Here is a 72,089-nt window from a genome sequence, read left to right as displayed (position 1 = left end):
GGCCTTTCATCCGGAGGTCCGGGGATTGAATCTCGGTCAGCATGACATGGCATGCCATTTTCACACACGCTATAAATCATTCATCTCATTCTCTGAAGCAATACCTAACGGTGTTCTCGGAAGTTAAAAAAAAAAAAATTATATATATTATATATTTTTATTATATATATAAATTATATTATATAGTCATTAAATTGTTAGAAGAGTGGGAAGGTAGCTGCTGTTGAGTAGGTGTTGAGTAGTGGTTCAGTGCCCTCAGGGATAGTCAAGACACTGTTGAGGTGTCAACCACACGCTGAGCTAGTCTGAAGTTCCGTGGCGACTGCACCATCCCCTGAGTAATGCTAAAGATCGGATATGTTCCTGTGTTAAGCGGGAGAGGTTTTAGTAATTGAGAATCCAACTAAAACCACCACCCGCCCGTATGTATGGGCGGGTGGTGGCTTCCCCTCCACCAACGTAAAATATTATATATATTATATTACATATTATTATATATATTTAAACATATATTAGCTGCAGAGGCGTGCTGTAGTCACGTTCTTCGCAGTAGGCCCTCCGGGCGGGTTGCGTCTCGGAATGGGATTAGTAGGTGTCCAAAATTGATTACTTCTTGTGTATAAATTTTTTTTTGGAATGATGAAAATCGATATAACGGAAGTTAAATTAGAAATTTAATTCTATAAATTGATACTAACGAATCGGTAATTTCCGCTAGTGATCGGTAAATTCCGATTCCTACTTTCTGTTTATAGTTCATTATTTTATGAAGAAAAACAATCACATAAATAAAAAAAATATATTATTAATATATATATCGATATATAATAATATAACAAGTATACATCTGACTACCACGAGACATTTACTAACGAATCGGGATTCTCCGCTAGTGATCGGTACATTCCGATGCTAAGCTAAGGGGGACGAACACAGACACAGATCCACATACAAATGCCCTTTAGTAGGATAGGATATTCTCTTAGAATAAATTCTCTACAAATGTTTTTATTAGCTAGATTTTTTTATTTATTTATTAGTAATTTAACGAAGTTACTCTACGTCGATCCTGATCACGGTGTTTAACATCATGGATTTTTTTAAATGTTTTATTATAATTTTCTCAAAATTTACTACAGGTAAGTTTCGAGACTGATTTTACTCAATTTTTAAGGGCAAAAACCATAAGAAACAATCAAATAATAATCTAAGTTCAGAAAATTCCAGTATCGCTTCATTTTACCTTTACAGCAGAAAACAAGGAGAATTTTTTCGCAAGCAATAACTCTAAAAAAAACAATGTTCCCGTACACATGTTTCATGAACTTTTCTCTTTTGAGAAAACTCTCTTTTTCATGAACTTTTTTCTTTTAGAACTTGTAATTTTTCTCCTTTGTTCGTGAGACAGTCTGAATATAATATAATCTAAATAAAATTAAATATTTAAAAATCACCAGAAATTGAAGAATTGAACAAGCGAATTTGATACACTTAAACTTGTATAGAAATACTGTTTCATAAATGTTTACTATGTATGTAAGTTATTTTGAAATTGCTTTAAAATTTACAAAAAAAAGAAAGAATTTTAAATTATTTTTTTGGGAGGAGAGAAATTTGTAATAAAATAATTTCTATTAGTTTATAAAATCAAAATCCATTATTTAATTGAAATAGAAATATTTATTTAAATAATTTTTTATGAATCTAATTTTACACATTTTTTTTTAATATTTTTAGTCTATTATTATTACATTAAAATTTTATTTTTATTCAAAGCCTTAAATTAGTATGTTTTCAATTTTATTTTGGAATGAAAATATATTAATTTAATAGAAAATTGTTTTATAACATTTTTTTTTAAAACTTGATTCAATTTTGGACTATGCTTATTATTTTGGTTTTCTCCAAAGTATATGACCTAAATTTTCTTTCCATAATTTTTAATATAAGAATTTGAATAGAGCATTATTATATATTTGGAATAATTAGGCTGGTAAAATTTGTTTTGAGTTTAAAAACTCAAAAAATGTTTCTAGACATATGTTAACGTACATTTTTTCTTTAAAAGATCTGTAAACAGAATTAAACCGTAATGTGAGAGGAGTAAAATTCCTTAAATCACTCTGTATTTGCGAAATAGAAAAAAGGCTTTTTTAATATAAAAATAATTAAAATTTTCATTAAAGAAATGGTTCTATTCATCAAGAATAACACAATTTTAAACTAGTTATTTATTGATTAAAATTATTATTACTATTGTAATAATTCTTTCAAATTGATTACCTGATATTTATGTATGAATTAGAGGGCGTTGTTACATTAACACTAATAAACGGTAATATAATAACAATTTTTTATATTTACCATATGAAAAATTCAGAATGTGACCTGGATTTTAATCGTTAACATTTTGGATGAAACTTAGAAATGGGCAACGGTGAAAGTTATACTAGAATTTGAATGTAGACCTAGGAACTATTCCTGATCCTATTTTCTGTTATTTTAATTAAACTTTTATTTGCGTTTACTTGATTAATATTTCATTTATCTTCATGTCTGTCCATTTTATTTTTCTTGCAATTTCCTCCATAGAACTAAATCGCTGGATGACTTTTAAAATTTAATTTCAAGTTAGTAAATAATAACAGTTTCATTAAATATTTAATTTTCTTTTTTTAATTTTTATTTCTCTTTTATCATATTTTGTTACATATTATCATAATATTATCTGTACTACTATAACCGGAGGAACTAGGGAATTTCAACATATTTTATTTTACGTTTATTCTTTAGCAAATAATATAAGTTTAATAAATAATCATCTAAAGATTTATTATTATAAATCGTATATTAAAATATAAATTTTAAATTAATTGCTTATTATTAATTAAATATTCATAATTGAAATTCTGTATTAATAAATAACTATCCTTGTGGCTGTAAGATGGGATTAAATTCAAAATTAAACTGATATCTCTTCATTTCAGGAGGTAAATAATATGAAATATGATATCTTGCATAAACCAAGACAGGAAGTTATAGCATAAAATAAGTTTACTTGAGTGCTTAATAGTTATGCATTATTAAACAACTTTAAACACGTTTTTATGAGTAATCTTAACTTACAAAATTATGTATTTAGTAGATTCTTAAAAAATTACTAAGTAAACTAAATTATTACATTTAAAAAAAAGTTTTATCATATATAATAATTTATTATTATTAAATAAGGTAAATGAAATGAAATAAAATACTAGTAAAATTATATTATATCTTTATATACTGATACCAAAGTCAGATTTATATGTAAATCTACGAAAAGTATAAAATATTATTTTATAATTATTTTTAATTGTGTGGTATACATAAAAAAATTTTTGTTTAAATGAATGCTGTTCTAATTATAAACTTTTAGTCATTGGGTGACATACATTGAGAAATTTTTAAGGTTGTTTTTAATTATTGTAAAACGTTACGGAGTAATTAGGAAAAAAGAAAAACTGATTATCATTGTATAAAATAAATAATTAAACATATATGACGCAAACGTTTTTTTGGGGAGTTTAATGCATCAATGATGAATAAAAGGAGTAATAACTTATTGATTATCTAAAAAAAATGATAGGAATAACAGGTATATTATGAAATTTGAAACAATAAATTAATAAATAAAAGAAAACTGAACTACGCCGTGATCCAATAGGCCGAATATAATATTGTTAATTTTATTTATAATTCGTTTCGTAATGTTCTTAGGAGTTACAAAAATTCAGTACAAAAAAAGTATTTCACTTACCTAAATGAAAGTTGTACGAGGTGATGCAGGGACTCAAACAGTTTTTTTTTAAATCTATAAATGTTCAATATGTGCTTTTCTGGTGACACGGCACACACCAACACGAAAGTATACCCCTTGCCAAACTCGTTCTAACATTTTGATAGAGTGATATCTGTCATTTTCGATAGAGTTGATTGCATTGATTATGCAATTCTTTAGCTCAGCGATATCGTGCGGCAATAGTGGGATAAAAACCTTATCTTTCACGTAACCCCAGAGAAAGAAATCACATGACGTGACGTCTGGTGATCTTGGTGGCCACAGCATAATGTGTTGGTCTTCTTCAGACGCACGTCCTATCCAGCGCCGAGGTAATGTTGTGTTAAGGTACTGTCGAACCTCGTTATGAAAACGGGCAGGACAACCATCTTGCTGGAAAATGAAGTCGTTGAGTAGCTGAGGCATAAGCCATAATTGTAACATATCCAGGTATATCATGCCGGTTACTGTCGTTTCCATAAAAAAGAACGGCCCATACACTGCCTCACGAGAGATCGTACAAAAAACGATTACTTTCGAAGAATCCCGAATGTGTTTCCCATAAGCGTGTGGGTTTTCAGTTCCCCAAACTCGCACGTTATGACGGTTTACCGTCATAAAGTGCGAGTTTGGGGAACTTACTTTGCCGCTAATATGGAAAGTAGGTTCATCGCTAAAAATTATGTTGTTTAGAAAACCTTCATCTAACAACATCTTTTCCTGTAACTGTAAACAAAAATCAAGCCTACGTGTTATATTTCCATCAGAAAGACGCTGGATTAATTGAAGATGGTACGGTTTGCATAATAAACGAGAACTCTCTACACTGTTGTTTTCGGAATTCCTAATTCTCTGCCTGCAGCCGCAGTCGATTTTGACGGCCTGCGAATGAAACTTGTACTTACACGTTCGACATTGACTTCTGAGGTCGATGGACGACCGGTTGATTTTCGCTTTGCACAAGCGACCGGTTTCACTGAATTGTTTATACCGTGCACGAATTGAATTGTCACTTGGTGGCTCCTTATGAAATTTCAACCGAAACGCACGTTGTACAAAAATTACTGACTTTTACAAGTGAAATACACACAAAACGACTTCTCGCTTCTCGTGACAGCCATTTTCTCTACTGTCGACGCCTAGCGAGCAGATGGTTTACTAACTGCCTACCATATGTGGAAAAAAAACTATTTGAAGTACTATTTCGTACAGTACTTGATTTATTCTTACGAGTGAAATAGTTTTTTGCTAATAAATTTTCGAAACTCCAAAGAATATTATGAAACGCCCTGTATATGCGCAGATTTTCAATATTTTTGAAGATTTGCGCATGACTATTTTAAAATTATAATATTATATATGCACGTACAAATGCTGTTAAATATAAATTAAATCTAAACACAATAAATTTATGAAGTTTAAATTACTTTTAAAATATAAAAATATTATATCAATAACAATAAAAAACTTATTTATGGTTTACTAATGAAATTAGAAAAAAAAATACTATTACCTATTTTACGGAGCTGAACATATTTCAACATAAGAAGATGTCAAACGCTCAAAAAGATAAGTGGAAATCTGCTCTAAAAAAAAAAAAAAAAATAAGACTGTTTACCATAATATTTGAATGTACGATAAGTATCGTTACTTTTAGTGACCATAAAATTTAACTAATATCACTCAAACCATATATTTTTTACGTGTATCTAAATTAAACTCGAAAAAATATCGAATTTATTAAATATATGAAAATAAAAAATACGAAGAGTTGAACTAGTAAAATAGTACAGATATGATGGTACTATGTTAACAAAAAATGGTAAAAGCGAAATTGAAATTTAAAAAAAGAAGGAAATAGTTAAAGAAGGGTTTATTATATTTATTAATTTATTATATACCAACTTCGAATTAAATGTCATCTATTGAAGTGTTCTACGGAAGAGATTGAAAAAAAATTGGACAGACAGGAAGATAAATAAAATAATAGTCAATGAAAATAAAATTTAATTAAACTAACAGAGAATATAAACACAAACTCGCTGGAGGATATTATGAGAAGAGAAAGGTACATTAAAATATTACTAACAGATAATTTGCAAAATATTTAGATATATCCCTTTGTATACGAATAACTAAAGGAGTATAGAACATATCTATTATTCTGATTACGTATTAATTTATCTAAACCTTAAGTAAAATGGCTTTTTTTTAATCTTTATTATATTCATAATTAATTTTCTTTATCGTACAGAGATTGTTTAGTGCTTTAATTGCTCCTTTTCTTTTTTGCTTAATTAAAAGAAAATAAGTAAAAGAGAAAATTTAAGAAAAATAATAATAAAAGGATTCATTCTTCAGCTTTTCACTTTTCAAAGAATTACAAAACAAGTTATGAATAAGATTAATTAATATCTACTATAAAATTAATGTAAACTTTTAATTGGTTGTCAGCTGAAATTTATTAAAATAATTATAGATAATTAGTATTTTATAAATAAAATTTTATAAGATAATTTTTGTTTTTGAGTTTTCTTTTTATTAATAAAACTTTTATTCTAAATAATTTCGTACAGGTATCTTTGCTATTAGTCATTAAGACATAAATAATGACATTATTTTTATTATTTATTTTTTTTAAATTTATTTTAAAATATTTGGAATATTTAATTGTGGTGAGCGAAATTAATTTAATGATAAACAGATGAGGCATACTTTTAGAAATTTATTATTTAGGTATGAAATTAACTAGTCATGCATCAAAAATCTTAACTAGAATTCTAGAATTGAGAGGAGAGTGGAGGAAGTGTTAGGAGAAGACCAATATGGTTTCAGGAAAAGTATATGGACAAGGGAAGCAATTTTAGGCCTCATATTAATAGTAGAAGGAAGATTAAAGAAATTCAAACCAACATACTTGGCGTTTATAGACCTAGAAAAGGCATTCGATAACGTAGACTGGAATAAAATGTTCACCATTTTAAAAAAATTAGGGTTCAAATACAGAAATATAAGAACAATTGCTAACATGTACAGGAAACAAACAGCAACAGTAACAATTGAAGAACATAAGAAAGAAGGCGTAATAAGAAAGGGAGTCCGACAAGGATGTTCCCTATCACCGTTACTTTTTAATCTTTACATGGAACTAGCAGTTAATGATGTTAAAGAACAATTTAGATTCGGAGTAACAGTACAAGGTGAAAAGATAAAGATGCTACGATTTGCTGATGATATAGTAATTCTAGCCGAGAGGAAAAAGGATTTAGAAGAAACAATGAACGGCATAGATGAAGTCCTACGCAAGAACTATCGCGTGAAAATAAACAAGAACAAAACAAAAGTAATGAAACGTAGTAGAAATAACAAAGATGGACCACTGAATGTGAAAATAGGAGGAGGTAAGATTATGGAGGTAGAAGAATTTTGTTATTTGGGAAGTAGAATTACTAAAGATGCACGAAGCAGGAGCGATATAAATTCTGAATAGCACAAGCTAAACGAGCATTCAGTAAGAAATATAATTTGTTTACATCAAAAATTAATTTAAATGTCAGGAAAAGATTTTTGAAAGTGTATGTTTGGAGTGTCGCTTTATATGGAAGTGAAACTTGGACGATCGGAGTATCTGAGAAGAAAAGATTAGAAGCTTTTGAAATGCGGTGCTGTAGGAGAATGTTAAAAATCAGATGGGTGGATAAAGTGACAAATGAAGAGGTGTTGCGGCAAATAGATGAAGAAAGAAGCATTTGGAAAAATATAGTTAAAAGAAGAGACAGACTTATAGGCCACATACTAAGGCATGCTGGAATAGTCGCTTTAATATTGGAAGGACAGGTAGAAGGGAAAAATTGTGTAGGCAGGCCACGTTTGGAATATGTAAAACAAATTGTTAGGGATGTAGGATGTAGAGGGTAAAACCAGTCTGAAGACAAAAAAAAAAAAGATATGAAATATTTTTATCTGCATACACCTCTTAGTAAGTAAGATAACATCTTAACTTAAAAAGAACTTAAAATGAAAAAAAGTAATTCCAAAACGAAAAAAAAAGGAAATAAAATAAACTATTTTGCCTTTGCAGATGACATGGCTTTTTTAGTTAAAGCATAGTAGGAAGCTAAGATTTAAATCTAATAACTACAAAAACAAGCGACTAAAATGAAATTTAAAATGTCCTTTGAAAAAATAACATCATAATCAGTATTAAAAACTTAAGAAAACACCAAAAAATATATATTAATGATCAGAATATTGAGAAAATTTTAAATTTTAAATATCTAGAAGAATTAATCTGTTAAATTACACTGAAAAAGTGTCCAATCGAATCAAGTACACAGAAGATGGAACTCGCATTTCCAATCGATTCAACTCAAAAAACATTCAAAAATCACTCTCTTGGAACGCTAAAATTATAAACATTTCAACACAGTAGTAAAACGAAAAGCCTTGAACACAGCGGAAAAGTTAATAATAATGGTTATTCCATTATAATCTAGAAAAGAAGAAAAGAGAAAAGAAAAATCATTAGGAAATTATTAAGTTCGAAATTGCAAAAAGATAAATTTAAACTAATTTCCAATGTAGATCTTTATAATATTTTTTTTTCTTTTTTAATACTTTTATTTATAATCGTATCAACAATTAAAGTCATTAGTGACTTATCAGTGAAATGTAACTGTACCGGTAAATTTGTAGTCTTCAACAAACTCAGGTCGACTACTCGACTACTCTTGAGACGTGTGGTTAATTTAAATACAACCACAAAGAACACCGGTATCTATGATCTAGTAATCAAATCCGAATAAAAGTAAACTACCTTTATTAGGATCTCAACCTGAGAACTTTTTTATAAAACTTTATAATCTTCGAAATCAGCTGATTTACGACGACGAGTTTACTACTAGACTAACCCAGTACAATAAAAAATTATTGAGACACAATGAGAATAAAATAATTATTAAAAACCAAAAATCCTGACTACGAATTGTACAAATCTAACTCGAATAAAAACGAACAAAAAATAGTTAAACAAGTTTTACTTTATTTTCTTACAGGTATTTTTTCAGGATACATTAAGTTATTCTACAATGTAAAATTTTGCATTACTGCAACACTTTTTGATCTACTCTGGTTAGTCTTACCACATTAGAGAAAATTAAAGTCAACACCTCGTACAGACAACACAAGCATCCGACTACTATAAAAAAATATAGAACCAAAATTAAATTTTACATCGCAGACTAATTTACTGTATTTTGAAAAAAATGCCTCTCATCATTTACCAAAGGCTACGCCTTGTCGATTTAGCCACGTCACTCTCAAGGCCCATCTCTTCTTTAAAATTATTGATGATGGTTGCTCTGGTTACCTCTAGGTTTTTTACCCAAAACCTAGCCTTAAAATATATTCGTCAAAAACTGGTCATGTCGTATTACATGTCCTATCAATTTATCTCTTCTTCTTCGTATAACGTTTAGGAAGGACCTCCTCCCACTCACTTCTGCTAACACTTGATCATTTCTTTTCCTATCCACCCAGCTGTTTTTGTTATTCTTCTGAAAATCCACATCTCCATCGCTTCCAGGTTTCTTCTTTCTGCTTTCCCAAGCATCCATATTTCATACCCATAAGTTAGAACACTCCAGACATTAGTTTTAGCGAACTGTTTCCTTATTTGCATACCCGTATGATTATCAGTCAGTATATTCTTTTTTATCCTGGAAAGCCTGTTTTGCCAGAGCTATTCTTCTTTTTACTTCTGTGGCACATTTATTATCGCTAGTGACGGTGTTTCCCAAATAAAAAAAAACTGTCAATCTTCTGTACAACAGTACCGTCTAATTTAATATCAACCTTTGTACCTTCCTTTGTTTTTCCTACAATCATAATCTTTGTCTTCTTATTAATTTTCAATTTAAGTTTTGTTGGTACTTTTGATAGTGTTTCTAACATAAACTCCATTCCTCTTGCTGATTCCACCAGTAACACAATATCATCTGCAAAGCGGATACAATGTATGGATTTTCCATTAATTCTGATTCCTTTTGTTTTTTTTTGCGTTTCTACAATAGCTTTTTCAATAAATAAATTAAACAGAAACGGGGACAGTGGGCAACCTTGCCTGACTCCCCTTCTTATTTTGGCGTCTTTCTTAAGAAAAAGAAGAAAAAAATGTTATAAGATGTATAAAAATGTCTGTAAGAAAATAAAAGAGAAACTTAGTTGAGAAAATAGAACATTTTAAATATCTAGACGAATAGATCTGTTGAACTTCACCGAAAAAGTGTCCAATCTACAGTTGGACAGTTTTTGTCAACAAAAAACCACAACGATTTTTTCTTCATTTTCATAATTATTCTACATTGATGTGTACAGTTAGGAATCGGGTTTTTTCTTTTTAATAATTATTTTATTCTGCACTTTTTTTGTTGGTTCCATACTTTACCATTCAGTACAGTAGTCTGAATAGTAAAAAATCCAGTATGTTATATATTTATATAACATACTGGATTTTTTCGTTTTTGTGAAACATAGAAATTTTAATATTAAATAATTGATAATGTGTGTAGGTGTTACATATAGAGTATAGAACAATTTAATCTGAACAAAGGTAATTTTTGTACTGTTGTATGGAATTTTCATTCTGTGGCATACTTCTTGCAGTTTGGTATTTCAGTTTATGTTGTTAGTTCTTATACTCATAAACACAGAATTAGTGATTTTTGTGCTTTTATAATTCATTGTTTATTAGGTTTTGGTGACCTTGTGAGTTTCTTTTATAAGTTTGCTATCGTTTCTAGTTAATAAAATGGATATAACACCACGAAAACGGTCAAAAATATTTGCTCTCTCCCAACACACACAAATGGTTCAAAGACAGAATTCCAGTGAATGTAGTGGGGGGGTTAGGTACTGTAAATGAAATCGTGGAAAGGTTTAAGGAAACAGGTTCCGTCTCTCCAAAAAGAAAAGAAAATATAAACAGAAAAAGGAAATCACGGCTACACAGGATCGATTAATAATTAGAAGAAACAAAATTAATCCACGATTATCAGCTGTTGAGTTTAATAGGGACTTGAAAGCCAGCGGGGCTAATGTTTCTGATATGAAAGTTTGTAGAAGACTGATATCAGTGGGTAGCATTGCTCGGAAACCTAAAAAGAAGCAGTTACTGATACAGGTTATGAAGATAAAAAGACTTCAATGGACAAAGGAACATAAAGAATGGACTATTGAGATGTGGATAAATGTTTTTTTTTTTTTCAGATTAGACTCATTTCTTTGTCCAAGGGAATAGAGTAGCCTACATCATTCGAAAGTCAGCAGATGAGAAGACTACTACGCCAACACACCTGAAAAAGCTCTCAAATACCCAGTAAAAAGGATTTCTTGGGGATGTTTTACACATATATGGCTAGGAACACTTATGCCTGTGGATAAGGTAATGAAATCGGAACAATAAATTACTATATATGCCAAAGATAAATAGTCCCATTTATGCAGAAGAACCCAGAACTCGTTTTTCAGCAGGATCTTGCACCACGTCAAACGTCAAAAAAAAAAAAGAGTTCTTCAAAAACCAAAAGATTGGAGTGCTCTTGTGGCTACGTCACTACACCGACCTGAATCCTATTGGAAATTTATGGGCCATAATAAAATGAATACTTGTGAAAATGAATTGTAGCACAAAAACTGACCTTATTAGTTCAGTGATACAGGTTTGGTTTTGAGATGAAGAAAACAAAAATTATTGTTCTACCATAGTTGAATCAATGTCAAAGAGGATAAATGAGACAACCAAAAAGTAAAAAGGACACAAACTATTAAATTTGAGTAAGATTGACTAAACATTTATTCTTTTTAAATAAAATTTTCTGTTATAAATACTGTGTTCGAATTAATTAGTTCGCCACTGTATGTGTATCAATTCATTAAATTATTATTGTTTAAATACAATAACATTTTTTACATTACAGATTGCTTCAATCACTCTTTTATAGTAATTTGTCAAGAGATTGATTATATCAGCAACATTACGTACTGCATCGCAGACGCTAGACGCGATGCATTTCTGCTTCCTTTTGCTGAGTACTCTTATATCTCAAGAGCGATGAATTTTTCGAAAAAAAAATAACAAAAAGAAAAGCGTTTCTTTTTTATCGTTTTATGGAATACCATCATTAAAATTTGAAAGCAGCGTAATTTTTAATTTTGTCCCCCCTCAGTGTAGTGCTCCCTCAAGATAAGACAATTAAAGGTAGATTACCCCGGACTGAAGACATGTTACAAACCAAATTTTTGGTTGGAATATGTTGGATCTGTGAAGCTATAGAAGGAAACATACATACATAACAATTAACACAAATTTACCATTCATCCTACGTAAGAGCTCGGATAAAATGAAAAAATAAAATTTTCACAATCATTTCTTCAGACTGAATGGTTGCAGATTCACATAAAAAATTTTTTAGTTCCTCAAATCTAAAAAAAAAAAGAAAAAATAGTCCAAATTTCTCCTAAAATATCTAGTAGACCTAAGGATAACAAAGAAATATTAAAGACAGTAGAAACTAAGAAAAATATTATAAAATGAAAACCAAAAATTCCAGGAAAACCAACACAGAACGTGGCCAACACACAAATACATAGGAGAGAAAGGAATCCATGTCAGAAATAAAGAATGCTTACTGGTAAAAGAGAATTCATAAGACGTAACTGATAAAGGTGCCTTAATTACTTATGATAGACGATTCGGAAGAATATAATGTATTAGTAATTAATTTAAAAGAAAACAATATAATACGATAATAATATTTTTAAACACGATACAGAAAAACTATCATACAAAAAGAAAAAAAAAATTAAACCAGTTTTTGATTAAAAAAAATAAATTACAATATTATTTTAATTTAATTAATAAGAGTTTGTATTAGTTATTATACCTGTTATTTTTTCGAATATTATATATCACTATATTAAATAATTATTAACAAATAATTCAAATAATATTTAAATTTACTCACTTTGTATTTTGTATTTTTGTCTGTAGCGCTTTCAGAATTTTACCTACATCATCAGCAGACCAATTTTTATAAAATTATAAAACACATTAATATTTAGTTTAAAATGTAGTTATTTTAAAAAAAAAAAAATTAATTAGAATTTTAAATTCGTTTAAACTTAATATAAACTTTATATAATTTAACTAACTATACTATATATACATATAAATATATAGTCGCCGAATGGCTTTGACGGCACGTAATTCATAACCTTGTGGTGGCTCTGAAAAGAGCCGTTTTTTGGGTTAGCTCTGAGAAGAACTGGTAGCTGGTCTCCGGCGAAGTCGGGGAGTTGCGGCTCGTCCATTGAAATCAGACTGGACTTCCCCTCAGCGGCAGTTGGGTCACCACACACCATAAAAGTATTAAAAAAAAAGGTGATAATCTTAGAAAAAAACACCAAAAAACCGAACGGTTCGATACCCTTAGCCGCTAACCGCTTGCACAATACCAAAGGAGAAGGTTTTATAAAATAATTTATAAAAAATAAAAATTAGAACCGACTTGAAAAAGTAATAGTATAAAAATAATTATATTTTTATTTATTAACTAAAGTAAAAATATTTACAACAGATAACTATTTTTGAAGTCTGTGCTAGCTAACACAAATTAAATATAAAGTTATCTAAAGTTAGTACTTTAAGCGACCGCTAGACGACTAAACGGGATTCCCACACGTAAGAGCATATAAGAGAGATTATCTCACGATCATACGTCATCTTGAGTTTGCTAAGGTAATAATATACCTAAGCATGTATAAAGTATTCTTATCATATTTTTTTATGTCGCATTTCATTCTTATATTATTTTTTTGACGATCTCTTTTTATTACAATAAAACTTCTATTAACAATTTTGTATTGTCTGAAGTAGAATTTGCGTTATATAGATAATGCTTTTTTCACTGTTTAGTTTGTGTTGGCTGGCGCTGACTTCAAAAATAGTTATTTGTTGTAAATACTTTTACTTTATTTAATAAATAAAAATATAATTATTTATAACATTTTAGTACTATTACTTTTTTATTTCGGTATTTTTTTAATAATTATTTTATGTTCATTTTTATCTGTTTTCAAATAAAATGATAAATTTTATATATATATATATATATATAGGATTATTAAGGATTTACGATAATATTATTTCATTACATACACACAAACGCGCGCGTGCACACACACACACACACACACACACACACACACACACACACACACACACACACACACACACACACACACACACACACACACACACACATACATACATACATACACCCACAAAACAAATAAGATTATGAAACACATATAGAAAACGTTATATCTATTTAAATATTTTTTTTTGTTTTTTTAATAAATAATATTATACATGCTATTTTTTTTTAAATATCATTACAAATTTATGTATTTTTTTATACATTATAATTATTATAATTATTATTAATTATAATTACAATTAAGATTATAATAAGCCTTTTCTTATAAAATTATACAATAAAATAATAAATATCATGTATACATAATTATACTGTATTTTATATTTATATAATTTACATTGTTATTATTTATTTGAAAATATCTTCTTTTTTTTGATCATAATCTAAAAAATGTTTATGGTAAAGCATATTTTTTTGTTGAATATATATTTAAAAAAACATTAAATATTTTAAATATTAAATATAAAAATATTAAATATATATTCAACAAAAAAAAACAAAATCTCTCCACCAACTTAATCAGAATATTAATATTTTTCTTTTAACGTAATATGGAATTTATTCAATTATAAAATATTATAAATATAATATATATATATATATATATATATATAAATATATTTCGATTTTGTGTTTGTTCGTTATTATTTCTGTTCGTAAAATAATAATATATAATTAAGTTACCATATAAATTATTAAATACATAGGCCTATTTTATAGTAGTCTTATTAAATATCTGCAGGGAAAATTGTTTTTCATAAGTATTTAATAAATAATTTATAATTTTCATTTTCGCATATTTCTTAACAATAAAATCTGGATATTTTATTAAATTAAAATAATTTTAATATAAAAAGAAAGAATTATGGCACTGATATCAAAATAATATCGTAAATAGAAATTGTTCAAAAATCGTTTATAAAGATGTTATATATTTAATCTCTTCATTAACTAATAATGAAGATAATTTTTTAACAATAGAAATAAGCGCGTCTAGTTTAAATTTATTTTATCAAACGACATAAAAAAATGAGATTATGTATTCGACCCTTTCTTTTTCTGTTTAGCCTCGGGAATCACCGTAACATATTACCACAAAGGATGATATGTATGAATTTAAATGAAATATAGTCCTCTACAGTCTCAGGTCGACCATTCCTGAGATGTGTAATTAATTGAGATGTGTGACAGCTTTATATGGAAGTGAAACTTGGACGATCGGAATACCTGAGAAGAAAATATTAGACGCTTTTGAAGTTAGTGCTATAGGAGAATGATAAAAATCAGATGGGTGGATAAAGTGACAAATGAAGAGATGTTGTGACAAATTGATGAAAAAAGAAGAATTTGGAAAAATATAGTTAAAAGAAGTAACTGATCACATAATAAGGCATCCTGGAATAGTTGCTTTAATATTAAAGGGAAAAATTTAAAAGGAAATACGTAAAACAAATTGTTACATACGTAGGATGTAGAGGAAATACCGTAATGGAGCAATTGACACTATATAAGGGATCTTGGAGAACTGCATCAAACCAGTGAAATGACTGAACAAAAAAAAAATTGTTAAAAAATAAGTAACAGAACATTTATGCTAAAGTAATGCACACGAAAACAAAAAAAAAAACATATTCATTCATTTCTCTTCTTTTTTTTTTTTGAAATAATAAACAATAAAATATGATGCAGCTCTTTATAAAAATAATACAATAGCAAGTGAAATGCAAAACCATTATGGTTGTTTAGTGAAAAAAATTAAAAGAAAAAAAAATACTTGAACGCAACAAAGCGACATGTGCCACAAAATCATCGACGCATGATGCATGCTTTGATGTGTGGTACGTATTCTGTTTGAAACAATGATAAAAAAAAAAAAACAAAGCTCTTTATATCATATTCTCATAAATGTAACTATATAGTAATTCAGCGAACAACGATTCATTTTATATTTTTCGTAAATTCTACGTGTGTTTAATAAGAGAAAAAAAATATCAATTTTGTTAGGCTGAATACATTTAATGTTGTTTGATGGAAAAGTATGAATAGGCATAAAGAAAATGTTATCCTTAAATTAATTCCGGATCTTATCAAGGATAAAGAAAACCTAATCTTCTTATCAAATATGTCATTTTTATATTTAGATAACATGGACAATAATTACGTTTAGAAAAAAGTCTACTCGTTCTGTAAATTATCATTCTTTAACCTTCAGTTTTATTTTCCCTTTTGTAAAGTTTTAATATAAATTAAAATATTCTGTAAAAAGATAATTTATCCTTTTTTTTAAATTAGAATTTTAATTATTTTATTTTTATTTATAATATTATATTACGCTAAATTCTACGATAGAATTCTCAACGACTATGTTTTTTAATCCGTTTTAGATGCTTGAATTTTGCAAATATAAATTTCAATACGTTATTCTCTCCAACAGCTCGGGATTAATAAAGGGAACTAGATAAAATACTTTTGTAATACAAATCGTGCAAATAATTCCGCCGATCCACTAACTTAGCTGGTGGAAATTGACGGGATAATCTCAGAAATAAAAGCATTTTTGATAAATATTGTGACACTTCTTCGATTAGATTTTTTTTAATCTGAGTGTAATTAAGAAAGTTTACTTTTTAAAAGTGGAAAATTTATCGAAATTTTAATTCAATTAATTGAACTGAATTTTCTTCTAACATTTTCAACACAATCATATATGTGAAGTTCCTTCTGTGGGATATAGTGAGGTATGGTCATCCATCCTCATTGTTAATGAATTGGTGATGTCGTTACTAATATAAATCTTAAACGATAGTTTATTTAATTTCTTGACATTATTTTTTAATATATTCAATTAAAACGCACAAAGCTAGAGACTATAGTAGACAAAACAAAAAATTTAACTGACAGCCATTTAATTGAACCGGCAGCCATCTACTGGAAAACATTGAACTGAAATTTCTTTAAATAATAAAATAAATTCATACCGGGCCTTTACGGTAGAGCTTTTGTATACTAATAAATAGCAAAAATATTTTTTGTCGCGGTGTATACTTAAATTGGCCAGTAATGAGAACTCAATTAAGTAGATTTCATAAACCCACCGGGTTGGTCTAGTGGTGAACGCGTCTTCCCAAATCAGCTGATTTGGAAGTCGAGAGTTATAGCATTCAAGTCCTTGGAAAGCCAGCTATTTTTACACGGATTTGAATACTAGATCGTGGATACCGGTGTTCTTTGGTGGTTGGGTTTCAATTAACCACACATCTCAGGTATAGTCGAACTGAGATTGTACAAGACTACATTTCATTCACACTCATACATATCATCCTCATTCATCCTCTGAAGTATTATCTAAGCGGTAGTTACCGGAGGCTAAACAGGAAAAAGAAAGAAAAGAAAAGGTAGATTTCATAAGAAAGCTACCTATTATACTCCGGAAGATTTCGACATATTTTCGCGTTTCACATCCCCCAGACCCCAAAACCACCATCAGATTAAAAGTTTATATATATAAATATATATATATATATATATATATATATATATATATATATATTCACTTTCTTGTGGATACCACAACTGCCGTAATTTAGGGCCAATCACTTTCAAATTGTTCCTTAAAAATAACTCGTCCTAAAATCTCGCTCGAGTTCGTTAACGGCTAAAATCTGACCATGGGGTAGAAATGTGGGGAGCTTTTTTGAAATTAAATAAAAATATTGCTATAAATTTCTTATTGAGTAAAATATCGAATTCGTTTAAAGTTCCTACTATACTTTGGATAAGGGCCTAAAACTTACCTAAGTAAAGTTTTTTGATATAACCAACCATTGGTCCAGGAAGTTGAAAAATTGGGGTTTCGAAGACAAAAAATCATACCTCTCTTACTAGGCACAATATCGAAACGGTTTAAGTGGTTAGCACTGTACACATTACCTAAAAATTTTGTCTGAAACAGTTTTTGATAAGACCAACCCTTACGGCAAGGGATGACCTAAATGCCGGAATTGTAAGATGGGGCTTGTTGTATGGTAAAAACGTGAAACTTTTTTCACTAGCAACCATTACCGTATTGAGTAAATTTGAAATATTTCTTAACTTTAAGATGGGAAATCTTTTTTATCCCCTACTTAGCACCGGTGAAATCTACCTCCACTTTCCGGCGTGCCGAAAGGGATTTTTTTTATTTAAAATGTCTCGATCGACCGCGGATTTGCGTTCAATATATTATCTTTGTTAAGATTAGACCTTTAATAAACTTATAAAGGAACTGATTGTCAGTTGTTACTCGAAGTGTCTAACTAGAAAGGCGCAATCGACATATATGATTTTCGAGAAGTACTGGATTTACTGTTTTGGTTCTGTTGAATTGAAAATATCGATTGGATATTCCGTTGACAACCTAACCGGATCTAATTATGTTTTTCTTATGATGTGACAATGAATCTCATGTATGTATTTGCAACAAACTAAGGGTTCCTCGTGGTTATACTATGGATTATGATTGTATTAAGGAAGAGCGCTGCTTAAAATTATGAACAAAAGAAATATGCACTAAAGAAACATGATTACTGTTGTGACCACTGAGCTTAACGTAACAAAATTATTTAAGTTATAGTCACCCTTGAGAAATCTTGCGAGTGAAAAGGCTCGCCTTGCGTTGGTGCCGTTCTCTAGATTGATCATTTCGTACTCACTACACATAGGTTATTTACTTTATTCATAAATCGTTCCAGAGATTTGGGCTTCAACCATACGGTGTTAAGGGTTAATCATGTAGGATTCTGTAACATTATTGTCTCCTTGTTATTTTTGTATTTTAATAAGATAGGTTCTATTATTATTTGTTTAAAACTCAAGATTCCAATTTTGTGGTTGAAATTATGGAAATGAAATTTTTATTGAATAACGCTGACCTTTCTTAATACATGCATAAAAATATAACAAGATGTAAAAATTAATATTTGTAATATACATATTCAAAAAAACAACGAACAAATGCAGGTATAATATTGGGTTTTTTTAATTTTATTTATAAAAAAAAAAGAAGTAAATATTGTTTTTACGGTAATTATGGAAAAAAATATTTTGGGAGTCACCATTTCTCTTTGCAAACATTTACGAAACGAATTGAATTAAAAAAAAAAAAAAAAAAAAGAAGAGGAATAATAGACAAAATTAAAAACAAAATATCCAAAAGATTTTATTTTTTTTATTATATAATAAATATTTAGGCCTATCCCTGCAGATATAACAAATAAATTTTTTCAACTTTTATTAATTTCATCCATTTATATTTCATTACAATAATATAAAATATAATCCAATAAAAAGGATTGAAAAATAAAAAAATTGGTGCAAGTAAATAAGCTAATTAAATTAACACATATTAAGAAATTATATTTCACAAAAATATTAAACATTTTTATTAAAAACAATATACTCTCAGTAATTCGACATTTTTTAATCCAGATTTTCAAGTAATTTGAATAAAAAAAAATTTCTTTTAAACAAAATACGGTTTAAAAAATTCTTTTGACCGATTATCAGTTAAAAATGTTTTACAAATAAGAAAGCGGTTTATAGAATTAATGAAATTTTATCGTACGAGTAGATTGTTTTAATTGATTAGTACACTGGAACTCTTTAGAATCATTTTATCAAAGTTTTTGATGCAGGAATACTACTTTAATAATCATCATTTTCCTTCTACTCCTTTAATAACAGTTTACATAAATTTCTCATAATTGATATCAAAAATTTATATTATTGGGTAAATAGGAAAAGGCAATTGAAAAAAAAATAAATACTGACTTCCAATTGGGTGTTTAAAATAAATCTGTTACTGCAGCATCATATCGTGCTACTATTGGTGCCGGTAACAACCAATGACAAGATCACGACACGCCTATTCTATTCGGTTCGGATAGCGAAACGGTTGATAAATGTAACAACGATCTCTAACCCAAACCACCACTGTAAGTCGGAAGATGTGATAAATTTTTTATTATAAACGTAAAAATGACAAGATCGATTAGAATAATTTTATCAAGGCGTTAGATGTATTGATGTATGCATATTGGTTAAAAGATCACCGGATTCCTCATGCTCTTTTAATAACAGTCTACATAAATTTCTCATATTTCACCTCCAGAAATTTATATTTGTAAATATGAGATGGCTATTGAACAAAAAACTGCCTTCCAATATGGTTTTAAAACAAAACTGTTACTACAGAATCTATTGGTGGCGGGTAACAACCAATGACAATATCACGACACGCCTGTTTTATTCAGTTCACGTGACGAAACAGCTGATAAAATATAACACCGATCACTAATCCATCTACTAAACACTGAAAGAAAGATGTGATAATTTTTTTTTATTATAAACTTTTATAATTAAAGGGGAAAAATCGATGCTGAAAATTTAATGAAACACATTTATAATTTACTTATGATAAAATTCGAGAAGATTCTATAGAAAATCGATATGTTATGCCTGTAATATCTTGAAATCACTAACAAATATTCAAAGAAGTCTTTAAACAAAATAGAATTAACATAATATCAGAAGTTTATTTTAAAAAGACTGTATGATTCTATCAAAAATAATTAATACTTAGGTCTACGAATTGTGCGGTTCATTTGTTTGATACTCCTCTACACACAAAAAGGCTTTATTTCAGCAGTTTTAATAGAAGAATTTCTATCATTTTTACAACAGTTTGGACTTCTAACCATTTTACAAAAATACAGTTTTAAAAGCTTTAAAAACCGATAAAAGGTTTGTAAATAGGATTAATAACTTTCAGAGTATCCTAGCAGATGAATTTTATGCCAAAGGTCTGTATAAGGTACGTAATATCGTAGTTTAACAAACGCCTAAATGTGGTGGGAGAGAAAACTATGTAAACTTGCAATGTAGATATATAAAATAATATTATTTTTTCTTAACCGCTTTGTTTCCTTACCAGCAATCGGAAATTAATTTTACAATAGCCATAATTTTGTTTAGTTAATCCTAGTATGTGAATTAATTACGTACCTGGTAACTGCATTTGAAGAAATAACTTATGAAAATCGGAGTATGAGGTAATTATTACATAGTATGTTTCATTTGTAAAAATATTCTTAAAAATTCAACTTCTTTCTTTATCTAAATTATTTCGTATATACTAAAAGTATATTATATAAAATTAGATTCCGAATAGATTATGGTGAAATAATATTCCCATCATATTGCATCGTAAATTAAGTTACTGGTAAAATTAAGATTTGTAAATCTAAATAAATAAACGTACAGAAATTAAAAAAAATATTAATTTATCACTTTTTCTAAAAATGTCTATAACAATTTAGTCATAAGAGAATGTTATACGTAAGATTACGTAGGTTGTAGGTTGTAGGTATAAACTGAAGTATATGATACACTTGTTTAAGAGTTTCATAGTTTTAAAAATATTATCTTTTAATTTATTTATTAGAATTTCATATTTATCTTTTAATAAACAAACACAGTACATTATTAAGCTTTGGGATACAGAAGTTTATAAATAAATTACATTTTACCAAAAAATTTAAAAAAAAATTAAATCTACAATTATTTAATGTTTCATATGAAACAATGTTGCCAAATTTATCTTTCGATTTAAGAGAGAAGGTAACTTAAAATAAACTTTCCTTTTGACAAATTTTTATTTTAAGTATGCCATAGAATGTTTAAATACTAATTAATTAATTATAGAATTTTTAGAATAAAATTGAAAAGATAAAAATGTACATTTAAAACGTTTGTACCCGATTTGATCCCCTTGATCAAATCCAAAACTAATCTGTGTTCATTTAAAAATATATATTTTACATAAAAATTTAGAAATCTTAATATTGAAATTTATTTAGGATGAATGGTGATATTTTGATTTAGTATGAGAGGGAGTGTGTGTATACCTTTTTATGATGCTATTAATAATAGTCTAAAAAAAAAAAATGAAAAGCAAACTTTCCACTAAATTAACCTAAGTTGAGTTTTATAATCGTAACCCGCAAATGGAAGGCGTGATACCCCCAACTGTATGTACTGCACGGAATGTAACACCGTCAGCTGGGGACTCCATGAACGAAGTGTGACGCTTTCTGTTGTGATGACAATCATCTGGACCCGACATCATTTAGTGGGGGTTAAGACCAGAGTCCCGCTGGGAGATCTTTTTGAGGACTCCCCAGTTGAGGCATAAGGCACTCAAAAGACCGAGACCCGGCCCTTGGAGTGAGGATGAAGGTTACGGCATTACTGGATCTGAAGTATCCTCGCTAAGGGTTAGAGGTAGGCATAAAGTAAAAGATCCAACCGGGAAGCCGACCTTCCTTGCCGTATGTTCAGCTGGTGGGCGGGAAGGCACGTTAGAGTTAAATGATACTCCCTTGGAGTGCGTTATACTTAACTGTGGGTCCGGCTCAGGGGAGAGAATATAAAAAGATTTAAAAAAATGCGCTATTAACGGTTAATTTTTTTAATGTCGGGAAAAGAAAATATTAAATTTTTTCTTTTTTTACTTTATAGCTAGTTTTGTTTTTTGAAATCCCCTATAAGTTTTCACAGAAATAAAAATGGATCTATATCAAGAAAAATTAATCTCACTTAAATTCTCAAGGGATAATCATCTACCTCATCAAATTTTTATGAAACTTTATTAAAATCATTAAAAAAAGTTACCGTAACAAATTTCATCTATATATTAATACAATCCAGAAAAAAAGAGAATTAATCATTCATTTATATAATTTTTTACTTTTAATACCAAAAGAAAATTCTAAAACGTTTTGAAATAAAGAAAAACAAATTGAACTAAAATTTCAATCCTGTTATTATTTTTTGTATTTATAGTAGTATAATACACAGAAAATTGAATTAGGTATTTAACCAATTCTACACCTCTTAAAGGAATGTTTGATATGCCATTCATAAAATAAGATATTGACATGCATATACTATGTATGAGTTATCAACATACTTCATCGGTCTTCTGAAATCATAGGAAAAGTTAGCTTCCCTATTATATATATCCACTATAGATAATTTGGCAACATTGCTAAATTAGCTCAAATTTCTACTTACATGATTTACACTATAATTTTTTTTTTTAATATTCACCTCTATTTTTTTCTTTACGTAATCAATTGTAAATATAAAAAAAAACAATATTTTGTAATAAAATAGCAATAAATAATAATTATAATAAAGCATAAATCATAAAATGGTTATATTTTACAGTTAATAAGTAAATAATAAAATATATAATACAAATTATCTTAACTAATTGACAGGATTTTTTTTTATATATTTTTTTTTTTTACATAATTCTTTTTTTAATAATATATATTGATTTTTCCATTAATTAACCATATTTTATTATTTTTATCTCTAAATATATACTATAATTTTACATCAGAAACAGATATGGTTCAATTTTAAAATTAATTTCATCATAAAAATCCTGTGTTCTTTTTTACATCATATTGTTAATTAATAGATAATTAAAATAAAAACGTAATTAATTAATAAACATTATTATTATTATAATTATTATCTTATTATAATGTATTTTCATATTAATTATATGTATATATATAAAAAGTCATTCATTAATTAATTAATAATAATATAAATTAAGTAAAATTGTTAGTACAGTATTAATTACATAATTTCCAATGGTTTTATTTTTCTATTGACAATATAACATTAACTTACAAAGTTTCTTTTTAATATATATAATATTCTATTTTTCTTTTATTGGCTGATCATCAGAAGCAATTTTTATTTTATATGTATATATATTTTAAATAATAATAAAAATATCAACTGAGGTATTTACAAAAATACATTACTTACCAGTTGAAAACAAAATTACAAAAATTGATCGACATAAATTGATAACTTGAGAAACATTACAAAATCAACTTAATTAATTTTTTTACTGAAAATGAAGAGGGTATTTTATTAACAAATTAACGTATTTTTAAGAGATTCATATCAAAAGTTCGAGTAAAAGCTTTTTACAATTTATGAAATCGATAAACCTTCTTCAATGAATCGTTTAAAAACGTGTCACATTTTAACGTTGCAATATAAATAATATAAATTAATCATCCTACATAAATGCTTTACATAATTTTAATAAAATATCAAGAAAATAACAAATTTTTGAACCGTAGGGCGTGGATTCATGATTAATAATTCAAAATGTTTTCAATTTTTTTTTTTTTCATATAGAAATTTTTTCTAATCAATGGGCAGGCCGTGAAAATCATTTAGAGATTAGGCTTTGGTAATGAAATCTGGATCGCCTTTGTTCAAATCGTTATTGGGATGCTTATGAAACTATATTTAAAACAAAATAATATGAATTATTTTACGAATTTCAAATTAAAAACACTAATAAAACAGGTATCATTTCTGTTACAATATGATATAGTTGTTACAAATAGAATTTCTGCTTTCAACACCTGAGGAATGTACATTGTACCGAAACTCCTATTATGATTTTCTAAATAATTTTCTTTTGATGGATTATCATTAATTAATAGCTTTATACATTAATTAAAGCACAGTGTGTATTTTGTAGCATATCAAACTAAAGTCAATAAATTTAATTTAAGGAATATTACGATATAGACATGAAAACGAACCACCGCAATAAAACAATATATGACATCTTTTCAATGATAATGGACCTGTTCTTAAACAGAAATCGCCGTAATGTTACCAGTATCAGACGAAAATATTAACTGAATTATACAATCTCCAGTTAAAAGACCTAATAAATCCATTGTTCGTCGAAGCCTCGATTTATAAATTCCAAAAACAACAATTCATAAAGTTCAGTGTAAAATGTTGCACTTTTAAGCAAAAAAAATTCAGTTACAGGAAGAATAAAAGCATCTAATTCAGAAGAACGTTTTTAGTACTGTTGAAATTTCATAAAAAAACTAGCACGCCCGGTAATGTTTCGCTATTGTTAGATTTGGGTGTATATATATATATATATATATATATATTTTTTTTTTGTCTTCAGTCATTTGACTGGTTTGATGCAGCTCTTCAAGATTCCCTATCTAGTGCTAGTCGTTTAATTTCAGTATACCCTCTACATCCTACATCCCTAACAATTTTTTTTACAATAATATATATATAGATTAAATGAACACAATTGAAAGTTTGGTAAAACATTAAAACTGAACACCACGGAACTTCGCAAAATTTAACCTTTCACTTTATCCCTTTTCCCCCTTTCACCATAACCACTTTTTCGACTTCCCATTTTTCCTTTTTTCGTTTTGTCTTTGTCCCTATTTCCCTTTTTCGATTTTTCCCTATTTCCCTTTTCCGGTTTTCCCTTTATCCCATTTTTCCGCGCGTTAATCGGTCAAGTAGATTTTAATCTATAGCGGACATACACACAAACATTGCCATTTATTTATATATAGAAGAAGAAAGTCAGTTTATATATTTGTTTTGTTTCGTAAATATCTCGACACCGGCAAAGCGCGTGTGCCGGTAAAAATTTGTTTGACGTACCTAATGTAAAAGTATATTCTGAAAATGAGCCAAATTGGTCCATAAATACAATTTTTCTAAATATCTCAACCGCAGACCCACCTAGAGGGTGCATTTTAAAAATATTTCGTAAATATCTTGACACCGGCGCCACCTAGCAGGTATAGTTTTTGCAGACTTTTTCTTTTCATGTAACTAATATATATTTTGAATATGAGTCAAATCGGTCCATAAATAAATATATTTTCAAAATTTTCAATCGTGAAATTTTTTTCTAAATATCTCAATCACAGCGTAACCTAGAGGGTTCATTTTTCGCAAAAAATATTTCTTTTCACGTACCTAATATATATTCTGTATATGAGCCAAATCGGACCATAAATGCAATTTTTCCAAATATCTCGACCAAACTAATTCAAAGATCTTCGCGGGCGTAAGTAAAAATTTTAAAAATACGGAGATCTGATAACTGAAATTTAATTTTTTTGCAGAAAGTACTGCAAAAGTTAATTGGTGTATATTAAATAAAAAAATCGTGTAATCTTTTATTTTTTTGTAAAAAAAATTAAACCATTAATGGTAATAACCAGTTAGTAGATACCATGGAAATAAACAACATAATGAAACTCCAATAATCTTGGTATCTAAACCGAAAGAATTCGAAAATTTACATAGAATTTATTTCAAATAAGATTCCCAAATACCTGCAGAAGCTTGAGAATCATATCAACCACTTTGCAATTAATCTACTCGATAACAGCAGAGACGTCCGACGCTTGAAACGAACCCATGTACTCGACTGAGGGTCTGCGTAACGGTTTGGAATCTAACACCGTCAAGTTTAGTGGTGTCGTATCTAATTTCTTGTTACTTCTCTTTCTTTTTCTTTTTTATTTGTTATTAATGTTTGTTTTGTGGACTGTTTGTTTTGGTGGTGAAATTATAGATTTGTGATTTATGACAGCTTGAAATTTCATATTTGACTTTATGTTTGCTTGCAACTATTTATTGTGTATTTATTTTGGGGGTTCCTTAAGGACTTTCTTATCACGTGATTTTGTCAGGAAACTTACTTATGGCTCCTCAGGAGAGCCGATTGTAATTATAACTGTTATTGAGTAAAAAAAAAAATAAGATTCCTGTACTTTTATGGATTTGTTAGACAGGGGTGTTGAATGAAAAATTAATAGATAGATACTTTGTTAAAGAAGACCACCCCATTTCTGGTTTTCTAAGAAGTTCAGACCCCCTATGATTTTTTCTTATGATTTAACATTGTTTATTCACTAAAATTGCATACATGAATCATTTAAAGGAAACAATTAAAGAAGTAATTACAACAATAATAAAAGTTATGTTATATCAAACATGAGCAGAAACTGAATATCGATTGATTATTTGCCAACATGATGCTGATATTGAAATTTATTGATTATGTAATAAAAATAAAACATTTGATTAATAAAACGATACAATTAAAAATATTTTTATTTTTATTTAATTCATGTCTTAAACCTCCTATAATTCTACTATAATGTCCTTTCGTAGAAAATAATTCTGAGCTTAAGGGCTGCAGTCCGTGTAGTCAACGTTAAATAAAATTTAATAAAAATCTAACCTGTTTTAAATTTTTTTTGTGTAAATAAATTAACCGGTTTGGTATTATATTTACTAATATCTCGAAAACAACAAAATCTTTTTCTGAAACTTGATTAAAAACTACTTTATTTAAAATTTTAAATGAATATTCTTCCAAGAAGTCGGTGACAATAGATTTTTAACGTTAAAATGATTGGATAGAATATATAGAAATCTACATGTATTGTCACATGGCCATAAATGAGTTCTGATCATTTAAAAGACTAGTGGTATATCGCCGATATACTTTACCGTAGAACATGTTTATACTTAATTAATTATTTGACGGTAAGTGATTGGACGATGCGATTTCATAGAACTGTAATCAAGATTCACCTGAAAATCTTATCGATCTTTTATTTTGAAATATGGTGAAAGATAAAGCACAGTCATACCGAGTAGATATGAAGAACTAAAGCAATTATTGATCAAATAAATATAGATTGTAGATTATGAAAAACCATTTATCTAATTGTTAGTGGTTTCTAGTGAGCCTACAGCAATCTATTAATGAAAGGGACAAGTTTGAGCACGCATAAGAGAGAGAATGAGTGAGGCAGTAAAAAGCTTTTCCTCTCTTTTACTATTCTCTCTCTCTGTCTCACTCTGTAATAAGTCAGATGAGAAAGATTATAATTTTTCCTAGGGCAGATGATAGACTTATACTAAAATTGGTGAGTTTAATGAAACTTCGAAACAACAGTAAAAATACAATAACTCTGTTGATATAATTCTGCATTACGTTTACTCTTTCTCATTAGAACGAATAGAAATTTTATTTAAAAAAGACAAAAATTCTATCGCTCTGTGTAAGAGTGAATAAATAGCTTTGCCTAAGGCGTCGGTCATTCTATACTCGTCTAGAATCACCGACGCCAACTCTCTATAAACGAAAACCAAACCAAATTTTATTTCTATTATTATCTGAGCTTTTTTTTCAATGTTGGTAAAAATTAAAAATATATTTTCAAAACATTATTAAATATTAAGAATTAAGAACCTAATAATAGAATTTCTTTTATTTGAAATGCGTCCTCATTATATATTTTACTTTCCCAGGTAAAGCGGTATAGAAGATATAGCAATAACGAGAATGTTTATAGATCTGTAAAAAAATCTAACAAAAAATTATTAATATTTCCTTATAATAAAATAAAAATTGTGACTACCACACTGACAAGACGTATTACGTTGACTTGATTTTAATAATTGACGATCAATTGTTATATTTATACAAATATGTTTTTATTTAACTTATTCAATATGCGAAATATTATTATTATTATATGTATGATTAGTTACGATACGTCCCTGAAAATGTAAATAACTTTCCGAAAGTGCTGGGATGTAAATTTGTACAAATAATTGTTGGTAAATATTTATATTTATAATTTTTTATAAAACTGTAAATAATCTGCGAGGAAATGTTTTTATTCTAATGCTCCCAAATTAAAAAAAAAATCTATTTTTGTCAGACGGATGTTTGCGCGTATGTAAGTGTGTATTTTGGCCTGTATTTGGTCTTATAATTCTGGAACTAGTTTTACCCATTTTCTTCAAATTTGGTAGACAGGTAGACCTTTTAAGAATATATAAAACATTTGCAAAAATTGTAGAAAAGGGATGGAATGTTTTGACGGAAATAAAATTTTAGAACTTTATTGAAGAACTTAAGCAAAAGAATTTTTGTTACAAAAGTTGGAAGTATTTTTATCAAGTAACAAATTACCAAAGATTTGTATTTATTATTTACCTCTTCATAAAAAAATTGACTATAAATTTTTATTATTTTAGGTATATTTTTCTTCAAAAAAGAGTTAAAAGGAGTTGTTTGCATCTCTTTATTTCTAATCAATAAGCCTTTTTTCCCTTCTCCCCAGGCCGGATCCTTCAGTTAAGTATTACACAGCCCAGAGGAGTTCCTTTACTGTAACGGGCCGCCACGTCTCGGCCCACAGGTCGGATCTCACTTTGCGCCCGCCTCAAACCCCCAGAGTAGGAACCACCGGGCCCGGCTATACCGTCCCTGGGTCCCCATTCCAGGAGCTGGGACTCGGTCTTTATGCCAATGCCTCTAACGGGGACATCCCGAGTGAGGCATCCCCGCCGATACTCGATATTTTTCGCTAGGGAGTGCGAGAGTCCCCGTGCCTCATCGCTACCGTCCACTCGTGCTAGCACGTGCGAACGGCATCTCAGCAGAGGGCTGTCCCTCATCCCGGAACCCCCCGATCCTTCTCCTAAAGAATCCTGCAATGGTATCAAAACTCTTGGGGTTCCGCAACATGGTGGCGATGATGTTATCCACGCTGAGCGGTCCGGTAATTGCCGAGCAAACTAGGCGGTAATCATCCAATGGGGGCACCGGAACACAACGTGTTCTGGGATACCCGGGTCGCCGTAGTAAGGACAATCGATAAACCTTTAAGCCACTATAAAATTTCTTCTATTTAATCTATTCAAATGGTCGTGGTAACAAAAAATATATTTTTTTTAATTTAAAAAAAGATTTAATTTATTTTAAATTTAAATCTATCTCGCAAGAGATACATTGCATTTAAAATGTAAAAATCTGAATCTTTTGAAATTCCTTAGTATTTAATTTTTTTAGTAAAATTATAATTTGTTTATTTAAAATTATGATTATATCTTAGTTTTTTTATACAATTTTAAAAATTTATTTTCACCGGTTAAGTTTTCTTAAAAATTAATTTTGCCCGAATGCTGAGTATGGAAGCCCCCTTAATTATAAAAATAATTTCACATTTTCAAATTTTTAACGCTGCTAAAGTATTTTTTTAAACAATAAAGTCATTAAAATAATTTAATACCCTCCCCTGATGAAGAAGGTCCCAAATTTAAAAAAAAAATCGAAAAAGCTTTTATTAAATTTTGATTTTTACTTATTTTAAAAGTAATATATTTTTCTTTTACTTTTTAATTTTTGGTTATTGTTTTATTTTGTTGAGAATTTGTTTTCGAAAATAATTTTATCATAATGATCCAAATATAGCTTAAAATGATTAAGTTGAAATAAATGCCGGCTTTTTTAGTTATTGATCAATTAATTATTTAATTCATTTTTTTGTTTTAAAATCTATCTTGATTACATATTTCAATCATTTTATTTTTATTTCAAAATTATACCACCAAATTCGTTTCTTTTAAACGAATTCGGCGATTAGAAATTTATCAAAATATTCATCATTTTCGTTTATTTTGTAAAATTGCCTCACGAGTACTTGAAAAATAATTGAATCTTAATAGAAATCTTGAAAAAAATAATACAAAAATGACATATTAAAAAACCTGACTACTTAAAATATACGTATGTATTTATATATCATATCAAAAATATGTATTTTTTTCATTTCTCCATTATGAAATTTTTTTTCTCATTTTTTAGATTCTGAATTTATTGTATATTATTTGATTTCAACGTAAATTTAAATAATTTTACATTCTGGTTGTATGAATTTTTTTCTTTTAAGTCTCTTTTATTTAAGTTAACTTTTCAATTTAATTTTTTTTTATGTATCATGCTACAAAAGTTATGTAATTTTATATAGTTAAACATTGTATTTTTAATTAGTTCTTTTATTGATCATCCTATTACCGGGGTCGGCACCCTGCGGCTCGCGAGCCACATGCGGCTCTTTGGATGTGAAACTGCGGCTCTTTAGTTCCATACGCAAATATTATTTATTTTATCAAAAAAACAATTTTTAAATCGTTCTGAATCGATTAACGAGGATTAGGCACCGATTCTATCGCTTTGCCACTTGCACTCGCTTTTCACCGCACCCCTCGCCAGTAACACGCCTCGCCACTGCCGTCAGTCCGTCAGAAGCTCTCGAATGACGCCGTCGTCGGATGTTTCTATCGTAGGTTTTAATTCGCTTTCGACGCAAGACAATTTGGCGTCTTCACCGGTGCTTTGGCTATGACGTATAGTTTGTTGTTTCAAGTAAAAGAGTTAGAAGCGAATTATCTTCTCAAAGTTATGTATGTACATATATATAATAATAATAAATAAAACGAAGTAAAGATAGGTAACATAATAAGTATTATATTTTTAAAATACATATTATACTTTTTTTTTTCCAAATAAGATACCTAACTACTTTTTTGAAGTCAATACGAATTGTCAAAAAAGAAACAAAGTACTACTGTTAGATATTACCGCGAAAGTGTTTTTATTAAAATATATATTTAATAAATTACCTATTTTATTATTTATCTATTTTATAGCTTTTATTATTTAAAAATTAGCGTTAAATAATAATTATAAGTGTAAGTACCTATAAATTGTTATTGAATAAACCTATTTTCGAAAAAAAATTTGTGGCTCTTTAAAAACTTTGAAATTTTGTAAATAGTAATTTTTGACTCTTCCGACTCAAAAGGTTGCCGACCCCTGTTCTATTATATATGAACTCGCGGCTAGCGCTGAAGGTTTCATTTGCTACTTGCGTCAAGGATAAATATGTTTAATAAAATTGTATATCGAATTTTCAATTGACAATAAATATATATAAATAAATAATAAATTTAAAAATTTCATAAATCCATAAGATATTATTTTACAAACAATGAAACTTTACTAATCTAAAAAATCAATCTCAAAATTTAAGTACTTTTCCATTTTTTCCTCCTAATTAAATGTAAACAGTGAGAAATATTTATATTTAATTTACATATTTTAGTCATATTATATTGGAAATTTTGAAGGTATAATTAATTCTTGAACAGTTTTTTTTTAATAGGAAGAATTGGCTTTTCAAGAAAGCTGGGTCAAGGTGCACTGAAAAAATAATAAGGATGCTTTAAACCTGGTGTCAGCAACGCGGTGCCCTCGATGAGATTTTTATACGCCCTCACTATATTACACACTTACTAAGCCCAATAAAAGTATCAGCGTCGCGCGTATATAAGACAGTATAATTGCGCAAGCTCAGTGTCAGCAAATAGAAATCAAGGTCATACACTAACACTTGCTACTTAGCACGTCGGAATATTCTCGTCTCTGATAAATTTGGTAGTATGTTACCGTATTCTGAGTGCTACGTATTTTGAGTGTTATTATTATTGATTATATTTATTATTTACGTATTATTAGTAACCATATTCCGCAAGATAGTCGCGCTTTTCACTAACAAGTACGTATCGTACTGGTTAAACGGATTTTATAAATAACCATCATGAATCATTGTAAAAAAAATAATTTATTGTTTTAATGTTGACTGGGAAGAACAATTTTGTTTTAGTGACTTCAAAGTCAAATTTATCTGCTTAATATGTAATAATAGTGTCACACTATTATTATACCCCCAATAACCTTTGAATTTATTTTGCATCCTTATTGACAAAAAGGTTGCCGATCTCCGTTTTAAACTATATTTCAGTAAGTATTCAAAATATCGAACGAATTTCCATTTAAAAAGTGAATTATTTATATATGCATTGTAGGTAACAAATATGTTTTAATAAACTTTTCTCTAAAATGTCTATGAAGAAAACCAAAATTGTTTTTTTTTTGCTATATCCCCCATCCTATTAATGAATTTTGCAAATCTAATATGATATTGTTATATATAGAAATATTTGAGTCAAATATGAAGAAAATCGGTTCGGTCAATCACAAGATAAAAGACCAAAAGCAGTGTGACACCCGTATGTGTACGTCCACACAAACATACAGATTTTTTGTTTAGAATTAGTTGGAGCTTGAAACAAAAAGGTTTGTAAAAACTCCAATACACCTCAGAAGCCTTAAATTCCTTCTATTCCTAAAATACCCCTAAAATACCTTTGAAGAAATGGAAATTGTATTTTAATTTATTTTGTAAAAAGAACTCTGGCAAAGTATTGCATGATTTTCCCAGCTATAAAAAATAAAAAATTTATAGTACAAAATAAAAAAATAAAAAGAATATATATTTTTCGAGTTGGGGAATAAATTTTAAGAAAAAAATTTCTATAATTATTCAAATAAAGGTTAAACTTAAAAAATTTGTTTAAGTAAAGTTTTCTTTAAATCTACTACCCCTTCAATAAACACTATAATTAGAAAGAGAAAATTTTCAGAAACATTTCTGATCCGGGTCGATAATTAAAAAAATTGTAGACATTTCTTAATAACTCTATATACGAAGTATAAACATTCAAAAAATTCTGAAAAAATATTTAAACTGAAGGAAGATAAAACAAAAAAAAAAACATATATTTCAATTTTTATGAGAAGGGGGTTGATAAAAAAAAGTGAATTATTTATATATGCATTGCAGATAACAAATATCTTTTAATAAAGTTTTCTCTAAAATGTCTGCGAAGAAAATCAAAATTGTTTTTTTTTTGCGATAATCCCCACCCTATTAACGAATTTTGAAAAACTAATATGATATTGTTCTGTATATATAGAAATATTTGAATCAAATATGAAGAAAATCGGTTTGGTCAATCATAAGATAAAAGACCAAAAGCAGTGTGACACACGTATGTACGTCCACACAAACATACAGATTTTTTGTTTAGAATTAGTTGGAGCTTGAAACAAAAAAGTTTGTAAAAACCCCAATACACCTCAGAAGCCTTCTATTCCTAAAATGCCCCTAAAATACCTTTGAAGAAATGGAAATTGTATTTTTCGCGATATACCTCATTCCCTTAACGATTTTGAAAAAAAAAGTACGATTAATGCCCCATATATTTGAAACGAATTTGAAGAAAAACGATTCGGTCAGTCCTGAGATATAGGCCAAAAGATGTACGATACACATACGTATACATGTTTTTTATTGGTCTCTCTTTTTTCTATTTAGCCTCAGAAAGGAACCACCGTAAGGTATTACTTCAGATAATGATATGTATAAATGTAAATGAAGTGTAATCTTGTACAGACTCAGGTCGACCATTCCTGAAATGTGTGGTTAATTGAACCCCAACAACCACAGAACACCGGTATCCATGATGCAGTATTCAAATCCATGTATAAGTAATTGCCTTTATTAGGATTTGAACCTTAGAACTCTCAACTTCATATTTTTATTGGTCTAGATCATTCGTTCTCAATTTGGGGGATAACGCACCTTTGTGGGCGTTGGAGACCTTCAGCGGGGGCGGTAGAAGGCCCACAGAAAATTGGGGGCGTTCAGGCTCTCTAGGATGGTTGATTAAAAAAAAAGACAAAAATTATGTTTTCCTAATATTTTAAACTAAAATTTAAGTAAAATGTAACTTTCAATTCAGAAATAGGATATGTCACGTTTAAAAACAATAATTGGAACTACTGTTTTTAAGAGCGCATCTTTAAAACACCAATTGCAATTATTATTTTTAACAGATGGTAAATTCAAAAATTTTTGGGTGACTAGAAAATTTTTGATTCTCAATGTAGGCGGTGGGTGAATAAGTTTGAGAATAAATGGTATAGTTAGACTAGCTTGACACTAAAACGTAAAAAACTGCAAAAATCCAATACACCATTATTGACGCGACACCATATTTTCCCCTTTAATACAGTTATTCTAGTTATATTCGCCTGGAAGGTAAATAAAAACCTCAACTACAATTTATTACATCAGCAGCTATAGAAATGATTTTATTTTCAGTTGATATTAAATACGTGTGTATTTTATTTTTATTATTGAGTTATGATACTTAATCCGTTAATTAATTTTTTCTATTTTTCTTTTTTAAACTGATGATAGCTTGAGATAAAACAAAGTTGAAGTATTCACTACATTTTTTTTAATATTTAATTTAAAACATATAAAGGAAATGAAGGCATGTTGTATAATTAGTAAATGGACTTTTTATTTTTTTCTCTTTATTAAACCACTTTTACTGTTTTCTTTTACTCGAAACAAAACCGACACGATGAAAATATGTTTTTAATATTCAGTTAACTATCTAACGAAAAAATCTTTCAACTTTTTTAAATTTTAATTAGCTTGCTGTTTTTACCAGTTTGCGAATAATATTAACAGTATATTTAATACTATTCAATTAAAATTTTTTTTTAATAATCTAATAAGTATTTTTTTTCTTTACTTTTTACATCACGTTTTTTCATTTTGTCATAAAATCATTCCAATTCCAAAATTTTTTTTATGCTATATTTTATGAAAAAAAAATTATAAATAATGGTGCTACTTGAAAAAAAGGAGTAACCAATCGGGGTAAAATAGTTTTAGAAAACTACTTTTTTTAGGATACAATTAACTTTTCAAAAATTATTTTAAGTATAGCGTTGCTCAAATATAATCAAATAAATTAATATTAAAAAATCACACAAAAGAAGATTTTCAAACACTTCCTCCCACGAGATTACATAACATCCGGTAGAATGTGATCGAGAAACCTCTTTTCCCGAGCAACAGAAGTGACCAAGTCATCTTAACTCGGCTTACCCACGCTCACTTACTTGGCTTACTGGGCAAAAGATCTGTGAGGTTTGCAAGGTCAAATGGTCCGTATACCATCTGCTATTTGATTGCCCAATCATTGAACAATCCGACAAAACTTAGACCTGGGTTCAGATAAGAAATTTCTATTAAACCAGAAAGAAGGTATGAAAAGTCTGTTGCGGTTTCTCTCCTACAGTGGAATGAAGAATAGGATTTAGCGACTTTGTCTGATTTATGTATTTTAGTTTGAATTCATTGTTGTTACCTGTCAGTGTTTATTCTTTATTGTTCTGTTTCTTTAATGTTTATTTTTGTTGTTACATTTCACACTACATGTTAGTGTTAGTTAGGCCTTCCACTCGGAACTCCAGTCTTTTCCTTTTAACCATCCTATGGACCCCAAGAGTTCAGTCATCGAAGTGGGACACCGGAGCATCACCACTCTTCCTTATCGGAGCAGAAATGGTCGAACTAAAACTGTACAAGACTACAATTCACATACACTCATACATTCCTCATTAATCCTCTGAAGTAATACCAGACGGTGATTCCCGGAGGCTAAACAGACGCTACAAATCATTCATCTAATCTTCTGAAGCAATACCTAGCAGTGACTGGTAGCGAAGCTACCAGTCACAGGACTGATAGCAAAGAGTGCCAAATAATTATCAGATTAATGGCGAAAAAAGTGCAGAAGTGAATAATTCCCTCTGAGTCACCATTGGGGGTGTAATCGTCAGACCCCAACATAGAGTAAAATAAAAGGTGAGAAATAACACAACACACATAGGATGCTCTGATATACCGTAAGGTGGATCCGGAATCCCTGTTGAGGGGGAGGGGTTTTAGTGGGTAGGCCCGCATGAGAGAGTCCCACATTAACATAGTGTTCGCGACCACATGGTGTCCATAAAAGATTTCCCCTCGGACGATGAAAAAAAAGAAATTATCACCAAATTATAACTTCCACTTAACGTGAATTAAAGTTTAATGCTACGAAAATCAACTGGCGGTTAAGTATTTATAATCATTCCCCGATACTTATTATGAAAAAATGTACGGAATTATAAAGAAAAGTTCAAATTCAGTAACAATATTATAAATTGATTAGAATTTAATTAACGGTAGACTACATATTTTTTTAAAATGATATGCGTATGATATATAAGCTTATAATTTATACAATATAAAAGGAGATTATATTAAGTAGATGTGTCACTTTTTAACAACAATTTCATGTAATATCATGATATTTAATGCACGATAAGTGCAAGTAAATATATGAATATTGTATTACGTTGAATGTCACATTATAAAAAAAATATTTGATATTTAAATTAGAACAAACAGAAAAGAAAAAATCTAAAAGTAATATACATAAAAAGCAGTTTAATAAATATAAAATGAATGATTATTCACGCAAACGTGCGTGTCAGCTGATTTTAATTATAATAAGTAGTTTATTATAAAGGAAATAAAATTAATTACCTTTAGGAATTTAGAAAAAAAATAGTTACCAGTATTTATTATATTTTTAAATAATAAAATACCTTCATTAATTTGTATTGTAAATTAGATTATGTAAAGGTATTTAAAATAATTTTTTTAATTATATCACCTGATAAGATTTTTTAACAGTTTCTTACCATTTAATAATTAAATGGAAAATCAATCAGAACAGAAATTTAATTATTTTAACAAACAATTTATTTATAATATCATAGTTCAATTGTTTAATTTTATATAAAGATGGACGAAGTAGGAGCGTTATGAAATACCGAATAGCACAGGCGAAACGAGCTTTTAATCAAAAATATAATTTGCTTACATCAAAAATTAATTTAAACGTTAGGAAAACATTTTTGAAAGTATATAGATATGGAATATAGCTTTAAGTGAAACTTGGACGATGGGAATACTTGAAAAGAAAAGATTAGAAGATTTTTTAATGTGGTGCTATATAATGTAAAATATAATATAGAAATCAGATGGATAAAGTGACAAATGAAGAACTGTTGCAGCAAATATATGAAGAAACAAGCATTTGGAAAAATATAGTTAAAAGAAAATTTGTTTGCTCGGAATTTCTCCCGCTACCACCTCGTTCGCTCACCTTAAAGCATAAGACTGAATATCTGTGCCACAAACGGCTACTCAGCCTCGAAACAGTTTAGCGACCAGTGTCCTAACTAGCTCCTAGAGCTAACCTTTTTTCTTTTCTTTTTCCTGTTTAGCCTCCGGTAACTACCGTTTAGATAATACTTCAGAGGAAGAATGACGATGATATGTATGAGTGTGAATGAAGTGTAGTCTTGTACATTCTCAGTTCGACCATACTTGAGATGTGTGGTTAATTGAAACCCAACCACCAAAGAACACCGGTATCCACGATCTAGTATTCAAATCCCTGTAAAAATAACTGGCGTCACTAGGACTTGAACGCTGGGACGCTGGACTTCCAAATCAGCTGATTTGGGAAGACGCGTTCACCACTAGACCAACCCGGTGGGTCTCAACCTAAAAGCGTGGTGCCATACACCACTCGCTTGCATGTCCCACCGCCCACTTGTCATATATCGTTAAAATGGGTAGGCGCATCCTGTCAACTACTAAAACATATATGACTATCAATAATTAATCTTATCTCGTCAAATACAGCAATTCGCTGCCACGCCTAGGCCGCTGAAGTACCTATCCACCATTAAAGCGCTTGGAGCCTTACTTTGGCTGGTAGTTAAAAGAAGAGACAAAATTATATGCCGCATATTAAGACATCCAGCAATAATCTCTTTATTACTGGAGTGACATGTAGATGGGAAACATTGTGCAGGCAGGCAATGTTTAGAATTTGTAAAACAAATTGTTAGGGGTGTACAATGTATGGGGTATACCGAAATGAAACGATTGGCACTAGATAATGAATCTTGGAGAGCTGCATCAAACAAGTCAAATTAATGAAGGCAAAAATAAATAAAAATATATAAAAAACTAGTTAGTTAGCGCGTCTTAGATGACGGTCCGGATCACCAATATGTTTAGGTTTACCCTCATTCTTGTGAGAAAGATACTGATAAATTTCAGTGTATTGTAATTTCTTCAGAGCAACAATTTGGTCAGCAAAGGACTAAAAATTTGAGTGATCTAATAATAAATGTGGGTTTCAGAATAGTTGACCTTCATACTAAAATTTACAGCCGGTTGCCCGTCCTTTGTACGGGTAAAAAAGTATTTTGCACGTTTCTTAGCGTTACCCGAAAAAACTCTACGAGGAGGGTTTCTCCTCATTTTGTATCTTTATGTTATGTTTTTTTTATTCAAGTAACCGAAGACAAGTTCAGCGGTCAAACATCGTACACACAGTAACAGAGGTACTGGCCGTGTTGTTGAGCCGCCGCGCCCATACATCATAGCACATTTACTGATACTTTTCTCCAGAACCAAAAGAGATATGAAGAAAGACAAATAAATCTTTCTTTGTAGAGAAATTTAATTTCAAATACTGTAAGTGCTCTCCAAATTCGGATTGACCAACGATTTGGCCATAGGAAACTGTATATAGGTAAGAATTTATTCCGATTGTTACCGCAAGCCATTAAAACGGCACCATCTTGAAACGGTCCTATGTTCTTCTCTGGTATAAAACCTATGTTCCTGAAAAATTTAGCCTGGTGTGGCTAGTGCCACAAACCACCGCCGATTACATGTTGCGTGGTAGGGATGAGTGGGAGGCTGTTGAGGAGTTAGCGGCTGGGATCCTGAAATGGAAGGAGGAGGAATATCCTGGCTAGGAAGCAGATTGGAGAACTATTGGTAAGGGAAAGACGGGCAGCCGTAATCAGGAGGTAGCGGTTCGCTGAGATGGACCCGATGAGTGATTCGGGTTTCGGGATTGGAGCATGTGGCTTAGGCGATCTGTTTAAGAGGAGAGAATTAAGACCGTGTCCCGATGATAGTCCCTTTCGACCAGTTGAGACAAGGCGTAAAGACCACAGCCCCAATGGGGATCCCCCGGGGGGTCCCCGTTAAAGGCACGGTCATGGCAGATCATAGTCCGGGTGGGGGGGGGGGCACTTTTGGGGTTCCCTTACTTGTGGCGAGGCGTAGAAGACCGAGTCCCGGCCGCTTGGGTTGATCTGGCGTGGACGGCATAGCCGAGCCTGCTGGAGGGGGTTTCTGAGTGTTAGTGGCGAGGCACCTCTCAGGACCGCGTGATGCTTCCAGTCCTGGAAGGCTGGACAAAAAAAAATGGAAAAGTAACATACTCACAGAAACCACTATATATATATCAAATAATACAGTTAAAAAAATCCTAGATTTAAAAAAAATCTAATTACATATTAAAGAAGTTAGATAATACAACACATAAACTCGAGATAAAAATAAATTTTAATAATTTATTTTCGTTTGGAATTAGTTAATTATTCTTCTTCAATTCTACTGAATCTGATTCTTTATTTTGATATTTACAGATATAAATATGCTTTTCATGTAAGTTTTAATTAGTCTTTTACACCATTAAATAATTTAAATTTTAAATAACTTATGTATAGGACCTGAGATTAAAACTTTTCAATATTTCAGTTCTCATCTAATTAAATGTACAGAATTATAACTTTCCCTTTCATCTAATTTTCATTTTTAAACAAATGGAAGGAAATTAGAAAGAAATGGAAGGAATTCAGAAAACTCCGTAGTATATAAGGAGGTGCAAATTATAAAAAAAAAACCTATCTTAGGAACTAAAGGTATTAAAATTGTGAAAATTAGTATTTTATCTCATTAAAAAAAAAAAAAAAAAAAAAAGAAAAAAGTTTTGTCCTTTTTTTCGAAAATCCAATTTGAGGTTGAAAAAGGGGGAAAAATTTGTATGAATCTATATGAACCTAAAGGTTTAACAGTCGTATAAATTGGTATTAGACTTTTCATTGAAAATCAAATGATACCTATCTCTTTCACAATGTTTTCAAAATGTTTTATGAAAATTGTAAATTTCAATAATATGTAATGAATAACGATTGTATTCTAGAAGATGATTCCGGACTAGTTTCTCTATAATTTTTGACGTGAATCATCATTAAAAACACACCGAAAAATACGGATACCAGAACATAAATCTGTAGCGTAACGAAAAGTTTTATATCGTCCTTTCTTAATAACCCCGTAATTATTAGTCTAAGAGATGTAAATGCGGTGTCATTTTATAACTTATATGTTCAGCTCGTTGATACGACTTTGAGTTCCGTCACCAGTAAGTGTGTTGGCGGGGAGGAAGCACAGGGGAGATCTGCCAAAACTGACGCTCTCGCTCATTTCCATTCAGTGTAGCTCACGACTTAGACGTCATAGCGCAGTGATTCGTTGTTTGTATTTTTCGAGATAGATCGAAGTAATAATAAGTGTATTTTGGACAAAATTTATGTATAAAAAATTAAACATGTAAAAATATATAAAAAATCAATATGTCATTCTCAGCTCCCGGAAAACACAGCCGTTAATATAAATTACGCGTACCGTTGGAAAGGGGAGGTTATGAGCCACGCATAGGTACCCGAAAGACCGGTGCCGAGCAAGCGAGACTACTTCAGGAGCGTCGCAAAACTGGCAAGGCGCGCTCAATGAATGACTCCGACAGCGCGAGTACCTCTACCGCTGCTTATTACGCCTTATTCACATATTTCTCATATCACAGACCAATGTTGATCAAAATTGTCGAATATTAGTCGAAATAAGTGGCGATCAATCTATGAGGCGAGAGCCGCATTGTCGGGCCGTGTGGGAGTTCCTAGGTGCGGTTGCTTTGTTCAACCGGCATCCGTAGTTTGCTTAAGAGAAAAACTCTTACCGCATTGCGTGGGAAGCTAATTGGCTGACCACCAGCCAATTATTGTGGCTCCAAGCGGTATAACATGGTGGACAGTTACTTGTTGGCATTCAGCGACTTAGACGTGGCAGCGAATTGCTGCCTACATGAAATAAATTTTATTGTGGATGTCATATATATTTTTAGTAGTTGACGGGCTGCGCCTACCCATTTTAGCAAATGTATGACAAGTGAGCGGTTGGGATATGTAAACCGATGGTGTATGGCATCACACTTATTCCGCTCACGCTGTTAGGTAAGTTCTAGAAGCTATGTTAGGATACTGGTCGCTAAAATGTTCGAGGATTAGTAGTCGTTTGTGGCACAGACATTCGGTCTTATGCTTTAGAGCGACCGAATGGGGTGGTACCAGGAGAAATACCAAGCAAACCAGTTGGTTTGCTTTAAAACCACGTAAACCAATAAACCAATTGGTTTACTAATTAGTCGAAATAAATATCATATACTATTAAGTGTCTGTTTTATGTTAAAATTAAATTTAGTACGCAGTCAATGTCTCGTTTTTATTTCAATCCGATACACTAAAAGTGACTCGCTGACATACAGACCAATTTATCTGTACTGTTGGCCAAATGAAGGAACTAAAATTTTCCATACCTTCCTTTTTGTTCAAAAAAAAAATACGATGGTGGCTCTCCCATTTAACTAAACACATAATTTGGTCTGTCTGTAGCTCGGAGGAACTTTATCCAAGGTCTGTGACGTTTTACGTTAAACCAACGACCGTATGCCCTGACACATCTCCAACCGATTTTTTTATTCTAATTCTACTGGCGGCGATTATATTACTTTGTAGCTAATTTTAGATTTAGACCGATTTAAACATAAATAAGAAACTTTGACCAATAAAATATCGTAAATTATTGTAAAATTTTAAACGAAGTGTAATGTTTTTTTTTTTTGAAAACATATTCAAGTACAAATCCAAAATCCACGCGATCGTACACTTTGAAAACATTTAGTAAAAAAAAAAAGGAAAGATTACTATTTACTGTAATTATAAAAAGTTGCTGTTAATTCCTAAAACGTTTTAACTAATTATGTAATTATAGACTTATGTTTTGAATGAATTTAATAAAAATTTAATTCTTACGGCTTTTTTAACTTAATTAAAATATTTTACGCAGCTTTACTCTGAGGTTTATAAATTAAACAAAACAGATTAAAACTAAACCTTCAGGTCAAAATTTTATTTTAAATGTATACTTTAATGGTATTACTAAAATACGAGTTAATTGAATATTAAACAATTGATATAAATTCCTTCTTTCCTTTCCGTTGAGTTTCATACTAACTTATACATCAACCGTTAAAGAATAAAACAAATAGTTTTAAAAAATTTGCATTCGACCAGGTAGACAGATTTATCTACATATTTACACGATCTCAAAACTAAGATAGAAGCAAAATATTATTATTATTATTAATTAGAAAGCTTTTTATCTAATATAATAGCAGGACTACTAAATTTTGATCTATGAAGCAATATTTATTAAAAATATTCCTTCATAAATCAAAGGATTTATATACTTATATTTGTATATACTACTATACTCGTCAATATATAGCATAATTTTACACATACCTGAGAAAAATTAGGTAAATTATTTTTCTAGTAATGCATAGAATATAGAGCGAAAGATTGGATTTATATTAAATCAAGATTCAAATCACTTGAGACTTCATATTCACCTGTAAAATGATCCTTAACGAGATTCAGTGTGAATTTAACTTTAATCGTATTACGAAGATAAAATATTATAAATAATTTTACATCTTTAATAATTTTGAGAATTTCATTACGTTATTCGTAAAATATTAAATCCAAAATCTGAGGACGTGTAAAAGAAAACGGTCGTCCACGCGCAAAATAACAATATTGAAAATATCCTATATTTTTTTACCTTGTCCTTTACATAAATCTTGTCTGATTTCTTTTTATAAAAAAGTATAACTGAATATTAATAATAATTATAATATCTGATGATCAGCCATTAATTATTTACAAAAAAATTGTTGTTGACATGGTGAACACGTGGAATACAAGTTAAAAATTGTTTTTTTCCAAATTTTAATTATATTATGATACATAATAATAATTATATTTCATAGAGATACATATTCGACGGTTAATGGAGAGCACAACGGGGGCGGTGGAGGAGGAGGTATATCTTCTTGGGAAGCGGTATCCGGTAATGAAAGAGTAGAACTACCGCCAGCAGTGACACGAGGTCCCATATTATCATATTGAGGTGGCGGTATAGCCTGGTCCTTAGCGGTCATCGACCCCGATCTACTTTGACGAGGTAAAGTCGCAAAATATGGCGTATCTGTTCCTGTACTAACACTTTTACTTTTACGATGAGGAAGATCTAAAAGATCTGGATATCTAGGCGGTTCTTCTTGACTGACCGATACCGATATGAAAATATTACCGAAAGCTCCTGGCGGTAATACGCTGGTTGAAAATTCTGGTGGCGGAGGAAAAACCACCGGTTCTTGATTCGGATGACCGTGACTTTCTATCGTTATATGAACCGGCTGTTCGCATACTTCTAAAGGAATCGATTGCATGGATTGTTCTAATAATTCCATATCCGGTTGCGATGAAAGACCTTCACAACTTCCTGAAGGCCGATCGGTAGTTGTTGTAATACTTACATCGAGAAGACGTTTATCTTGATCTGAAAAACTTCCGCTTCCTTTCATTTTCGCTTTTCTTCTGTGTCTTTTTGATCGGTTACGTCTTACTCTGCACGCACAACATAATAAAAATATACCGGTGACTAAAACCGTTGATATTCCTGCACCCGTCCAAACGGCATATTTCATCCACGGTTCTCTTTTGCTTAATGTTGTCGCCGTTACTACCTCCGGTAAAATTAACGATACGTTTGCCGACGATGAACCGCGAAGATTTGTAGCTAAACAGGTATATTCACCGGCATCGACATCGGTAACGTTGAACATGGTCAACGTGGTCCACTTTTCATTAGATACATCCCCGTCCTCATCCTCAATTAAGAGCACTTGGTCTTGACTTATTTGAGTCGAATTACCCAAAATGTGGCCGTTAAAAAGCCAAACTACAATCGGACTGGGATCACCCCATACCCGACAACGAAACGTAACATTACCACCCGGTTCTTCTTGAACCATAGTTTCTTGAATCGACACGATAGGAGGACAAGCAAATTCAAGAGGTTTTACTTCTTCCCAGTGTTTAGAAGACACGATAGCCGGTTCGGTACAAGTTAAAGAATGCGAATAGAGATTTGATTCTAATAGCCAATTACGAAACCTTCTTAATTCGCAGTCACATTTCCAAGGGTTACCGTCTAACGACAAAGTTTTTAGTTTTGAAACCGGTAAAAATACCGTTTCTGATATCTGTTGTAAACGGTTTCCGTTCAGACTTAATGTCTCTAATGCGGTCACATGAATAAACGCATCGCGATGTACAAGACGCAGTTGACAGTGTTGGAATTCCAACGTTCGAAGATGCGGCAACGGAGGAAATTGAGCCGCCCTCAGTTCGGTGATCGGGTTGCCATTTAAATATAATACCCTTAATCTATCGTTACCGGTAAAAGTGTCTTGATGAATAGTACCTATAAGGTTATCGGATAAGTCCACTTCGACTAAAATTTTAAGATCTTTAAAAGCGTCTCTATGTAATTCACGCACACCCGTACCTTTTAAAAATATTCTTTGTAAATTTAATAGTCCGACACTTTTGAAAGCATCTTTGGTCAGATATGGTATCGCGTTTCCTGTTAAATCTAATACTTGCATGTCCGAATCGAGGGTGTCCGGTACCGTTGTAAAGCCGGCGTCTCGACATAACGCTGACTTTTTACCTGATGTCCACTTGCAACGACATGATGCGGGGCAGTCCGTCCAGTCCGGGGCTGGGCTCACGGCCACACACCAGAAGAGCACCAGCACGGCGATCATCCTCTTGGATGGTCATCTTGTTTCCAGAAGACACTCTCCTGCCACCATCGGGAGCCCCTGAAAAGAAGAAAATAAAGATTAATTCTTTTTTTATCGATTATACTGTAAATTTTCGAGTATAATTTGGTTAACTCTGGTAATTGAACAAAATAATCGATAAATTCACGCACGTAACGGATAGGACTTTTCACCATTACAAAAGGAATATAGTGGGTTCGATTTTAATACTACGCGAGACTTAAAATGGTACATTCTACACAAAATCGACCAGTTTGTCGGCTATCGGATCCTAATAAGTATTTTAAATAAATAATAGTTTAATCTGATAATAATACATTATATAGGTCACGTCAAAAATGGGCACCATTAATTTTAAAATAAAAAAACTGACACAAAGATGTTACACTTCCTGCCAATGGTTATTTTTTCTTATAAAGTGGAAAAATAAGATACGTGGAAAAAGTTTAAAAAATTCAAAAAATCGATAACTTTTACTTTTTTCTTCTTTCTAATCCCCAAAATCACCTCCTAGGAAAATCTTTTATTCTGTCTACGTTACTATGTCAAATAGAAAAAATAAAATAAATTACAGTGAAAAATTAACAAACAATAAAAAGTTTCTAAGATTATTTTTTTGTAGTGGGAGTTTATAATGTAATTTTAATGTAACATTATTATTAAAAGTTTAGATAAACTATGTTGAAAAATTCCAAAAATCGATATTTTTAAATCTAGATCACCTACTCTACCAACAATATTGGCCCAACGTATTATTTTTGGGCCGTTTACACTACTGCTATGTGTAGTAAGACAAAAAAAAAATAGATTAAAAAATATGCAATAAATAAAAAGATAATTTTTTCCTTTTTCTGGAAAGGGGTAATTTGTTAATTTTTTTTTTAATGGTAAGATACGCATGTAGGCATGTACTGAACATTTTTTTATATTTTTGGTTTAAACTCTGCGGTCTACCGTTACGTATCGCTTCAGAAGATGAGATGAATGATTTGTAACGTGTGTGAAAATGTCATGCCTGACCGGAATTCGAACCCGGGACTTCCGGATGAAAGGCCGAGACGCTACCACTCGCGCTACGAAGACCGGTATTGATTATTGATTATTAACCTAATCAATACATTTCCAACGATTTACTTATGCAGGTAAGTACATACAACTTCCGAAATACCTATAACTTTTTTTTTGTGATTTTTAATCCAAGAGGATCAAATTTTGAAATTTGTAAAAACACAGTCCTTAAAATTTGGTCGCTCGCTATTGACTTTCCTTATAATCATTAATGATTAAGAAAGTTTAATTAAATGTTTTACAATATAATTATTATTTTAATAACAAAATTGTGATCTCTACATTCTAGTGTAACCGTGAGTGTGAGGCATAAGCTTCCACTAAAAGTAGGAACTAATAATTATGTCACAATAATTTTACACATAATTTAGCTACCGCTCAATGGTGGAGTGGTAGCGTCTCAGCCTTTCATCTGGAGATTCCGGGTTCGAATCCCCAAGCAAATCTATTTTTCATACGCTACAAATTTTCATCTTTAGATTTACACATACAAGCTTCTTTGTAAACTTCTGTGGTGAACTAATTCATAATAAAATAAATAAAATTTTTAAAAACTATAATGGTTTACAATAAATTACGAACTTAGTTACGATTTTATGCATATATAAATAATTTATTAATAAATAAATTTTTAGTATTTTCATAATTACTTTTAATTTTATAATTAATATTATTCCTTTACGATTATTTTGTATGTAAAACCATAATTAAATGCAAGCTAAAATTGTCAAATTAATTATATCTATTCTGAAAACGGTAAACGATAATTTATATAATATTATAATTGTTTACTCTAATAAGCAACGGATGACCGAGAGTATATTAAATGGAGAAAGGGTGAAACATGGAGAATAATAGCCGATCGTGTTACATTTTCCACTCGGTCGGTCAGTCAGTCAGTTATACGTAATTAGGTTAATATTAAATAGCTAACTGTAAAGGTTTATAACAATTAGCTTACGGCTATAGAGGTCCTGTAACAGAAAACCTCTTATAATATAATAATTGGGTCACGATACTAAACTGAAATAATGTTATCTCATTTTAATTATAATATTGAAAAAAAAAAATATAAACTATATTTAAATAACTAAAATGTCTGTGAACTGAAAATTTGAGTCTTTATGGTTTTTTTTTTATTCAACTAGCCAAATATCCTACGTTCGTGAATATGCTTACCAAATTTAAAGAACTAATCTAGAATATCAAATAAATAAATAAGAAAAATATGTGGGCAAATATCTTGTTCCCCAATTTGTTTTTATTTTCTTTTTTTCAATAAAAATGCTTACCTTAAGAACAGACTGAAATATATTAATGAAATTTGTTTTTTTTTCTTCAGTCATTTGACTGGTTTTATGCAGCTCTCCAAGATTCCCTATCTAGTGCCAATCGTTTCATTTCGGTATACTCCCTACATCCTACATCCCTAGCAATTTGTTTTACATATTCCAAACGTTGCCTGCCTGCACAATTTTTCCCATCTACCTGTCCCTCCAATAAAAAACAACTATTTCATATGCCTAAATATGCTTCTAAAAATACAAAATATACATCTACATATCTACAAAATAACAAAAAAAACAAGTTTGATAAGGTTTACCGTTAAAAATTCCTAAATGGCAGTCATTTATATTATTTAATCATTAATAGCTAAGTAAAACACTACTTAACGTAAAAGTTTATCGAAAAGAATTGTATTTCTATTACTTTGATCAAATTATGTTAAACTAGATAATATTTTAATCCTTGTGAAAAAAAAGTTGCCAAGAATGTTGAAAGTAATTTATTTGGTTCCAGAGTTACAGCCAAATAAAATTTTAATTAATGAAATATTTCGTTCTTTTAAGGGGAAGGCACATAGGTTCGAATCCGACTTCAATTCCTTTTTTTTAAATTTAAATATACTGATTTATTAGTAATTATTAATCTCTGATTTAAAAAAAAAATTACAATAAATAATAACTCAAAAAAAAATCAGAGATTATTAATGAAATAAAATTTTATGTAAATTTAATTTTTTTTAAAAATGTGTATATGTAATTTAATAGGCATACAAGGAAGTCATACGGTGTCCATATCACATTTTTTATTGACATTTTAGGCATCCGATTTAGGTGAACTATAAATTTAGTGAATTTTCCAGGAACGGTGAAAACGGCAGTTGTCTTCCGGTAGGTGGGGGTGGGCGCGATATTATCTGTGGATAGGAAGTGTAAATATGAAATTATATTTTGGATCGTTTGTTTTGAATATGTATTGCGTAATACTACAAAATTGAAATTTAAATTGACAATTGGAAAAGAGATGTACGGTTTCTATTCGTAATGATTATCAGTTTAACATCGAGGAAGTTTAATATTGAGAAAAAAACGACGGTGGTCAATCGGATATGTATTCAAGGGGAATTTACACATTCGCACTTGTACGAAAATTAGATTGTTGTGAAAGTTTCTGACTATTTTGTTTATAATGTTATTAAAAACAAAATTGAGTTGGGAATTGTAATGCGTTGAACTATTAAGATAAAACAATATGAAGAAATCAAGAGAAAATAACATAACATAGAGATAACAAACAAATATCTAAGTTTTTATTTGTTTGTAAATCATCAATTGTTATACTATGAATGTAATCAGTATTATAACTTACTTTTAATTTTAATTAACAAATTTTTATTAGATTAATAATTATTTTGTATTGTTTAAGTTTTAATACTGTCAAAGATAAAAGTCTACTAGAATTTGCCGTCAGATACGTATAAGATAGTAAAAGTAAACCGCATGTAGACATTATACCACATTATACTCATACAAAGTGTTTAGAGTTAAAGCACGCATTTCGTTATGTAAGAGTGTTGTTATTCTGTTAAAACATTCTGGAACGCTAGGAATCCTACAGCTTTCTTCTGTAGTTTCTTAGATAGGAAAAGCAATTTCATTTCACATAGCTTACAGACTGCAGGTGTACGTTACCTATTATAGTTTTCAAGTAGTTACGTCTACGACACATTTGTCTTCTTTTTTTTATAATATTATTCTCTTTTTTCTTTACTCCATTTCTTTAACATCCTTCTCTCTCTTTCTATTATATTATATTCAGTCTTCCTGTCAAAGAAGTATAGCATATCGTAATAAAACATACAGTAAATTACTTCTGTAAATAAACTAGTCATATAAATTAGATTACATCTATTTATAAAAGAAATTCTGGTAAAGATGTTATAATTTTTCACCCGTTGAATAAAAATATAAATGTAATATAGAGGTGGCTAATATTATTTTAAAATTTAGTAATTTTGAAATAAATTATTTAAATTTAGTATCTCATTTGTGAGAGCATTTAAAATTAAATAAAATATTTATTGATTAAAAATGAATATAAAATACCGTGATTGTTTTATTGTGCTTTGATGAAGTTCAGCTCATTATATTTACTTAGTGTACCGAGGTAAAGGGTGTATTGTGATCGCGAAAAATGCCGGTTTTCTGATTTCAACAGAAATATATATTTTGACCATCCCTGAATCCATTTTGACTAGTTTCGGCCTGACGTCTGTATGTACGTATGTATGTATCTCGCATAACTCAAAAACAATTAGTCATAATATGTTGGAATTTTGTATTTAGGACTGTTGTAACATCTATTTGTGCACTGACTTAACGAAAAGTGTCCAAAAAAGCCAAAATCCAAAAAGAAATTAGATATTAAACTTTTTCTTAACTGCAGTAATAAGCCTTCATTGAGAGCTTTTGCAACGATGTATCATACATAAGTGGTACTTATTTTCATTAGTTCTAGAGTTATAGCCAAATGAAATTTTAATTCATGAAATATTTGGATCTTTTAAGAGGAAGGCTTATCGGTTCAAATCCGACTTCATTTTTCAATTTAAATATATTGATTTATTGATAATTATTAACCTCTGATTGTAAAAAAATACAATAAATAATATTTCAATAATAACAATAAAAAAAAAAATTATAATATGAAAAAAAAATCAAAAGTTATTAATGAAATAAGATTTTGTGTACTTTTCATTTCAAAAAAATGTGTATATGAAATTTAATAGGCGTACAAGTAACTCAAGAAGTGTCAACATCAGATCTGGTAAAACATGTGATTATTCGTTATTGTTTTCATTTTGTTGATGGTTACATGCAGTCTGGTTACAGGTGTGCAGTCTGGTACTATGGAGCCAGACTGGCACAAAGTTAATTTTGTTTTAGATTTTCTGTATGAAACGCAAATGTCATTTCAAACCGATTTCCTAATCTTTTTTTTTGTAAGTACAGAACTTGCATTCGAACATTCCTGATTTGAATTCGTGAGATTATTTTCTTTCGGAATTTCTAAAGGAAAATATTTTCCCTAAACATCCTCGTACATTGATGGAACTGCGAGTACTGATCATTGAGGCCTGCAACGGGATAACCGAGGATATGTGACGTCGAGTTATTAACAACATAGAAATTCGTGTTGAAGAGGTTGCTAGACGTGATAGTGGTCGTATTGAACATGCGATAAGCACAACATAATCTACAGGTATATAGTAAACACTTACTAATTTAGTTTTCTGTATTGCAATACTTTTTAATAAAACCATATGTAGAATGCATACTATATTTTTTTGAAATGATGTATGTCTAATTATTTATACTAAAGGGTGTCCCATATAAAACGCAACCCAACCTTATATTGATAGGTATTGAAATAATAAAAAGGCATGTGTAAATGTTAATGTAATTTTTATTATTACCATCCATTACCTTACATTTAGAGTAAATGTTGGAAGTGGCCGCCATCTTCTTGAATACAAGCTTCAATTCTTTTTACAGCGTTTCTTGCAACTTTTTTCAAAGTTTGTGGCTGGATATTTAATACAGCTTGTTCAATATTGACTTTCAATCGTTCAAGTGTTCGTGGTTTGTTGCTGTAGGCTTTTTCTTTGAGGTAAGCCCGTAGAAAAAAATCCGCCGCAGTCAAATCTGAAGATCTTGGTGGCCACAAGCCTCGACCGATAACACGATTACCGAAGAATTCCTCGACGAAATCAGACGTTGAACCTGCGTAGTGCGATGTCCCACCGTCATGTTGTAGCCAGCAGTGTCTCTCTTCCTCTTCCAAGAACGTGGGGGTTTTCAGCACTCCAAATTCTACTGTTTTGGCTGTTTACGTAGCCATCCGAATGAAACCGTGCTTCATCTGTGAAAAATAACGAACCCGTAACATTAATTACCTCACGCAGAAATCGACAGAACCGTTGACAATATTGTAGCCGTTTTTCTTTGTCGGGCTCAAGAAGTCGATGAACCGTTTGAATGCGATAAGGTAATTGTAATCGTTTGGTCGCCCGATGAAGAGCTGATTTAGACAAATTAATTTCAGCAGACAAACGACTGATCGATTTATTTGGCGAGGCGAGTAATCGGTCTTTGATTTCAGTGATTGTATCTATATTCAACATTGACGCAGATCTTTTGTATTCCTTGTTATTAACAGAACCGGTCTCTCTAAATTTTGCAACAACCTTAATACTGATGTTTTGTTAGGAGCTGGTTTATCTGGGTACTTATGGCGAAACAAATGTTGCACAGCAACCACTGATTTCCTACTGAAGTACGACTCAACAATGAAAACACGTTCATCTAGCGAAAACATCATCTTGTCTCTAGCAGTATTCTGAACGTTATGATTGCATTGTTGTTACTATCGGTAGTGTTCTACTGCGTCGCCAAGATGTTCAGATGTTCGACAGTCCATTTCAGCAACGAGTAGGGGAGTAAGCTTGATTTTTGAAATTTCATGGATGAGTGATTGATGAGTTGCGTTTTATATGGGACACTCTGTATAATCAGATTTTCCTGCCGTGAAATTTGTATTCGGATTAATGATATATATCAGTTATTGTATTATAGAAAATAAAAAAAAAATAAATCATAAAAATCATATTTATGTGATAAAAAAGAAAATTATAATATTTTAAACATAAAAAAATTAAATGTAAAGAAAGACAAATCAAATTAAAAGAGAATACATGTACAGCAACCTTCGAAATTAGTAGAATTCTGTTGTATAATACACTAGTTCAGGGCTGTAATAACGTAATATAATATACAAACAATCAGATTATTACGTCCTGTTCGAGTTTAAGTTATTTATGCATTGATAAGGATATTACTCAAGTGAACTCTATATTTACCGAATATATATATATATATATATATATATATATACATATACATATAAAGAGATGTATGTGTGAATGTAGGTATGAGTTCACTAGTATATGTGATCGATTAAATTGTACAACTACCGGTAAAATACCTATATCTATACTATTGCTAACTAAAACTTAACAATGGTGTTTATTTATACACAACAATAATTTATGTAAATGCCAACGGAAAATAAACAATAACTAACAATTTTCCTCCTTCAGGCAATATAAATTTCATTATATTGATAATACAAAGGCTTATAACCACTATTATAAATATTATTTGTACTGTCTTTGCTATTGTTTATTGAAATTGTAGAAATCGAAGAAATAGGCTATTAAATGAATAATAATTACTTTACTGTTAGAAATTATTTCGGTATTAAAAAATAACGTAAAAAATGCATATTTTTATTACCTTAATACTACTTCACAACATATAACTACAAAAATTAATAAATAATTTATATAATAGTTTCTACTTACCAAAAATCTTTAATAGTAATATTTGAGCGCTTTCGGATTATTAATTCATCCTCAGGAACCTGTGTTATAAATTATAATTATTTACTTCACGTATCATTAATTATATTAAATTGGATTTTATAAAAATATAAATACAACCATTGATCGTGGTATGGTAAAATTAATTTAACATTATCCGTTATGTCAGTATGAAGGTCTGAATTGTTCGATAACTGTTCAACCTGAGGATGAATTAATAATCCGAAAGCGCTCGAACATTACTATTAAAGATTATTTATTGGTAAGTGAAAACTATTATATATATAATTTATATCCTATATTATTAACAACGGGCTATGCTTAAAAAAAATTAATTTAAAAATAAATAAATAAAATCAACAAACAAAATAAATAAAATATGTATCAAAAATAATAACGAATTACTGATTAATAAAGTAGTATTAATATAGTAGTAGTACAGGATTTTAATCTATCTCAAAATTTTCTATTTAAATAAAAATTTTGAAAGTGGAAGTATCAATTTTAATGTGAAGTAAATTACACAGATTGATCCATGAAGAATGTAGAAAAGTTTCAGAACGTATTTTACTGGTGAAAATGAAGAAAAATTTAAATAAATAAACAAAGGTTCGGAAATGCTTCGTTAGCGAGTGTCGGCTGAGGAAAGATTTGGCCTGATTTCTCGCTCTTCAAAAACAAAAGCCAGATTATAATTCTTGGAACCCAAATTAATGGGTAAATTTAATGATTTTTATAAAATATGACCAGAAAAAAAACGGTTCTCAGAAATGTTTTTTGTAGTAGTTTTGAGAAAGCTGGAGTCAGAAAACACGTTTTATGTGTGGTAAAAAATAATTTTTTTTAAATTAACAAAACATGCAGAGAATTTGATTCTGAATGATATGAAGAAAGTTTATAGAAACTATATACAAACGTAAGATCTTTGAAGTTTATTTAAAATAAAACATATAAAAATGTGATACATTTTAACTAAGTGTTAAACGAAACAAAATTTTCAATATTACAAAATAATTAAATAATCAAAATTAAAAAAAAAATAATAATAATCAATTAAAACAATTTATTATACAAATTTAAAGCTAATGAAAAATTAATTTTATCTAAATTTGTTAGATAATAAATTTACCGATTTAATTTTAGTTTAATTACTTAAATAACATATATAAAAGGCTTAATTTTATTGAAGACATAGAAATTAAGGTAAAATCTTTCGCTTGCCAACACGTCAAGATCGGAGTCCCGGTGGGAAGTTCCCTTTTGGGAACTTCTCATTTGAGGCATGTCATGCAAAAAGACCGAGTTCCGGCTGCCTGGACGGGGCGTTGCGTATTTCCGAGGTAGTTTGAGGCGAAGGCACTCCGGAGTTGAGTTTAATTGCGTGTCCAACATCCAGGTTGGGGGGGGGGGGCAGGGAAACTACAATGTAAAAAAAAAAAAAAACACTCGCTAACGCAACGTTTCCTAACTTATATTTATATGAACTTCTTTATTTACACCAGTAGAAAATACCCTGAAAATTTCTTACATTCTTCGTGAATCACTAATATACTTTTTTCCGAAGTGTTGAATTTACAATCAGCCCCAATTTACCGGAACCATAAGTAAATTTGAGTACAAAAAAAATGACATTCTGAGAGGGATTTCCATTGAAATCCCTCAAACAACGGTATATGAACACGTATCTTATAGAGTATACATAAATAAGTACATACAATGAGTCTAAGGAATGTTAATAAAGTTCAGAACGTAAAAAGCAAACCAAAAGTTTTATTAATCACGCAAAGAATAATTAATCAAATCAAAGAACCAACAAAAGTAAGTAGCAAAACGAAATGAAGAATATTGTCAGTACACAACAACCTAGGGTATCTGATTCACCACAAATTTTTATTTGTAAATTTTATAAATTTACAGATCTAAAATATGCAGTTGCTTTAGACCTTACGTCCTCGCTGTTAACCAGGACGTTAACAGCCAGTTCACAGCTCTCAGTTCACATATTTGTTCAAACTCATTTTGTATCTAGTACCGTATCGCCATATATAAGGAAGATACAGTTTTAGAATTCGCTCGATAATCTGTTTCTTTTTTTAAGGTAGAAACAATTAATTATTAAAAAAATATTAAACTTTACGATTTAATTATTAGAAAAAATTCACTTTTAATAAGAACTGAATTGAATGGATAATAATGAAAAATTTAAGTTAGTAGAGCACAAAATACTTCGAATAATTTTGATATTTAGGTATTTAAATTATAAATAATAGATGAAGGAAAGAGAAATCAAAAGCAGATTGATACAAAAACAAACTTGGTCAAATTCGATTAAAAATCTAAGAATAAATTGGAATAAATTTTTTCGACTTCAATAAATTTCAAAGGAATGAAAGGAAGAAAGTATTTTAGTAGTTGAAATTAAGTGTTGATGCCCATATCGGTAGGGTTTTGAAAAAAAACAATCTTGTATTCTCACAATATAACGGCTAGCGTATACGAGATTAATCTTTTTGGATATCTTCTATCCTTATCACCTGTAGTATTAAGATATCCAAGATAACATATTTGTCTAAATCGATCCCGCTGTTTTGACTTTAGTATGGAATTAATGAATACAAGAACATTTTTTAAAAATTGTTTAAAATTTATATACTACGGTAAAGGATATTAAAATAGATTACTTTTTAATTTTTTTTTTTTTTGTCTTCAGTCATTTGACTGGTTTGATGCAGCTCTCCAAGATTCCCTATCTAGTGCTAGTCGTTTCATTTCAGTATACGCTCTACATCCTACATCCCTAACAATTTGTTTTACATATTCCAAACGTGGCCTGCCTACACAATTTTTCCCTTCTACCTGTCCTTTCAATATTAAAGCGACTATTCCAGGATGCCTTAGTATGTGGCCTATAAGTCAACATATAAATTCCCCTTATAAGTCCTATAAATTCCCCTTTTTCATAAATATTACACACCAGTTTGTATAATCTACCAATCGCTTCCTCACCTGCACTGCGGAGTAATTCTACAGGTATTCCGTCTATTCCAGGAGCCTTCTTCTTTTTTTAACTATATTTTTCCAAATGCTTCTTTCTTCATCTATTTGCCGCAATACCTCTTCATTTGTCACTTTATCCACCCATCTGATTTTTAACATTCTCCTATAGCACCGCATTTCAAAAGCTTCTAATCTTTTCCTCTCAGATACTCGGATTGTCCAAGTTTCACTTCCATATAAAGCGACACTCCAAACATATACTTTCAAAAATCTTTTCCTGACATTTAAATTAATTTTTGTTGTAAACAAATTATATTTCTTAGTGAAGGCTCGTTTCGCTTGTACTATTCGGCATTTTATATCGCTCCTGCTTCGTCCATCTTTAGTAATTCTACCTCCTTCCCAAATAACAAAATTCTTCTACCTCCATAATCTTTTCTCCTCCTATTTTCACATTCAGTGGTCCATCTTTGTTATTTCTACTACATTTCATTACTTTTGTTTTGTCTATGCCGTTCATTGTTTCTTCTAAATTCTTTTTATTCTCGGCTAGAATTACTATATCATCTGCAAATCGTAGCATCTTTATCTTTTTCACCTTGTACTGTTACTCCAAATCTAAATTGTTCTTTAACATCATTAACTGCTAGTTCCATGTAAAGATTAAAAAGTAACGGAGATAGGGAACATCCTTGTCGGACTTCCTTTCTTATTACGGCTTCTTTCTTATGTTCTTCAATTGTTACTGTTGCTGTTTGGTTCCAGTACATGTTAGCAATTGTTTTATATCTGTATTTGAACCCTAATTTTTTTTAAATGCTGAACATTTTATTCCAGTCTACGTTATCGAATGCCTTTTCTAGGTCTATAAACGCCAAGTATGTCGGTTTGTTTTTCTTTAATCTTCCTTATACTATTAATCTGAGGCCTAAAATTGCTTCCCTTGTCTCTATACTTTTCCTGAAACCAAATTGGTCTTCTCCTAACACTTCCTCCACTCTCCTCTCAATTCTTCTGTATAGAATTCTAGTTAAGATTTTTGATGCATGACTAGTTAAACTAATTGTTCTGTATTCTTCACATTTATCTGCCCCTGCTTTCTTTGGTATCATTACTATAACACTTTTTTTGAAGTCTGACGGAAATTCCCCTTTTTCATAAATATTACACACCAGTTTGTATAATCTACCAATCGCTTCCTCACCTGCACTGCGGAGTAATTCTACAGGTATTCCGCCTATTCCAGGAGCCTTTCTGCCATTTAAATCTTTTAATGCTCTCTTAAATTCAGATCTCAGTATTGTTTCTCCCATTTCAACCTTCTAAACTTCCTATTCTTCCTCTATAACACCATTTTCTAATTCATTTCCTCCGTATAACTCTTCAATATATTCCACCCATCTATCGACTTTACCATTACTTTTTTAATAATTTTAACAACTTTTGTTTGCTTTCTTCGATCTTTTCCAGGTTGGTTATTATTCAATGATTTGTTAACAATTCCTTTATGTAATTTTTTTACTGGTTTAAGAAGGTTAAACATTAATTAAGAATTAAACTAAGAAAAATCTAATAATGTCATAAAGTTTTTTTTAAAGTATTCCAGACGGTACCTGTTTTGGGTTGACTTTCTCTATATCAACGCTAATATTTGCTTTAAATATAGTCAGAAATCATTATTTCGTTAAGCACCAGTTGAAACCGGTCTTCTTAAATGTTTATTAAACCAAATTTAAAAAAAAAATTGCAAAAATATCCATTTTTTATCCTATTTCCCTAGGTAACTCAATAACTTCATTTAAGAGTAAATTTTAGAAGTAAAATTTTTTGTTATATAATTTTACACACCATATTATCGGTTGCCGATCAAAAAATACATTATATAGATAAAAAAATAACAATAACTGTCAAAAAAAAGGAAAGTTTTCGGAATGTGTTTTTCGAATACATAGGACCTTTAGATTTTCCCTCAAAGAAAACTTTGATGTGATAAAACAAGACACCAAATCCCAACAAAATCGGACTAACAGTTATTTCACGACAATTTTGTAACCCTGATTAAAAAAAAAAAGATCGATTTTTCCAAATTGTGTAAAGCTTGAAATAAAATCTCTAGATATTTGAAAATTTAATCGCGTATAAAAGAGCACTCAAACTTTCAAACGCATTTTGAAAAATTTAAATCGGTTAATTAGGAGAGCCTAGAGACTTTTTCAAATATACTTGCAATTGTTTTTCCTTTAAAACAAATTGAATAGCTTCACGAATTTTTATCTCAATTAAATTTAAAAAGTACTCAGAAAACCGCTTGTTTAAAAAAAAAAAAGTTTCGATTCGTTAATTATCTTCGGAGATATAACCGATCAAAGTTGACCATTATTGTGTAACTTTTGGAATAAATTATTATCGATAAATTAATAGACCGATATTTATCAATAATTCGCGTGTGCCAGTATGATATTTGAACTTTTTAGCTTACAAGACATCGATTTAAAAAAAAAAACATACAAAAATAGAATAATTTTGCTTGTATTGAAATTATGTTTGAAAAATTCCCTAGGCTCTCCTAATTTAAATATTTTTAAATGTATTTGAATGTTTGATTGTTCTTTTATATGAGATTATATTTTGAAGTATCTAGAGAGACTTTATTTCAGGCTCTATACAATTTGGAAAAATCGCATTTTTTTTAAAATTTGGATCGCACAATTATTGTAAAAAAACTGTCTGACCGATTTTGTTGAAATTTGGCGTGTTGCTTTATCATATCAAAAAGTTCTTTTAGGCAAAATCTGAAGGTCCTATCGAAAAATATACTCAAAAAATCTTCTTTTTTCTAATTTTTGTTACAGTTATTGATATTTTTGCATCAATAATAACGTATTCTTTGATTTGCAACCGATGATAGTTTGCGTAAATTTAAAAACAAAACTTTTTCCTCTTTCGATCTTTCATCTAAAATGAACAGTTATCAAGATATCTAGGTAAATAGGAACAAAATGGATGTTTTGCGATTTTTTTTTAGTAAAATTTTATGCACACCTTTTTCCACAGGCTCATAACGAAATAATCATTTCTAATGATATTCCGGAGGGATTAAAGTAAATTAGTGATCATATAGGAAACGTCCAACCAAAAATGCCCATTTTAAAACAGAAACCGCCTGTGCTAAAAAGATCATGTTATGGGAAAAGCTAAGATTTTTAATATATTTATGATAATTGCTTATAAATGATAAATATATGTAGAAACTATTTGAGTAAAACTTTTCATAAAAAATAAATAAATATATAAGCATATAAAGTATTACAAAATTTATCTTTGGGATTAGACAAATTAGTATAACCTTTTTTACTTTGTAAATGATGTAATTTTTTGCTTTTAATAAATTTATTAAATACATATGCAGTTATCTTATTTAAATTAAACAGTATCAAATAAATAATTGTATTTAGTTAATGATGTATAATTTTATTACACCAATGAGCTTTTTATTATGGAAAGTTATAAAGTTGTATAATGCATACGGCTGTTTTGATTCAACGTGTTTTGTATAAGTTAAAAAGCGAAGGGAGAATTTACGTCAAATGTTAATTCCATTTATACGATTAAGATGAATGCGGTGGTGTATGTATGTCCAAGTGCGTGCGAATACTCGGGTGAAAATGTGTAGGTGTATTAGAAAATACGTTTCTACGGGAGTCAGGAAGAACGTATGAGGAAGTAAGGGACGTTAAAGGATACAATAAATGTGACTAAGAGAACTATATCTTTGAGGTACAATATAAAAGGGAAAGGTTATGGGCGAACAGAGGAGGTGTTCTTGTTTGAAGATGGGGTAACGTTCTGTAATTACTGCTCATTAGAGAGAACAGATTTAACAAGTAGGGGATTGGAGTTGAATGGACTCAAATACAAGGAAATGAATATATGTAGGTGAGAAGAGGGGTGCAAATAAGGGTGAATAAAGAGAAAGGGTTGATAAAGGATGTAAGAAGAAAAATATCAAAACTGGTCGGTTATTTGTTGATTAGGATGTTATATTTAACTATAAACATAGATCTATATATTAATACGGTTGAAAGATTTTTTCATTAGAAAATATTGCATTTTAGATTTCATTACGTTAATGCAATTGACTAATCTGAAATATATTAAATAACAATTTTTTCTTTGTAATAAATAAAATCTAACTTATTATTCTGTTTAAGCTCGATTAAAATTCTGGGTATTATAATTTTTTTGTTTTTTTGGCTTTATATTGCCACATAAGTTTTAATCTGGTGCGTGGGATATAGAAATGGAATTTTTGTAGCGTATGAAAAATGCCATGCCTGACCGGGATTTGAACACGGACCTCCGCATGAAAGGCCAAGACGCTACCACTCCACCACGGAGATCGGCAACATTAATTAATTATAAAATATTAATTAAAACAACATTAATAATTTATAATTTAATTTACGCGGATGAATATACTTCAAACACTAATTATATCAAGTTGTGTTTCGACGACTAACGAATATATAAGATTTACTCGATGAATATGCTTATTTAAACCTGCGCGCTACCGACTATATCGTCACCCCTGGCTACCGCCCTTTCTGGAACCGCTAGTGAAGCATTCCTTCTGGAAGGGAGATTACACGCCTACTCACACATCATAGTGCAATCGCATCATAATAGGAAAATCAACAAAAACACATCAGTCACAGCAAATCAACAGCAAACTTGATACATCACCATACAGTTTCATATTAATCTAGACTAATTACAACATTTTAAAAGATTCCCTTTCATTTGTAAAATAATTACTTATTCTTTTACATACAAAGGATCCTTAAATTCATTTTAAAAAAACACACACAATAAAATAATCACTGTATTTAATTAGTTATACATAACCGATGAAAGTTATTTATATTAAAATTACCCAAATAAGCAATTTGTAACGATACATAACTTCTCCAATCTTCCCTTTAATTCTAACCCTTTCAAAATGTCTTTATTTTACACAATAGTGTAATGGCCATTTTAATGGTTCGCGGTTAAATTCGGATTACGTTCCTTATTGTTATTGAAGTTAACAGCTAAACCGTTGTTCAAATCGAAGTTCATTTGGTAGAAATAAAAATTTTCTACAACAAAGGTCCCCCTTTGTCTTTTTCGATATCTCTTTCGGTTATCGATAAAAGGAATTTTAAATGTACAGCGCGGCGGCTCAACCAATATAGCCACTTTTTTTTTTTTTTTTTTTTTTTTTTTTTTTTTTTTGGGCGAAAAACGCTTGCGCGTTATCATCGCCCGGAGTTTTTTTTTTTAGCCACTGCCACTGTTACTATGAGTAAAAAAAAAAAAACACCAACAACTCCTCGTGGTAATTTTTGGGTAACGCTAAGAACCGGGCAGAATACATTTGTACCCGTAAGCAGTACAGGTAACAAGGTATAAATAATATTTATGAGATGGGAGCTTACTATACTGAAACCCGCATATTATATTTTATTCAAAGTTTCGAGTTTTGTACTGATCAAACTGTTGCTCTGACGAAATTACAATATACTGATAGTTATTATAAATTGAATATGCAATAATTGTGTTATTCTTACAAGTATGAAGATAATGAATGCAGTGGGCGTCCAGCTTGCCCCCTGACGGCCTACGTAGCGCGAGTGGTAGCGTCTCGACCTTTCATTCGGAGCTCCCGTGTTCGAATCCCGGCCAGGCGTGGCATTTTCACACATTACAAAAATTTTCATTCATTTCATCCTCTGAAGTAATACCTAAGGGTTTTCCCGGAGGTAAAAAAAAAAAATTGTCCCCTAATTAGATGGAAAGTATTTTGAACAGCTAGTATTTTATAAATCTAAATAGATACGTTTAGTTTTTCATTAGTTTTTTTTAAAAGTATTTCTTAAATATTCCAAAAGAAATCAAGGAAAAAGGGTTACTTGTAATAATCATTGAAAAAATCATTCGATGTGTTTTACAAAATTAGATGAGCTTTAAGTAATTTGAATGAAAAATGTAGAAGCCGATCTCCGGGAAGGAGTTGTAGTGGTCTCAGTCTTTCATTCGGAAACCCTGGGTTAGAATCACGGTCAGAGATGGCATTTGTCATACTCTACAAATATCCATTCTCATAGAGCAAAATGTCCAAAGAAATCGTGCACATCATCTTCAACAAAAAAAAAAAAAAAAAAAAAAAAAAAAAAAAAATAGCAGCCTAGAAAAGTATAATGTAATAAAGAATGCATGAAATTTTACATGCAATTTTTCACAAAATTCTATCTATTATAACAGAGTACTAATTGTTTCATTGTTCAATTAACTGTTTTGAGATTGTTTTTTTTATTCTTTGCCAATCTTTTAATTTCCATGTATTTTTTTATCATATTCTTATAGCTGTGACGTATATAAATAATAATGATAATTAAATTTTATTTCATAAATAAAATTAAAGTAAGGAAATTTTTTTTTTAATAACTAGCCGGCCATCAGTGTTCGCTGATTCCTTAAAAAAAAATTAAGCCTTTATGTAGTTACGTTTATAAACTATTTTTTATTATATATTGTAATATATTTTTTATTATATATATATATATATATAACATTATTAAACTTGTAAGTCTATATGCAACATCATGTAATGAGTACATGTTGAGTCTTTGGAGACTCTGATCAAAGACTGTTCTGTCGACATGGAATGGAATGGATTGCAAAGTTGGCGGGAGTTTTACAAATTCTCCCTACAAATCGCAGAACCTGGACAGTTTCCCTTGCAGCTGGATGATTCTATCGGGCGTGTTTTTAAGGGTTTATTTTTTAATGACGGGTCTAAATTTTTCAAGTTTTGTGTTATTTTATATTTAAAATGTTTAAGGACGGATTTAATAGCATTCCTGTTCTGTCGACAGAGCATGGACCTCTACTTATATAGTAGTACGGAGCCGCTGAATCGTCAGAAGCCGAATGCAGCCGACAGGAGCCGAGTGCATTCGAACGGAGCCGTGTATTCGTCAAGAGATGCGCGAATCCGACCGTAGCCGAGTACAGCCGAATGGAGCTATCGGAAAGATCTTTAAATTTTAAAAGTCCTATTTAAAATGAAAATGTTTCTCATTAATAGTGAATTTTAAAACACCAATGAAACCTACACAGTCTATCAGGAGTTGATAACTGTAACACATGTAAATCATTTGATAAACAATAAACACTAGAATGTTGCTTTCTTTGAGATTAATGAAGTTTAGTGTATTTCCGTTCATTGAAGAGAACAGATTCCATTTCTTAAGACGAATAACACTCGATAATCGATTATGATAATGAAAAAACACACAGTATTCAACTCCGTGAGAAAGTATTGGTTAGCGGTTATTCCAGTAAAACTGATATGAATCAAGATGATGTAATCTTGAAAAAAAACTGCCGTTAATTTAATAATCGAGAGCAAAGTAAATATGTAATACACGCTTTAAAGTTTAATAGTTAATTACTTCTTTACTTTACTCAAGACTGTATTCTACCATAATAAAGAAAACTTTAAAGGTAGGCATTATTTTGTATGATCGTTCAAATGTCGGGTTGTATTTTAAATAGAAGTTTCATAGAGAAAAATAAGAATTTTAAGTCAAAATATATTCAGTAAAACGAAAATGGTTTTTGAGTGCAAACTAAATTAAGTTTTAAGAAAAAAAAGTATATATACATATACGAGAAACAGAGAACATGACTGGATGTGTTAGTGTGGAGGTATTGTGAATTCAATGAACATTTTCTTTTGTCCCTACATTAGCATCTAAACTGATACAACAATATTCTTGTACGAAAAGAAAAAAAAAACGAAAAAGAAAGAAAAAGAAGATAATATAACATCGACTAAATTCGGGGGAATGTATATTGAACCAATAGAAAGTGAAATCCTCCGGATTTTCAATTCAAATTTACATGCAGATTAAATACAAAGCAACTCTGTTTATTTAATCTATACATATATTTATACTCTCTCACACACACATACAGGTTTACGTACAAGTAATTACACAATCCTAATGAAAACATATATATATATATATATATATATGTGTATATACAACTTACAGATGTGGAAAATTAATTAACGAATCCCTCATATCTCTCACGTAAAAACTCCCATTATAAAAATAAACCCAAAAACCCAAAATTCAATATTATTTTTTTTAAGGGATTTATACAGTAAATCGGTACAATAATTTCACCAAAAAAAAAAATAAATCATCAAAGCGTTAATAGAATTAATTTTATTTGTTAATAATAAGGGATAAATATAAACGCTATTGGTTAAAATTATTGAGTCTTACTTCCAATCAAAGAGTATATTGGTAAAACATAAAAGCAAAACGTTTACAGCGTTGCATTCTTCTATTTCCCTTTTTCCAGTATTTGCACAAATCTAGAAATTAATTCGAAATTTTTTCATGTTTACGTAAACACACACACACGCTCGCGCGCGCTGAGAGAGAGAATGAATGAGAGAGTACGCGTGTGTGTATATATATACACGCGTACGCGCATACGTGTGCGCATGTATAATGTCTATGTGACACACACACACACACACACGCACGCACGCACACATATACATATATATATATATATATATATTACTTTTCCAGCGAATATTGCTAGAATAAATATATTAAAGGGGAAAATATGGCGATCCTGTTAAAAATTGGATTTTAGGTTTTGTTGCAAATAATTACCTTTTAAAATTCAAATAGTTTATCTAGAAAACAAAACATATGCGTGTAAAAGGTATGTTCGCCCTGCTTTTTGCCTAACATTTCAGTATTGAACAAACCGATTTTCTTAAAATTAGACTCATATATTTGTATATATTTCATCATACTAATTTTTTTCAAGATTCATTAACGTCTGATGGTGGCTACTGGTAAGTGGTGTGACTATTTAAGATTACTGTCTTGACGGCTGTGCGGGTGTGTAACGCATGGATGTTAGTAGCGTGTCCTATTCTCTGCAAGTTCTTGTGTGTTGTTGTTGTCGATGTATGTGTTCCTTCCAGTAGTGTTGTTTGTGTGGTGTGTGACATTGTTGGATTGTTATGAATGTGTGTGGGCGATTCCCCCTTCATCTGATGAAATGTTTTTATAAGCAGTCCCAGGAAGGGGGAAGCCAGGGGTGGAGGTTTAGTCGGTAGTGCGCAGGTATACATACGCCGTTGATAATAACTGGCGGAACCTGTTAGGGAGCCCGACACTGCTTGGACCCCGTAAATGGGATTCCTTCACTTGTTAAAAAAAAAAAAGGTGGTAGGGAATATCACGAAAAACATTTTTTTTATTTTCCTCAGAGGCAATTTAGAGAAAACTTTATCGTTGCAAATTTGTTGCCTACAATGTATATATAGGTAATCCAAAAATGTTTTTGGGCGTAAAAAATCTGACATGGAGAAAAGAAAAAAAAAGCACATTTCTAACAACTTCAAACGCAAGGCTTATAAGGGAGAATGAGAGAAAAATGAGGATGTTCTTCCCCTTTGTTTTCCTGCTTGATACTTTTACATATCAATATGCCAATCCATTATTAATATGCAGGTGGCATTGAGACCTTAAAGTTACACAATTGTTGTTTGTCACAGGGATTGATTGTGTAGTAAACATCATTACGTTCAAAGAAAGCAACTCTGATTACTACTACCTCTACCTCAGAGCTTTTAAATAATCAAAAGCTGAACCTAATACATAATGAAAGCCAAAAATTAGTTCATACTTCTATAGAGGGAATAATATATTATATGTGCCTTCTGTAGTGAAACCAGAATAATGTTATATGAATTTATATATATGAGCTTTGATAAAAAAGTAACGAGAATTATTTGTTTTACATGAAAGTATTTATGTAATCTTCAATGGTTATCCCCTTCCCCTTGAGTACATAGTCTTCCTATATCATACACTTATGCCAATGAAGCTTACAGTTTGAAAAATCACTGGTGAAACTCCACATTGAGTAGTCTTGAGCTTGGCTTTTGATTTCGTCTTTATCTAATCTGTTGTTGAAAAATGTTGTCCCTTGAGTGTTACTTTAACTTTGGAAAATAAGAAAAATTTACAGGAGTTATTTATGGAGGATAGAGAGGTTGTGAAATAACAACGGTGTTATGTTTTGCCGAGAACAGTTGAATAAGTAAACGGTATGCGCCGATGCATTATCGTAGTGCAAAATCCAAGAGTTGTCTCTCCAAAGTTCAGGTCGTTTTCTCCGAATTGTCTCACGCAAATTGCATAAAATTGTAGTAAATACTTCTTGTTGACTGTAGAACCTTGCGGTAGGAATTGCTGATGAACAACTCCATTGTAGTAGAAGAAAACTTTAGAAGTATCGTCAAATTTGACCAGACTTGACATCATTTTTTTGGCGTCAGCTACTCAGAAAACTTTCACTGGTAGTCACTGACGCATTTGAGGAAATCAGGGTGATAAGTGAACTCAATAAGCAGTTGTTCAGCGTTGGTTAAGCGATGCTGTTTTTGTTTAAAATTTAGCATTTTCAAAAAGAATTTGGCTATCACCCGTTTCATGTTCAAAACATTAGTAAAAATCGCTTTGCATGAGCCCTAAGAAATTCGTATTTTTTCTTCAATGTTTTTAATGGTGATTTTGCGATTATCCTGCACTATCTCTATAATATTTTCCATATTTTCATCAACATTTGGTGTGACAGGTGCCCAGACCTCGTGTCACCGATATTTTCTCGGCCTTTCTAAAAGCGTTTACACCATTCATAAACTTATGATTGTGACACCATTCTTGCCAAAGGCCGAACCTAGTAATGTACGTCTCGCTTTTTTGCTGGCCAAACATAAACTAAGCGTTGAACTTGACTGAAAATTAACACGTACGTCACTGACAGTAATAACATCCAAAAAGAAATCAAGTCAATTGATAAGATACAGCTCGCGCAATAAAAAAATTTTCGTTACTTTCTGAAAATATTTTTAATTTATAAAAACAGTAATCTATATAAATAAAAATTTAAATGTTCGTTTGTTCAAAATCTTAAATCTCCGAACGTTCTTCACCAATTTCTTTGAAATTTTGACACAACGTTACATTCGAATACGCGCGTGTTTTTATATACCTAAGATTTCTCACCTGTGACAGGTAAAAATATGTTTTGTTTTTTTTTAAAACAGGGTTATATGTTGGACGTAAAAGCAACACACCTTATACTACATATTTTACGATTTCATTTCAGTGTTACTAATATGTGTCCGCTATAGGCTAAAAAAAGTACTGGACTGATTTACGCGCAGGAAAAAGGGTGAAAGGGAAAAATCGGAAAATAAAAAGAGGGAAAAATTGTAAAAGGTAAAAAGGGAATAAGGGGATAATAAAAAAGCGGAAAATAGGGAAAAGTAAGTGGGAAAGAGGAAGCAGGAAAGAGAAATGGGAAGGAAGGGGAAATTGGGAGAAAAAAAGGAAATGAAAAAGGAAAAAAACGGGGAAATGGAAAGGAATATGGTATAGATGAAAACGGAAAAAGGAAAATGGGGGAAAAGGAAAGGGAAAAGGGAAGAAATGGTAAAGGTTAAGTTTTGTGAAGTTCCGTAATGTTCATTTTGTTAATGTTTTATCAAACTTACTTTCAATTGTGTTCATTTAATCTATATATACACTCAAATCTAGCAATAGCGAATCATTGTCAGGTCTGGTAGTAAATTAATAATAACATATAAATCCATAATCTAATAAATATATCCTATAGTTAACGTATCTTCATAACTAAATTTTTCCCTGTTTTTCCTTATTTTATTCTGAATTTATGTAATTTACTGTTATTATATTCTTTTTTACTCAAATTTATTTACAGAATTTCAATTTCATCTCTTTAAATTAATTTTTTTTTTTTTTTAATTTTTAATTTGCATAATATTTTAACTAAGAAATCATATATAAAATAAAGTAAATTTGTTGTTAATTATTACAAATAATTTTGGTTTCATACCAACATAAGAAAATTTAATACACTTTTATGGATTTAGTTTTAGTAATAATTAGTATGAAAATTAATACTTCAGAAATATAAAGGATGTTGTGAAACAATAACGTAATTTAATATGCAAGTAAAATATTAAAGTGTCGGTTAATATTAAGTTTTTGTTTAAATTATAACTATTAATTAAAGGAAAATGTTTTTGTAAACGTATAAACTAACAACATAATTAACCATTACTGGAAAGACGATGATCCAAATTATTATTATTTTGATGACATCATACCCAGGTGTTAGATATTAGTTTTAATGAAAATCACAAGAAACTAATAATGTTTAACTAACAAACAGTCTTATTAAAGCTAAACATATATATATATAAACTGTTACGTTACCTTATGAATAACATACATTAATAAGACTGAACAATTTCTGAACAATGTATTTATATTAAATATTATATATATTAATTTAATATTGAAATTTTTAGGCCACATTTATTTTCGTCGTTCCATATAAGTAAATAATACTTTTATGCACATTTAGAATTTTATCGTTATTTTGTAGTACTCATTATTATTATTATTTAGTTTATTACTCGTATAGCGTAATGATTTTATGTTAGACTAACCTTTAAATCTTTATTGATAGTTTTATGGTTTTCTGAATTACAACTTTAAATGTACATAAATTGTTTAAATAAAAGAAATACAATCAATAAAAGAATAAATATAAGTCCTAGTAAAATATAATGTTATATTGTAATAAATAAAATTTCGATTTTAATATTCGAAGTCTGTTCAGAAAGTAACCGATCATTTTTAAATACGCGCTAATGGAGGTATTTAGTGATGTGCGGTTGGCAACACTGTTTTCCCCATGACCTCCTCTAAAACTCTATATTCTCAGATTTTTAATACTTCGTTTAGTTTTCGTGTTATTCTTATTTGAATGCAACGTGCTTAAGTGTTAGTAACGATTTTTTAAATGTGTGATTTTTGGGCAACGGTACAACGTAGAATTTTGCACTGGGGAAAACTTTCACAAAAAACGTTTTAACTTTTGAAACATGGTTACGAAAATGATTCTCTAGGTCTTACACAATATTAGGAATGGTTTTTACGATTTAAAAGCGGTTCGTCAGTCAATCGAAGATGATTCCCGTTCAGGAAAACCATCGACTTCAATTGATTTCACCCACTTTGAGAAAATCAACGATCTGTTGCGTACAGATCGCCGAACGACTCTCACAGAACTTGCAGAAGAGGTTAGTATCTCGATTGGATCATGCCATGATATCATGACTGAAAAATTGAATATGTATCGAGTGCAGAAATGTTTGTCCCTCGTTTAATGACCGAACAGTAGAAAGAATATCGAGTGGACATTTTTCGGTAACTTCTTGAACCTGCCGATGATGATGAAACATTCATGCAAAGGATTATAACGGGAGAAGAAAACTGGGTTTACGGGTACGTCATCGTGACAAAAGTTCAATCACTGCAATGGATTGGCAAAGAACCTCCACGACTCAAAAAAGCACATTACTCTCTATCCATTTTCAAAATGATGCTCTCTGTTTATCGATTTTAATGAAATTGTGCATTCTGAATTCTTGCCTCAAGGTGAAACAGTGAACAGTGCGTACTATCATGGCGTGTACAACGGTTACATGAAAAAATCCGGAAAAAGGGACGAGTTGTAGCGAGATGACTCATGGTTCTTTCACAATAATCATTTGATCGCACACTCAGCTTTGTCGATTCGTCAGTTTTGCGCAAAAATCAGATGACTGTCATCACTCAGCCTCAAGCCTACTTGCTTGACATTGTTATTCGCGATTTTTTCTTATTTCCAAAATTTAAATCAGTGATGAAAGGACAACGTTTTGAGATTATTGATTACATTAAAGCAAATTCGTCAGAGACGTTAAAGGCCTTTTCAAAGGACGCTATTCAAAACTGCTTCGCGAAATGGAAACACCACCGGGGAATGTATGAAAATAAGAGAGGGGAGTACTTTGAAGGGTAGAAGGATCAATAATCTGTAAAATTAATAATAAAGATTAAAAAAATAAAGTTCGGTTATTTTCTGAATATACCTCACCTAGAATATATTTTTTAAACGTGTACGTTGCAATCTGATCTGCTCAACTAGTGAACAATAAGCAAACCCCTCTACCAATCAATGAGATGAGAATGATATGTATAAACATATAAATGAAGTGTTGTCTTGTACAGACTCAGGCCGACGAGTCCACAGATGTATGGTTAATTGAACTCCTACCACTCAACACCGTTATCCACTGTCTAGAATTCAAAAAGTATAAAAATAACAAACTTTTACTGGAATTTGTACCTCAGAACCTTCGACTTCGAAATCAACTGTTTGATTTTAGAATGCAGATATATACATATATATATATACATTTTTTCTCTGAACTGTAGTAGATGTAATAGTAGGAATAAAAAGTTTGGCAAGAAATAAATAGCTTTTTTAAAAAAAAAAAAAAAAAACGATTGTAAAACAATGAAATTAATTTAATTAACTTGAAAGTTTGGAGACTTTTATATGGAGGAATTATAAATCAGAATAATTTAAAAAAAATAAATTTCTAAAATTATGAAAGGATTACTAAAAATTAAAAGAATCCAAATGAAACTGAGGAAGACATTTATGAAATCCTTTTTTGTACAATAGATGCTCAGAAAGTAGGAAGAAAAAGAATACAGTGATAAAATGTGACAATATAGTAAAAATAAAAAATCGAAATGATCAGAAGTTAAAAGTAAGAAGAAAAATAGGGAGTAAAATTTTGTGAAGATGAGACAAAAACAGCTGTTGGTGAGGGTATAATCCTATACAGAAATTATTTTCAGTAAAGGATTACCGAAGAAAGGATTAGGATGATTATAATAATTAGAAAGGATGAAATAAAAGAAAATTAAGGAATTTTAACGGTAACCTATAAAAACAATTGATTGAACAAAGTAGATAAAAGAAATAATAGTAATTCTTTTACAATTTGTTTTTACTAATAAAATTTCTCAAAAATCTAAGAAGCGTATCCGACAATTTCAATTGTGCTTCGTTTTCGAGTTAAGATTCCAACATTTTTAACCCAAATATTAACATTAAAACAATTATTTATTCACATTTTGCAAAGGTAAACAAAATGTATAATTCTAGTAAATTCATTTTCATTCGGTAATTGTGTCCATTTTTAATCAGATTTGATATATATATATATATATATATATATATATATATATAAATGTTAAGTTCGTTTGTGTACGGCTTCAAAAACTCAAAATGTTCTGCACCGATTGAGCTCAAATTTCAGCACGATATATAACCCGCATCAAAGATTGTTTTCATCTATTTTTAATAAATCTATGTATCTATTTTTAATCTGGAAATGTAAACAAAGGAAAACCAATCAGATCAATGCAAGATTGCCGCTGTTCAAACACACCGACCAAATTTCTTTGAATTATATTTAACAGCTAAAACATCTGTATTTTATTAAAAAAAAAAAAAAAACACCAATACAAAAAGAAAAGCCACCAAGAAGGACAACCGTAGTTGGTGATGATATGAATGATTTATACCGTATGAAAATGCCATGCCTGACCGGGATTACAACTCGGAACCACCGGATTAAAGTACGAGACTTTACCACTCGCGCCACGGAGGCCGGCAAACATATTCGTTAGGAGCCGAATAAAAACACGACTTACCAATATGGTGTTGTGTGTCA

At 30.1% G+C, this 72,089-nt stretch overlaps 1 protein-coding gene across 1 annotated transcript; it reads right to left on the bottom strand.

Moving 5' to 3' along the window:
- Nucleotides 1–43,677: 43,677 nt before the first annotated feature.
- LOC142331975 (uncharacterized) lies at nt 43,678–45,528 on the bottom strand. Its single transcript, XM_075378025.1, has one exon. It carries the CDS (start codon nt 45,526–45,528, stop codon nt 43,678–43,680), a length of 1,851 nt encoding a protein of 616 aa, XP_075234140.1.
- Between the last annotated feature and the right edge of the window lie 26,561 nt (nt 45,529–72,089).

The sequence above is a fragment of the Lycorma delicatula genome, chromosome 11 (genome assembly GCF_047948215.1).
Source record: "Lycorma delicatula isolate Av1 chromosome 11, ASM4794821v1, whole genome shotgun sequence".
NCBI lineage: Eukaryota > Metazoa > Arthropoda > Insecta > Hemiptera > Fulgoridae > Lycorma > Lycorma delicatula.
Note: the sequence above shows the minus strand (reverse complement) of the source record. Positions and strands in the feature narration are given on the sequence as shown.

Excerpts from the sequence above, each read along its gene's own strand:
- LOC142331975 (XM_075378025.1), bottom strand. The coding sequence starts at position 45,528 with ATGATCGCCGTGCTGGTGCTCTTCTGGTGTGTGGCCGTGAGCCCAGCC.